The 71639-nt window shown below is 47.3% G+C and overlaps 1 protein-coding gene across 1 annotated transcript; it reads left to right on the forward strand.

Annotated features, from left to right (window-relative positions):
* Positions 1–4754: 4754 nt before the first annotated feature.
* ATOH8 (atonal bHLH transcription factor 8) lies at positions 4755–29388 on the forward strand. The gene is made up of 3 exons (XM_066185339.1): positions 4755–5446; positions 19543–19734; positions 27720–29388. Exons 1-3 carry the CDS (start codon positions 5024–5026, stop codon positions 27723–27725), a joined length of 621 nt encoding a protein of 206 aa, XP_066041436.1. The 5' UTR covers positions 4755–5023; the 3' UTR covers positions 27726–29388.
* Positions 29389–71639: the final 42251 nt, after the last annotated feature.

The raw sequence follows: 71639 nt of genomic DNA on the forward strand, positions 1-71639 counted from the left end.
TTTCATATTATGTGAGAGGACTCCCATAATCCTGCCCATGCACATTTGCCAAGTCTCCAAATAGCTTTAAAAAACCCCACTGATGAGAGACCACCAACTTTATGGGTTCTTACAACTCCCACTGTACATTTTATGGGTATTTAGAAATGCTACAGGGTTTTCCTAATGCTGGAGAAATTTCACTTCTCTTCACTAATAATAGACGTGTTTCAGCAGCCTTTCCTCACTTTTCCTCTCCTCGCCTGCCTATATTCTCAAATTGCTGCTTTTTAAGATGTATTTTCATAGAACTATAAAACCAGAGACTTTTTTTTTTTTCTTTTCCATTTTTTTTTTTCATCCTCAGATTAAGGACTGGACAAAACTTTCAGCCTGCCAAGCTTATGCTTTCTTCCTTTCCTTTTTTTTTTTTCTTTTTTGGTTGTTATTTAAATACTTCACAATAAAAGAATGTGCTCCCGATGGAATTTTTACTGCAAAAAGAAAAATTCTCCCTTTCTTCTTTCTTATATCTTGTACATTTTGAAACACATACTGAAACTCTGAAACCTCCTGAGGAAGACGGCTGCTTACATGCTGTCAGACTATTAATGATAATGTCAGACTGCATGACACATATTTAAACATTAAAAGAAGAAGGATTAAGGCTGCATCTCAGTCTCACTTTGATGATTCAACTTTACATTGATATCCTCAACATGCCACTTGCGATCAGACTTCTGGTTTTGCTCTTCAACAGCATTTTAAAATAATTCCTCTTGCCTAAGGAGGATGTTGGAAACTGTACATGAGAGATGTTCCTTTTTAACAAGTGCAGAGCTCTGGTTTTTCACAGGGTTTGGAGTGTGCTCTGGTTTTCAGAAGTACAAAGCTGTCACCAGCTGAATCATCTTTCAGAAATGCTCAGGATGCTTTTCTGGGGAAAATGTCCTGTCCCTTGGGCACTGCTTTGGAGACACCTCCCTGACACCCACCTGCAGCATGTCTTCCCCCATCACCTATCCTGGGCTCTGAAGACAAGCCTTTCAAACATCCCAACTGCACCTACAAATAATTCTTGCCACTTAGCAGATTATTTCCATTTCATTTTCCTTCCTACATTTACTTATCTTTTTTAAAAAATATATTGTCTTAAGACACATTCTGGGGTTACACAGTCATTTCTTACAACCACATTAGTTTTTCTCAGGGCAGAGAGCCACCCAACAGGATGTGTCACCCACTGGCAGAAGGCACAGACTGATACAGGGTATGGTGCTGTAGAGCCAGGGAAAGCTTGATCCTGTATGGGTGGAACTAATCCATGGTTTTGAGTAGCTCAGTGACAGAGGATGCTGGGAGGAGAGATTAACAGTTCTCCAGTGATTTTTACCCAGGACTCTTATGTCTTTCACAGGGGACCGGCAAAGGGTAATCCTTGTTTCTTTGAAATACCTTGAAATCCGGTATTTCCTTGTTTCCAATGCCTAACAACCCCTTTGGTCACAACATTTTTCTTAATATCCAACATAAATCTCCATTGGTGTGATCTGAGGCCATTTCCTCTTGTCCTTTATTCACCCTTGAAGGCAGAGGTCACAGAGTTGCCTGATAAGTGGTGCAGCTGCTTATGCTGAAGTTATTTTCTTAGTTGGTCTCAAAGCAGAGAAGTAACCCCTTTCCCACTTCACCAGTGTGCAGCCATGGCCACACTACCACATCAAAAAATGCCAGGCATATCAAACAGGGCTGGGCGGGAGGTCCAGCCCAGAGAACCTCAGAGCTGGCAAAGGGAGGAAATGGGAGGACAGCAAGAAGGAGAAAGGGCAATGGCATAGGACAGTGGCACCATCAGCTTGGTTCGGCCACAGATGAAACCTTCCCTGGAGTGTGTCTGTGTCCTGCAAGTACCTGCCTTAGCCATATCTGTAAAAAATGGACCCATAGGACACAGCAGGACTAAAATGATACAGCTCTGAGTGCAGACAAGGCTGACATATCGTGGTTTGCAGAAAGGAGAGGTCAAAAGTTTTACTACAAGTCACAGCCACGGTCCTGTCACTCTGCATTACTTCCCCACAGCCAGGTGATTCCCTCCATCTGTTGTTCACCTCATGCCATCATTTTGGCATGTAGGCACTACACAGCAGAATGAGCTGCTGCATCCATATGGCACAGAGCAGTCAGCACCACCTGCAGGGTTTTTTGCATTTGCTCCCAAAAGCCATGTTTCTCTGGTGGCATTGCCTGAAGACACACTCCTCTCAGCCCAAATTCCAATGCCAGCACAGTCACAATGCTTTGTTTTCCAGAGGCCGGGTGGTGAGCTCAGGCATCACTGCCCACCTCTGTTGCATGTGGAAGGCACATCAGTGCCTCTGAGGCTACCATGGCATGCACTGAAGGGATGAGTTTGCTCTTCAGGAAACTCACCTTTGCCTAAGTGAAAGAATTAACCTTCATCTGAACAACTTCAGCTGGTAGAAGTTGCATCAACTTTTTCACTGCAGTTTAAATCTCTCTCCCTTCAGTCTAGTCCCAAGCAAGTTTCAGTTTCAATCTCTGTTAAGGCAAACAGGAGCAACTCAACTGGAATGCTGACACAGAGTCCCCACCCAGTTTGCCCTGCTTTAACTATGGAAGCGGAGGAAGGTGAGCACAGTGGGAGCAGGTTTGTGTGTTCCCAGCCTGTGCTCTGGGGCTGGCAGCTGTCCCTGCTGTACCCTCTGTGGAGGGGACACAGACAGGGCCGGGCTGCGCACACCGCTCCGTGCGTCACACTGAGGGACGCGGCCTATCGTGACTCAGCCCTGAGCTGGGCCACCCCAGCCATCCTCTGATACCCATGACCGCAAGGATACTAAAAGGAGAGAAGGGGAAGGTCTGACAGGCGGTTATGTGACTAGGGACACTCAGGTTTAGATTTCTTCTTGGAAGCACTCCGTCACGCAGCGGCCGCCAAGGGAGCAGCTACATAACCAGCACTGAGAAGATAAACATGCCTTAGGGGCAAAATGAGAAAAAAAAATGGTGTAAATGGCTGCAGATGCCTTTGGTTTTAATGGCCTTCATCTCCTTACTGCCCAAATGGATTTGGTTCATGGAGACAAGCTGGAAGAGCAAAGGGATTTTAGGGAGGCAGAATTTAATGGCTGAGACTGTAATTTTGGGCCAAGGTCCTCCTCGTGTGAGAAGAGCCAGCAGATGTTTAACAGAGGCTCCCGCTGAAGGACTGACCCTGCTGGAGGGGCTGGTACTATTGCCACTCACTGGGATGCTTGGGAGAAACACAGTCAACAGAAAATCCCTTTGCTGGCTCTCAACTTTGAGAGTTAGAGGAACCAAGATGAAAGATGGAGAAAATAGTCATTAAGGCATGCCCTAGCATTAGCAGCAATAATTCACAGGCTCTAGCTGAGGATATCAGGGCGGTTTGCCAGCACCACCACGAGGAAGGGGGGTGCTGCTACCCACACTGGGAAGTCAGGCACTTCTGAGTTCTACTGACTCACCCAAAGTCCTTCTGCAAAGGAAAATCAAACCGCAGTGACACTTGGGGCACAGGATGATAATGGAGGAGGCAGCACCGCTGTCACAGATTTGGTGCTGAACCAGGACTCAGCACATCTTCTCCAGCACTTTCTCCACAAACTGCTTTCTCCACATGAAGAAAACCTTGTTTCAATGTCTGCTCTGGGGCAGCCTGGCCACAGTAGCAAGAGGAAATTAGTCATCAGCAGAGCTTGTCTTGCATCACGGACCTACACGAGGTCAACAGAAGCTCCTTCTCCTCACCCCGCACAGTGTTGATGCTGCTAGGTTGACATACCATGGGAGGAAGAGGAGGAAAAGGAGGAGGAGGAGGGTAAGGAACCATCATCCTTTTCACTGCTATGAATTCAAGCATCTCACAGCTTGCATTCCATTGATTCTCAGTGCAACTCAATGTCTAAGGGGTTTAGATGACCTGAAAAACCAGATGCCTAAATAACAGAGATACTTTTAAAAATTACAAAGGATCTCCTGAAGTCCCTTCCACCCCAAAATTTTCGTACAATCCTGATAAATGCAGTTTATTCCCAGCTGTGCCACAGCTCTGACTGTCGCACCTCTGCATCCCTCCCTCACACCGTCTGCCCACTCTGCAGAGACCCCTGGCCCTGACTCCCCCGAGGCTGAGCTGAGGGGAGTTAAGGGGTTTTGGAGTGCCAGCAGAAGGCAGCGTAAAGCTCGTAGCAGCTGCCCACGCGTGCGGGCTCCCTTTTTAGCCCTGTGAAAAACAAGGCAGACTGTTGCTGAGGAATAATTCTTCCTAGTGACTCCGAGTCGGTGGCAGAGCAGTAACCGAAGGATTCCGCGAGCGACGCGAGAAGCGCCAGAGCTCCCCCAGCTTCCCATCCCTCCGGGGTGCCGGCTGTGCTCCCGGACACACTTAGGAAGGCAACGTGAAGTCAGGCACCCCACGCCTCGCAGATGAGGGTCTTGATGCGGAAAACTAGTGACAAGGGAGGAGAAACGGGATGAAGTGGGCTGGAAACCAAAGCAAACCACAGATTTCCCTGGGGAAACAAGTCAGGGGGCTGGGGGGTGAGCGCACACGGTGGGTCGCGGCGAGTCTCCGGGGGGCAGGATTTCTCTTCCATCGCATGGAAGAGCGAGATTAAAGAAGAAAGTGGGAGTGGGGTGGGAGGGGAGGGAAGGGGGGGTGGGGGGGGGGATGAACAAAGGAGATTGGCAGCACAGCTGTTTTGGGAAGAAAAAAAAAAAAAAAAAAAAAAAAAGGCCAGCCTTCCTGTTTCTTTAAAGCCGCTCATCTGCGCGGCGGCCGGCTGCCGGCGGCGGGAGGAGGCTGCGGGGAGCTGCGCGAAGCTGCGGCCGGGCGCACGGCTCGGAGGACGGACGGACGGAGCCGGGGCTCCACTGCCCGCCGCAGCCGGGCGGGCGCAGATGGGCGGCAGCGGGGCGGCGGCAGCAGGGGCAGCATCGGGAGCAGCGCAGCGGCGGAGCGGCCGCGGCTGAGCTTCGCCGCGCAGCGCCCCGCGCCATGCGGAGCGCGCCGCTGGCCGAGGGCGAGCCCTGGCCGCGCCTCTGCCCCGCCGAGCTCGGGGGGCTGCGGCGGCTGCGGCGCAAGCACGGCGGCTGCAAAAGTTTCCGCGTGGAGCTCAAAGTGCTGAGCGGGCGGCGGACCGGGCTCCGCGCCCCCCCCGCGCCGCCCCCCGCCGCCGCCGCCGCCCCGCCGCCCGCCTGGGAGCCGCGCAGCGCCGCGCTCGGCCCCGCCGCCGCCAGCGCCTTCCCCGCCGCCCCGCCGCCGCCGCCCGCCGCTTCCCCGCGCCCGCGGCCGGGCGAGGCGTCCGGCGTCTCGCCGGAGATCAAAGCGCTGCAGCAGACGCGGCGGCTGCTGGCCAACGCCCGGGAGAGGACCCGCGTCCACACCATCAGCGCCGCCTTCGAGGCGCTGCGCAAGCAGGTACCTGCCGCTGCCCGGGCACCGCCGGCCGCTCCGCCCGCCGGCGGGGGGCACCGGGTAGCGCTTCGCCGGCCCGTGCCGTGCTCTGCCCGTCGGGACCCCGCGGGGGGCTGGAGGGTGCGCAGGGACGGGGGAGCGCCCGCGCTGCCCCGCGCCCGGGGCCAGGGGAGGTGAAGGGCAGGAGCCGAGTGGCCGCCTGACAGGAGGGGAAGTCGGTTCAAAATGCCTGGAAGTACCAACCCTAGAACTGTGCTAACACTCAAGATAAATAAATAAGGGCTTTTAATTTGCCTGCAGTTAGAAAGTTTTGGACTTTTTTTTTTTTTTTCCCCCGGAGGGACAGTTGTGTAGAGGGCGAAAAATAAAACAAACCCGAGGAATTCCTCTGGGTGAGAACAGTGTGCAGAGACGCACTTACTTGGTCAAGGTGGGAGGTGGGGTGATGCTCCTGTACCAAGAGCACGTGTACTTGCCAGCTGTCCAGATCCTAAAGGGATCACCCAGCATCTGGGCAGCACTGTGCTCCTCTTGACATTGATGTAGGGTGCCTGAACTGTCAGAGTCCTTGGGGTTCTTACAGCAGCCTCTGAAACTTTCTATATGCCCTGTGTACTAGGGATAGCCAAGCGGAGCTGTGGTCCTCTTCCAGTTGGATTCCCATGATTTTTACGGTAGAGTGTGTTTGAAGTGTGTCTGATGCTGGGCTTTCTTGCTGAGAGGACTTGAAAATCCTCATAGTTGCCTGTAAAGGATAATAGATGTGTTTGCACTCTCAGGGTGGCACTTTTAAAAGGTGAATGAAAGGTTTTGATCAAAATGCTTGCATCACCTCCCCAGGATGAGGAGAGATACAGAGAAGCCACAAGGCTCTTGCATCTTCTGCACAAGGATAAATCAGTGCTCTGGCCCCTGCACTCAGCCCTCTCTGCATGTAGGCAGCACGTACAGTGCAGCGATAGACAAAGATGTGCTGTCACATTGTGCAAGCCCAGCTGTGCTGGCTTTTCTGCCTTCCTCTTAAATGCTGATGGGACTATTCCAGGTGTGCAGGAAGGAGGAGATGCACAGGGCTCAGAGAGTTGTGAGCTGCAGATGAGTCTGACTGTGAGAGGTGCTAAGCATCACCTCTCCCAGGATGGTCCCTCCAGCCTGGTGGGAGCAGCATGCTCTGCTTGCTGCAGACACATGCAGGCTTTTCCCTGCTATCTTTTGGGCAGTATTAATCTGAGCAGTTCTCCAATCTGATCACTTTAGGATTCAATCCTCTCTCCTGCTTTGAGGAAATGTGCTTGTTCCTATCTTCAACATGTTCCCTGCAGCCCTTTTCAATGACTGCTGTGTCCTGGGTAGCTGCACCCCAAGAGTTAATCCTTTCCCATCATCTGCAAACAGATTTCAGAGGCTGAGACCAGAGGCTGTATGTCAGGAGAGAAATGCTGGTGAGGAAATAAACTGGACCATTTTTGGTCACTGTGCAGTGGTGGGATCTGACTGCTCCTGTTATAATCCCAGTAACCCAGTGCATGCTGTCCCCCGGTGCTGAGAGGCCGCCCCTTGTAGATGCAAACTCCAGACTTGATATATTTTGTTTCTGTAATCTGCTTCCATATTTCAGTTGTTTGGCGACTGTGTGTAACACGCCTGGAAGTGTCAGTCTAATTCTCCATGGACAGACATCTACACCACCAAAACCGCAAGGGGAAGTAGCACTGATTTCCCAAATCACTGGCAATCTTGTTCTAGGCTGAGCCTCAAGCAGAAGTCAGGCAGGCAACAAATTAAAGCTGCACTCTTTTGGGATATGGGCAACTCTTGAAAAGCCTCAGATTCCTGGCCTTGGCCCTGTCTCTATAAATCACTTCAGCCATGGACTCAGCTGGGAGCCCAAAGAGCCTGGAGAACAAGTTGCTGTCCTCTCTTCCCATGAAAGCCAGTCTCTAGGGTCAGCACAGGAACATACTGGCAGAGCTGTGTTCACTCTGCAGAGAGAAAGAAATCATTCTCTGGGAAATATTTGCCGCGAGGTTTTCCTAGCAATTTGCTAAGGGCTGGGCTGCCTGTCCCGACCATCATTGGATGACATTTGCATTCATTTCTTGTTGGGCTGCCAGCGGCGTGCCTGGTGCCGTACGTGACATCAGGTGACAGTCAGCTTCATTGCACATACGCACGGCGCTGCCTTGTCACTCACGTCACTCGCAGAGGTGACACGGAGGGGTTTCTGGGGTGCAGCTCAGATCAGGAGACAGTAGGTTGCTTTCTGTCACACCTTGGCCAGCGGGTGAGAAGCAGGGGTATGGAGATGCCCTGGTGGAGGTACATGCAGTAGGGAGGCTTTCTCTTGCCTCAGGTCAGCACCATCTTCACACATGCCAGGGCATACGAAGAGCCTTCAGCCGCTTGTGAGAGGCAACCCCTGTGTGCTGTCTGCTGCAGGCCTCCCCTTTCTTCTTTTTCTTTGGTTAGTCCTCCGTCCCCTCCTTGTCATCACCTATCAGGCTCTTAAGCAGCTGGGAGGCTTTTCCTGAGGCACTGAAACTGATATGTCCCCACAGACAGGCGGGCGAGGAGCAGGGGATTGTGCCATGCTTGCAGGAGCAGGGAATTCTGCCGACCCTGGCCCCACACTGCTTTGGGTAGGGATCAGGTGCTGGATGTGAAGCTGCTGGAAGCAGGAGCCTTGCTCAGCCACTGTTGTTGTCCCTGTCCCTTACCCTGTTTGGATGTGTGAGGCTGGAGATCCTCACTGGCACACGTGAGATAAAACTCCGTTGCTTGCAGAATCAGACCCACCACGGCCACACTGTAGGGAGCCCATCCACCCTTGCTGAGGAGGAGGAAAGGGAAGTCATGCCTCTCTGCAGGACACTCTCCCTGTCTCAGCAGCCCACCCGAGGGTGAGCGACTGGCATGCAGCACTCCGGACAGATGGGCTGACAGCGGCGTCCCTGCGCTCCACAGCTGTGTACATATGGCACACATGTTTTGGCTTGTGTCGACTAACTCTCCAGATGGCAGGAAGGGGTGTGGGTTCTTTTTTTTTCTCCCAGTTCTTGGTGGAGGAAGAGCCAAACACAGTTGTTTCACACAAGGAGAGGCTAACCCAGCCATGCCCCTGAGGACTGAGCTGTCCCCAGCTTGCCTCGGAGGCCAGGGCCCCCTCAGAGGTGGGAGGTAGGCTGGCAGCTGCCAGCTCTGGGAAGCTGCCTGCTGTTGGAAGAAACATGTCACTGCCATTGTGTTCACCCCATGGAGTCACAGACACCAGGAACAAGGATTTCTCACCCTCTCTGTATTGAGCTGCTGCCTTTGCCATACGGCCATAGCACTGAAGTGGGACTGAAGAGCAGATGCTCCTGAGAAACAGCTACTTCCCCCTGGTCTTGGTACTTGTGGTCTTCAGCTATTAAGACTGGAAGAGATTTCTCCCTGTTAGTCCCCCAAGAATCATTTGTCCAAGTTATCTTCCACTGACAGCAGACTCCTGAGGGAAACGTAGTTCTCCTTGGAAAACACTGACCTGCTATGAAACACTTTAAGGTGGTGAGATACTTCTGCTGTACTTGGCTGTCCCTCTGCTGCTGCCTTTCTGGTGTCCCTCCTGGGGGCTGCTCCTGTCCCTGTGACTGGGCAGCTCCTATCTGAGGCACTGATCTCTTGCCCTCAAATGCCCTGGCAGGTGCTGGTCAGTGAGTTCTTGCACTGCCTCAGCCACTGCAGGACCCTCCACATGTGACATGCGTTGTCACTTCCATCCTTTTCATCTTCCTCTCCCTGCCATGGTGGGTGGTCAGTCAGACATCTCTGACGCAGACAGAGACATAGCATTAAGTTCACAAGGACCTGACGTCATCTCCTCCATGTGAAGACTCCTGCCAGTCCTTGTGCTGGTGGATGTTCAAATTCGTGAAGCAGTGCAACCATCTGGAGGAGACAAGATGTGACAACATTGCTTATCTTCAAAGCAAATGGTCTCCATGTGACACAATTCTGGCTCTTTTTTTTTGTCTGCAAATCCCTATTGGCAGCAAGATATTCATACTCCAGAAAATCCCTGTGAAACTGAACCATCACGTTTATTTACAGTATGGCCTTAGCCACCAGTTTTCTGCTGGAGGCCTTTGCCAGCAGGAGATGGTGCGCTTTACCTTGAGGCAGTGTGGACAGCCAAGCAAACCCACCAGAATGTTGCACTCCCGCAGCTGGAATCGAGCTCCTCAGCAGTGCTGACAGACCCTAAGGTGGCAGCAGACTCTCCCTCGATGGATGGAGACAACCACAGCAGCCTTCCTGGTCTGGAGCCTGCCTGTGCTTGCACATCTGGTTTCTCTCTGGGGCACTGCTGTCCAGCTCCTCCTGAAGAAAGTGATGCATCGAGCCACAGTGAGCTGGAGTCTGTGCCGGGAGCAAATGTGTCCACAGACATTTTTCTTCCCTTGAAGTGTATTGGCGTTTTTCTAAATCTTTTCACCATTGCATTGCCAGGACATTCTCTGCCTCAGCAGCTGACAGCCTCGCTCTCTGCACTCATGTGGGTTCTGGAGATACTTTAGGGTTTTATAGGGCTTTTTGGCTTCTGGAATGGAGGTTTTCCCCCCACACACACTAGCATCCTTTCACTTTTTGCTGCCGGCATGCACGTGGCTGCTGTGGCTTGTTAAATCAGTGCAGAAAAGACCCTGTCTGCTCCCGTTGGGAGCATGGTGGGATATCAGGAGCAGAAGCCTCAAGGCTATATAGGAGGAGGTTTTGTGGCTGTGGGGACAAACAGTCTGCAGGGGTTTGAAGGGACAAACCAGGCAGTAAATGGAGGCAGGAGCTGTGGCTTGAGCAGTGCCTTAGCCACAAGCCAGCCAAGACTGAGGCTGTTCTGCGGATGCATCATTCCGTGCTCGCCCTTTTTGTGTGTCATCCCAAGGGTGGCTGTGGTTTGTCACCTCTGCAGGCGGGACCCTGCATGTGACCAGTGTCGCTGACGTGTCCGTTCTGTGTGGTGGGGAGGCTGAGAGCTATCCTTGGTCACCTGCTGACATCTCCCAGCCCTGTTCCCAGTGATTCTTCCTTCTGTGATCCCACCAGCAGGAAACCCTAAGATGCCTTAAAGTCCAGCTCCTGAAGGCAAACCACCCATTGAGCTCTCTGGGGGTGAAGGCTGGGCAGGAAGGTTTGGCTGTTGGAGAGATGCAGCTGGACTTCAGGAGAGCAGGAGCATCTTCCAGACACAGTGTGCAGTGCCACCGCTGTGTGTTGTCACTGAACAGCCCAGTGTCAACCAGAGCATCGCCATGGCTGCTGCCAGTCCCAAGTGACACTGATGGATATTTGGAGCCCAGAGTGGGGCAGCCCTGTGGTTTAACAGCTAAAGAAAATGAAAAAATACTGGCCTGAAGCAACACAGGAGGAAAGAAAATAAGGGAGAAACCAGACAAAAGGAAAAAAATCCTGAAAACAATGACTGTGTGTCACCAAGAACAGAGCTTTTTTGCTCCCTGGGCTGCTGTCTAGCTGATTTTATCCTTTGCTACAAATCCTGCTCCTGTCGGGAGGTATTTGCTCTGCCTGCTGCAGCCACCCTGAGTTAACCTCTGTGTTTTCTTATGGCTCCCACTGAAATTGGAGAAAAGAGTCTGCTTTTCTCCATCAAGCTTTGAATCCAGCCTCTGCTCCCTGCCTTAATCCACTGTCAAATTCCTTTCCGGGCTGCAGTGGGGAGGTGGGACACTTTTCAATACCTTGCAGCAGAGCTCCCCAGGCTCTTTGTTCCCAGCCTGCTTCTCCTTTGGTCTATACCACGCGTATTCCTCAAGCAATATATCCCATCCTGGTCCTGGTTTGCACTGTCCCCTGTGCCAGGCAGGGATGCAAGCAGAGCCACGTATGTGCTGTGGGAGGTTGTGCTCCTTTGCAGCTGCCACAAGCTCATGACAGCTCCTGGGACTCAGCAATGACAGCAAGGGAGAACCCCATGGTGTCCAGCAGTGGCTGGTGACTGAAGAGTCACCAAGGCCAAGCTGGCGTAATGCCATTATCTCCAGTGGAGCTTGCTCTCCTATTTACCAGGGGTTTTGGGTCCATTGGACCTCAGAGATGCAGATGACCACTACTAAACTACAACCCAAGAAAGTGTTTCCCCGCTATGGTGCTGGAAGGTAGCCCCTTTCAGAGGACATTTTCTGTGCCCAGAAAATCTGGGATTTCTCCTCTGATAGTCCCAGTAATTGTCTGTCTAGTTATTATTTAGGGAAGTAGTTCAAAGAGACAGCAATAAGGTAAGAGCTTTGCTGCATCCCAGCAATGTGATATTTTTGAGGCATGATACTGAGGGGGTGTGTTGTGTTCCCTGAGGATGTGCAGGAGGCTTTGGGGGTACAAAACATCTGTGGGAAGTGCAGGAGGACTGTCACAACGGAGCGGAGCTAGGCTTGGGGCAGCATTTACCAGACTGCCATTTGGAAGAGATTCCCGGGGTGAACTCACCCAGCACCACACCTAGGTTTTGTTTGGAGGAAGCCAATTCATTCACTCCAAGGAGTGAACTCATGTTTTTGTAATGTGAGCGATGGGGGAGCCAGGAGCTGGGAGGGAACCAGGAGCTGTGTTGTTTGACAGTGTGGACCCACCCAAGAGGCAAAGGCACCTCGGTCAGGACTGGGGCTCCTGCCTGAGCGCTGCTGCTGTTGTTCTTGTTGGCATTTTTCAGCTGAGTTTGGGCCTGGGCTGGGCACTTTGCTCCCTGTGGTGAGGCAGGAGTGAGGCGTTCTTTCAAACTGCTGGGGTCGCATTGCTAGCACAGGGCTGCCCCTTTTCTGCCGCTGCATTCTGGTGGCAGAGAAACAAAAGCCTCTCAGACTCATGGCGTGGAATAGCTGCCCATCGCTGGCTGGAGTAGAGCTCTGTGGAACATCTGACACTGTGACACCACAGATGGTCAGAGGAGGTGATTCTTCCCCTCTGTTCTGCTCTGGTGAGGCCCCACCTGTAGTGCCGCATCCAGCTCTGGGATCCTCAGCACAGGAAAGATGTGTGGATCTGTTGGAGCAAGCACAGAGGAGGCCACCAAGTTGATCGAGCAAATGGCTGAGAAAGTTGGGATTGTTCAGCCAGGAGAAGAGAAGGTTCTGGGAAATTTTTTCAGCCCCCTTGCCCCTTAAAGAAGGACTATAAGAAAAATGAGGACAAACTGTTTAGTACACCCTGTTGTCACAGGACAAGGCATAATGGTTTTAAGCTAAAAGAGGGTAGATTTAGACTAGATATAAGCAAGTTTTTGCAAGGAGGCTTGTAAAACACTGGCACAGGTTGCCCAGAGAGGTGATACACATCCCATCCCTAGAAACATTCAAGGTCAGGCTAGATTGGTCTCTGAGCAACCAGATCTAGTTAAAGATGTCCCTGCACACTGCAGGGGGTTGGACTAGATGACCTTAAAAGGCCCTTTTCAACTCAAACTATTCTGTGATTCTATGGGGCCCTTTTCCAGAAACAGTCCCCTGAGAGTCATGCCATACATCCACACAGCAAGATCTGGCCTTGCTGGGTTCAAACACAAGGGTGCTGCCCCAAAGTTCCAGGTCAGTGTAGAGAGCGCACCAGTGGCACAGAGGACCTGGTTGCTGCTGTGCTGCAGGCAGCAGCAGGAGGGGTATTTGGGAATTGAGTCTGAAGGGATCTGGCAGGACTGTGAAAGGATGTCCCAGGAATTCTTTCAGGCTTTTCCATCATACAGCTGTATAAGTCATCACTGTCCCACCTGGAATATTAGAAGGACTCAGGGCCTGCAGCTGTTGAGAGCAAGGTATGGAAGCCAAGTCACCTTGCTGGTGAACCTGAACACACCAACCAAGTCATCAAATGGATCCTGCAAGAAGCAAAAAGACCCATATGTGTTCACATAACCCCCAGAACTGGTGGAAAGAGAAAAAGGCTGGCTCCAAACCCTTCCTAAAAACACTCTACAATGTAACACATCTTGAAAACCGGCATTGATCTTCTGGGCAAGGCCTTCAGCTTGTCAAGGATCTCACTCACAGAATCACAGAAAGGTTTGGTTTGGAAGGGACTTTAAAGACCATCTAGTTCCAACCCCACTGCCCTGGGCAGGGACAGCTTCCAGTAGCCCAGGTCACTCAAAGTCACATCCAACTTGGCCTTGGGATGAGGTATCCACACGTCCACAGTAGCTCTACAGATGCCAGCCTGGAGATAATTTGAGATCATGAAAGAGGGGCTTCCCCTGTGCTCAGGGCAGACAAGCAAGGGACACTGTCAGTCCTGCTGCCCCACCCTGCCACTGTTCCTCCAAGGTGTCTTAGCCCCAGGAAGTGTCTGACTCACCCTGGGTTAAAAAGGGATGTACAAAAGCCAGAACTATTAAGCACTGGACGTTTATAGGAACCTCTGGAAGTATTTTTGGCAGGAAGCACAGCACAAACAATGAGACAGCGCCGCTGGGCTGCATGTTGGGATGCAGGGGAGAGGCAGCCAAATGTTTTCCTGGGGGAGGGGGACAAGGAGAGGGGCCCTGACGTGTTTTAACTCTGAGCATAAAAATCAACCAGATGAATTAGCAGACAGGTAGATTCAGCGGCTTATTATGGCACGTTGAGGAGTTAGCTGTCAGGAGGGCTTGGCTTGTGCCGTATCACAAACAGTGCCTTAGAGCTGTCCCATCTTCCCTGCTGTGCCCAGGGGGCCTAATTCTGCCCTGTGTGACCTTCATGTGGAGGGGACCTGTGCATGTCTGTGCTGCTAAATCACATTTTGAGCACCATAACAGAAACATCTGGATCCCCAGCACTCAACACCCTTCTTTACCCCAGCATTTTCATGCAGTATAAAAGCAGACTTGCTTTTACAGATGTTTTCTGTACAAGTCCAGAGGGTGTTTATGGAAATAGTATCTTATTGATAAGGACAGAACTACCCAGACAGAAGCTCAATGATGGGAACTGGCTTAATGCTCCTAAAGTGCATGGGACACTCCTGGTTGTTCCCTGGTTGTGCAGACCCATCGCAGTGAACATACCCTGTACCCTCATATGGCAGGGTGATAATTGTGCCCTTTCACCCATCTCTAGTTGTTCCCCAAGCTAATCCTGCAGCCTCCTGTCCTGTGCCATGTCAGAACCAGCTCCCAGTCCATGTTTGGTGGACGACAGTGACTCTCCAGAGAGCTGCAGTGGATCTCTGCATTCCTCGAGAAGGCTGGCTGCAGGTCAAGAGCACGGCAGGCTTCCCACGGACTTCAAAGGGAGCATCTCTGGTTTTCCAAGGGCGCTGCCTCTGAATCTTAGACGTCAAGGATAGAAAAGACCTGTTAGGTCACATCCCATTCTCTTTCCCTGCCAAAGAAGGGCTCTTCTGCACAGGAACATGTCCCAGGAGCGTTCATCTTGCCTTGCTTCAATTCCTGCCAGCCTGGGGATCACTGATAAGACCCGTGAGACTCTGCAGAGCCCTTAGCAGACACAACTAACAAACATCCTCTGACTGGAGCTCTGGTTCCTGTGGTCCCAGATCACTCTGTGCTGATGCCCCAAAGCCAAGGATGGTGCCGGTGTCCTTGCCTTTCTGGCAGACAGCTGCATTCCTCAGGATTGGTGTGAAATTTCAGTTGCAGTTCTTTCCTAATTCCTTTTAATCATTGCAAATATTGCAGGCAAAATGGTGAGCTGTGCTGCTGCTTGGCAGAGACCAGTGAGGTCAGATAAGGGAAATATTTTCATTAACTGTATAGGAACTCGAGCCTGGTTCCCCTGGCTCTGGACAGACCTGCTCGGCTCAGAGCTGCCCCATTAAAGCACTGAAGTCTGTTCAGTTGAGGCATGAGGAGAAAGAAGGTGACAGAAGGAAAAGGTTTGGTCCTTACCAGGAGCATGACAGATACCTGCTCATGTTACTGCCTGCCAAAGATCCTTGTGGAGACTCTGTGGAAGCTGGGACGGTTACACCTGCAGGGCCACACCAGCCTCAGGCATTTTTCCCACCTCTAAAACACTGTCTCTGTTTCAAGTTGGATTTTGAAGATTTCTTGGCATCCAGGTGTGTCACTGACACCCTTACGCAGTTCGTACAAATCTGTCCCCTCTTTCCTGTTGACTTTATGTAAAAGAAGAGATAATACCAAAGTTACACACAGACACACTTGGGGAAGTTTTGACTCTGGATCTGAACTAAGTGGCTCATTCCTCTCTTAATTTCCCATGTTTAATTCAAAAGGAAACATTAAAATGGCAGGAGCTGAGCCAAGACAGGGAGGGTTCCTATGAAATGGTTTTTCTAACACTGTTACCATGGCAAAAAAACTCTTATCTCTTAATGTTGGTGCCCCGCACCCATCACAGGAGTATCTGAACACCTCAAGGTGAACCTCTTCCCATGGGCATATGGGGCAGCTCCAGTTTGAGCTCTGCTGCAGTAGTGTGGGAAAAGTGCTGTGTAATCTCAGTTGACCATTTTCTCAGCTGTGTTAGCACTGAGATCTTCCTTGCCTTTTGTAGTAAACATGTCCTACAAAACAGTTTGGGTTTTGTTTTGTTTCTTTTTGTTTCCTTAAAAAAAAAAATCCCAAAACACAAAAGAAAGAGCAAAACAGATGAGGAAAAGAGACATTAGCCTGCCTTCTGGTGCTGTAACTGGACAGCGTCTGTGCATCAGCCTCAAGGATTTCATGGTCTATTTTCCCTCCACTCGATTTAACTTCCTTCTTGCTCTAATTCTGAAATTACTCCCACATTTCACTGAATCCTTCCATTTTAGTTTCCATCTTGCTTTGTTCTTTCCTGATGCCGTTTGATCTGGGGTCTCTGCTGTTTTTGTTGCACTGGCGTCGAAAGAGACTTGGGTGTTTCTGCTGCCTGAAGCTCTTCCTTTCAAAATAACTCAGCTCATGGCATCTGGGGACCAGGTACTCAGGGCAAGGGCATTGCTGGGTGCATAATGCTGGCAAAAAAAATTAAGGCAGGGATTTAGAGAGAGGTTTTGTCAGACAAAGAGGGGCTCTTAAATAGAATCTCTGTGTTGTCCCTGCTCATTGCAGGGGGGAATTTGGACTAGGTGAGCTTTAAAGATCCCTCCCAACTCAAGCTGTTCTGTGATTCCTTGTATTTTCAGGGGTACCAGTAGTAGATGGTGTGTATAAAAAAAGGCCATTTGACGTTTTATGGCTGGTTTCTGGAGAGGCACCTCAGCCCTATCACACCTCCAGTCTGGTGTTTAGTTTGGGGTCCCTCTCTACAAGAAGGACATTGAGGTGCTGCAGCGTGTCCAGAGAAGGGCAACGGAGCTGGAGAAGTGTCTGGAGCACAGGTCTGATGAGGAGCAGCTGAGGGAGCTGGGGGGCTCAGCCTGAGAAAAGGAGGCTTGGGGGGATCTTCTGGCTCTGCACAACTCCGTGACAAGAGGCGGCAGCCAGGTGGGGTTTGGTCTCTTCTCACAAGTAACAAATGATAGGACAAGGGGAAATGGCCTCAGGTTGTGCCAGGGGATGTTTAGATTGGATATAAAAAAATATCTTCATAGAAAGGGTGGTCAAACATTGGAACAGGCTGCCCAGGGAGGTGGTGGAGTCACCATCCCTGGAAGTGTTAAGAAAATGCAGGTGTGGTGCTTGGGGTCATGGTTTAGTCTTGGCCTTGGCAATGCTGGGTCAATGGTGTGAGTCCATGTTCTTAAGGGTGTTTTCCAGCCTAAAGGATTCTTTGTATTGTACCAGACGTGGCCCGCCCATAGGGTCAACAGTACTAAAATCCTTATGCTCATGGCTAAGGGTGATCCAAGGAATTAGTTTGGATTTCCATAAGCACTATGGCAGAGGTCTTCCCTAGGAAAGAAGAAACCGAACAGCTTGGATGGGAGAGTGGATTAGTGATCAGTGTACAGGCAGGGAATGGTGGGTAGGGAAAAAGGGCCAGTTCTCGCACGGAGCAACGCAGTAAGTGGACAAACCAGGATCTGACTCTTAGCTCTGCTTTAAACAGGGAATGTCAGGTCCCACCACCTGAAATTGTGACTGTTCAAGCTGTGCTGAAGTTCATGACTCTGGGTGATTAGGTAATCATATGGCAGATGAAATAAACACCACACAGATAAAGGGAAGTGATGCATATGGAAAAAACCATGCCAGAGTCCACATACGGAGTGATAGGCCCTGAGCTGACCATTATTTCAGAGAAGGGAGACCAGGAGACCTTGGGGTTTCTCTAGATGGTTCAAGGAAAGTCTCAGGTCAGTGTCTGGCAGCAGTCACAAATCAAATCAGGAGCTAGGAAGAAAGGAATATTAAACAAAACAGAGAACATAAGCATCTGTTAGGGATATGCACCCACAACATGAACACTCTGTGTTGTTCTGATCATCTCAGCTCCAAAGGGACTAGGAAGGGTTCAGGAAAGAGCAGCAAGGGTCATCAAAGATACGGGATAGCTTCCATAGAACTGTCTGCTAAGGAGGATTTATCTTTTTCTTTTGGAAAAGAAGCTGAAGAGATGATGGTGAACTATAAACATATGTCACACAGGAGGTGAATAAATAACTCTTGTCCTCTCTTCTAATACAGAACTGTAATACCTCAAGGGAAGACAGTAGGAGTCATGTTCAAAACAAGCCAAAAGAGAAAAAAAAATATATAGACTGGAGAGAACGCTTTGCAAAAAGATTTTTTGGTTGCTCAAAATCAACAGGGGTTCAGTTTACCAGACCAAGTTCATGGGCAGAAAAGATCTGTCATGGGTTGCTAAATATGGGGATAGCACATCTACCTGAAGTGATGGAGGTAACAGTAGTTGGAGCCTAGCAGAACACTTGGGGAAATCCTACAAATGCCTGAGCTGTTCTGCTCATCCTTTGGCATTTGTATGTGGCTGCTGTGGGGTTTGTGGAGGGGCTGAACCCGTTTTACCTTCTGTAAAGTCAGGGAGTGAATTCCAGGGGTGATCCCATCTTTGTGGCCATGTGGAGGAGAGAGAAGCTGAGGCATGAGCATGCCAAGAGGAAATAAAAATCTCCAGCCCTAAGCTGAATGTGACACCCTAGAGGGGTGTGGAGGACTGGTACAGAGGCAGGTGGTAGAGAAACATTGAGGCATTCCAGTGCTTGATTACTATGAAAACTTTGACAGGTGGTCAGACAACCTGAGGGGCTCGGATGAATTTCAGATGAATGCACAGCTTCTGTTTCCTGTAGGCAATAGATTCCCGTGCATTAAAGGCTGAGTGACCTTCAGCAATTTTGCAAACTAGAGAATGGGGTGCTCAAGCCTGTCAAACTCAGAAGACCTCTCTTTAAGCTGGACATATTAAAGCTGTACACCTAAAATCAAGTGTAGATGTAGTGTTTTGCTGGATCATGATTGAAAAACAACCCACTCTTCTGCAGCAGGAACCATATACTGCCCAGTTACTGAGACACATCCAGTTTAGTTTGAATTGTTGGAATGCTTCACATTATAGTAGAAATCTTTAAGGGTGAAGAAATAAATTGCATAAGATACACCCAGCTCCCTGAAACAGGCTCTGTTTTGGTCTCTTTTGTGGGGTGAGGTACCATGATGGAGTGTTTAAGCAGGTAGAAATTACTGCCTCCTCAAGGTCTTGCTACTCAACAACATGATATTTTTGCATGGGCTGAAAGTCACAATTGATGATGTTTGAGAAAAAAAACACCAGGTTGTGATATAGTTACTCATACCTTCTTATTCTGCAAGACCTGTGATGACATGGGAGCTACTTGTGGGGAGTAAGTTACTCAAGACAAGTTACTGGGAGGCACGGGGTTGCAGGTTTCTAAGAAACAGGGCCTCCAAGAAGTGAACTGAGCAGCAGGGAGATGTCCCGGGTCATATCCTGCCGTCACATTTTAAGCAGAGCTGCCCTGCTGAAATCAAGAGGCTTCGTGCTGCTTTCATCCCCATGGAGATCAGCGGGGGAGTTCTTCTTAAAAACCTGTTGGGACCATATGGTATTTTATCACTAGAGTTTCTATTTATGTTAAAACTGCTAAGAAAATAACTCACAGTTGTTTTGTCATGCTTCAAGCAAGATATTTTGTTTATCTGGCTTAATTTTTAATTATTTCTTTTTCCCTGTTACCCTTTCTAGGTTCCCTGCTATTCTTATGGTCAAAAGTTGTCCAAACTGGCCATCTTGAGAATAGCCTGTAACTATATCCTTTCCCTGGCCAGACTAGCAGACCTGGATTACAGCGCTGACCACAGTAACATGAGCTTCTCTGAATGCGTGGAGCAGTGCACTAGGACCTTACAAGCAGAAGGAAGATCTAAAAAAAGGAAGGTATGTTACAGCCTCTCCCCCAACTCACCCCCTAAATAATGGTAAAAGTTACAAAAGAGAGGGAAAAAAAAAAGGGGGAAAAAAATCCAAAGTGTTTTCCTTTCTTTCTGAACCTTCTGAAATTTGCCTGATTTTTGTAATCCCTTGCCTTTCTCTCTCTCTCTTTTTCTCCTCCATCCATCTGATCTTGTAATAACCACATTCCTCCCTAATCAAAAGCTTTTCTCTCCTCCCCATCCTCCGCGCCAGGCTCTTCCCCTCGTTAGTCTCCCATCGTGTGTTTCAACACGAGCGTGATCCTATTAAGAGTCATCTTGGGACTGTTACTTGTTAAACCAAACCAACCTTGAGTCGCCTTTCGGTGCCTGTAAAACACTGTCGCCCGCCTGTGTTTTCTGTTTTGTTTAATCTAACACTTATCTCTGAGAAAAATCACCCGGCAACGAAAAAAAGGTAGCTAATGGAGACATTGTATGTATAAACACATTAGTAAGATGTATGACCTGAAGGACATGTGGGTATCTTGAGGAAACAACGTTAAATCTAATTATGCCTTGCATTCCTTTAGGTTACTTAACACTGAACCAATTAGGTGAAATCATCGTCAAGCGGCGGGAGGAGGAAGCAGAGCGTTCTGCCAGTTTTCCTCTCAGAGAGTGACATGGGTGAATTAAAGGAGTGATTGATGTCTTTGTTCAGGCTTTTATGACAAAAAGAGTTTTGTAAACTTGAATTGAACTTCCCCCTGCTCTCTGAGCTTGCTTGTCAGGCGGGATAATAAATCAGCAGGATTTTAATGGATGAATGGGCAGCTAAGCTGGGGAGCAGGCTCCTTCCCTGGTGTTGTTAAGATCTGCCTCTGATTCGGGCAGGTTTCCTCACTTTTCCTCCTCTTTAGCCCAACAACTCATCCTGCAGCAATTCAGTTTATAAATAAACACAATAGCACACTCCCTGTTGCTTCCTCTGGCTGTCAGGGGCTGTATTTATGCCCGGGGAGCAGCAGTGCCAGGCGGAGACGCGGCACCGCTTGCCCACAGCTGACAGCACTGCCTGGGACTGGGAGGTGTGGGGAGCTCCTGGGGACAGCCTGAAATTGGGGGTTCACTCTGGGGTCTGCAGTGCCACAGGCAGTGGTGTCTCAGGGACATTGAAGTGGGGCAACCAGCCCTGGGTCAAGGTGAGAGTTGGTTCTTGGGTCTCCTCTCCAAGTTAAGATGGGGGAGAAGAAAAGCATCATTTCTGGGGCTTCAGCAGGTTGCTGGTTGGGTTTTAGGACCCCTCTTCAGGTCAAGAAGGGGTTGAGCATCCTTTGTGAGGCTTTAACAGATTGCTAGTTAGGTCTTGGGTCCCCTCCCAAAGTCAAAACGGAGGGAAAGAAGAGAATGAGCATGCTTCATGGGGCTTCAGCACATTTCTGGGCTGCTCTTCAGGCTTTGGGTGCCCAGTGGGCTGAGACCCATTGTCTTGGGATGTGTAAACCAAGCCTTAGATGCAGGCTTAAAGACAGAAAACAAGGAGCCAAATTTTAAATGGCTCCAAATCCCAGGGTGTTCACATCTGAGGCTTAGGGCTGGGCCCATCCTTAATTAAAAAAATAAACTAAGAATTAAAAGCCTTCCATTTACGGTGTTTGCTCTCTAAAGTTCTGTCCAGAGCGGATGTGTGGGGAAAAGTCTTGAGCCCGTCGAGAGCGCCTGAACAATGGAACTCTACCAGGGCACCTCCTGCCTCCCAGGCACCACCAACCCACAGAAACAGCATCACCAGGAGAAAATCTGCCTTTTCTCCATGTTCATGAGGGGTACTCACCCTAACCCTTCTCCAAAAGCCCTCTCAGAAAAGAAAGCCAGGCTTGGTACCCGAGGCAGGGTCTTGATTCCCGCTCTGCCTTGCTTTTCTTGCAGGAAATTATAGTTCTGCTGCAAGTTTAGGTCAGGCCCAGAGCACATAGATTCCCTTATGGATGACAAGTGGTTTTATTTCAGCAGTATTTACCCAGGTGATGGCAAGAGCACATCCAGCTGCTGATGAAGCCAAAACCAGCAGGTACCACTAAGTAGCTCTGGTGATTCCCAGTAGACAAGATTGGGGAGGCAAAGCCTGGGTTAGGAGGACTCATCTTGCTTGTCTCCCTTTCTCAAGCCAAGCAAATCGTGAGCACGAGGGAGGAAAAGGCTGTTGTCAGAGGGAAATTACAGATCCGGGCTGGCTGTGCAGCGAGGATCCAAGCTCTGGATGTCAGGTGGTGTGAAGGGATGTCTCTCCTGGGGGGTCTCACACGGGCTGCTGGATGAGGATACAATGGCTTGGCCCAAAGTCGCCGCGCCCTCATTAATGTCGAAGTCGGCACGTTTTTGTGAGCTCAGTGTGTTTTTAATCAGGTTTCTGAAACCGCTACTCACTGAGCAGTTCCTCTGAATTATCGACTTTGGGCTGGTTGTTATTTTGTTATTGTTTTTTTGAGTTTCCTTTTATATTCTCTCTTAAGAAAATCACAGTGATCCTGAGCACAGACCTCCGCTCCTTGAGCTCCACGTTAGGTCCACAACACCCTTATCTCCTGTCATCTCCATTTTATTGTGTGTCCGCCTCTCTCAGCTCTCTGGTTGCGATGTGCTGTGGCACCGTGAGCTTTTCACACAAAAAAGTAGCTGGTTGGAGTTTGTTTTGGCAGGCAGGGACTCCAGATGTTGCATTTGCTGGATTGTGCATTGCCTTTTGCTTTGTTTTTGGGGGCGAATTATCCTGTGTCCCTAACGTTACCTCGTTGTTCAGATTTTGCTGTGGAAATAGGAAATTTACTGAGTGGTTTTACCCCCCACTTTCTATTCCCATTTTGTTAATTAGAAAAGTTTGCTTTAGTCTTTCAAAGTCGACTAGAAAAAAAAAAATCCCCTTCTCTGTCTTGACTATAGTTATAAGGTGATTTTAGTTCTTGCAATTGAGACTTGACCAAGGGTGTTTGGTGATGGGAGATCTCATTTATAAGCAACAAAGGAGGCTTCAGATGCCTTTTCTTAAAAAAGAAGAAAAAAAGCTGACTGTGGGGGGGTGGTGGTGAATTCTGATGATAGTTTTCATTCTTTAAAGCTGCCTCTTGCTTGGTTATACAAATGATCTGGACTAAGCCTTGTCCTTAACTGTGCACCCAAGAGTTGCACCACGTTGGAGATCTGGGTTGCGACACCCTCAGCAGAGCCCCAAGTCCTGCTGGGGCCACGCTGGTGTCCTGGAAAAAGGGAGGGGAACCGCCTTCAGCTCTGGCCAGGAGCACTCTCCAGCAGCGCAGAGGATGCAACAGCAAAAGAAAGGGAAGTTCAAGTTTTCCTTACCCCCAAGGTACCCTGTTTCTGCACGGCCCATGATCCTCAGTGGCCAGGGGTCATCTGAAAGCCTCACAGGGACTCTGTAGTGTTTGGGGTCCAGCTTGCTGATCCCACAGTTCTCTTTTTTCCAGCTTTTCCCCCACAGGACTGAATTCTGCTGCCCTGCAGGAAAGCAGCTCAGGGTCAGGATAAGGTTGTAGGGGCTTTCCCTGGAGACTGACATTTGTAGGGGTGCAGAGCTGTGCATTACAGCCCCACAGGATCTGGCCTCAAAGCTGTGGGGCACAACTTAACTTCCCCAGCACTCAGCACAACCACAGCCGCTCAGTCTACACCGAGCGGGATCCAACCACGGACAAACACCCCGCACAGCACACCCAGCACCCAAAACCCCAAACACCCAGGGCAAGGCTCCTTTTCTTTCCCTTCCCCTCCCCTCGTTGCTCTTGATTAGCCCCCACGCTTGGCAGCAACATCGCCGCGGCCATGGGAGCTCCGCCGGAGCAGGGAGGGATGGGTGAGGGATTTTTTTCTCTCTCTCTCTCTCTGCTTCATCCTCCCCCCCCCGCCCCGTCCCGGCTCTTCTGGCAGTCGCAGACTCCAGATGTTCGGAGCGCGAGCTGGGAAGTCCTGCTGGCGCCACTTGGGGCAGAGGGCAGGGGAAAGGCACGCGAGCTGGAACCCGGAGTACTCAGTCACTGCAGGACTTGGCGCATTCCCCAGCTCGCTGCTGGCACATTCCCCAGCTCTCTCCTGGCCATCTGTTCCAAAAAAACACTTTCAGAACCTCATCATCACTCAGGATACAACACTGCGAGCAGCTGTTAGCGAGGCAGAAGGAAAAAAAAAATAAAAAAAAAGAAACACACACACATTTGAAAAAAAAAAAAAAAAAACCAAAACCATGCGAAAGGTCTCTTTGTGAGAGAGGAAACTGGGTTATGAATAACAGGCGAGCAGTTGGAGCTCAATAAAAGTTTTCGGCTGGAATTTAGTTTCTTGTTTTTGTGCCTGTGTGTGTGGATGAGCACAGACGCAAGGAATTAAAAATTAAAAATACATTGTATATATATCTTTTCCCAGATAATTAAATGATATAGAAGCATATATGGAATGAAAAGCTTCTCAGTTTGTTGCAGCCTGCTGCACTAAAAGGGCTGACATTATGCATGTAATTATTGCGTTCTATAAAATAGTTATTGTGGTGGAGTGCCATGCCTTGATGCCCCCTCGTTGCTACTTTGCTAAAAGCAGAGCTCCTGCTGTAGGTAACGCTCAAAAAAATGGAAGGAGGGCATTCTGCAGGCGTATTTACTTGAAGGAGTGAACAACTTAAGGGTTTATGTTATAAAAGAGAAATGGTAGTGGCAGACTTGATTTGTACAGCACTGAAACCATTTGCTTGGAGCATATTTTTTTGATAACACTGTATCATGACTCATGATTTATTTAGACGAAGCCCCGAGATAAAGCCACAGCTCCCACCCCGTGGTTTGTGTGGATGATCCTGGCTACAGGGTCTTGCTGTTATTGATCATCTGATATTGATTATCACAGCCATTCAGAGCCAGCACAGTAAAACCTTGATGATCTGCATGGCATTTCTTCCTCGTGGCTTCCCATCCTGTGTGGGATGGAGGGGGTCTCATAATGAGATTCGACCTCCTTTTCCCTGCAGTTTGATTTAGCAGAGGTTCCTCTTTAAAAATAGCTTCATTTCCCTGCTAGGACTTGCCGGCGAGAGTGGGCAGCCAGCCAGTCTGATCCCCACGGCCCGCCAGCTCCGCAGGCTCCAGGGAGGAGCTGGACCACAGGGGAGCAGCGACCTGCTCCAAGCTCCCTGTCCATCTGTCCATCTGTCATGGGACAGCATCCCTGGGGGGACGGAGGGGACCTGGGTCTGCCCAGCCCTGAGTTATCCCTGCTGCATGCTGGCTGAAGGATTACCCACCCAGGGAGCTGCCTAAAAACAAGGCAGTGAGAGGGCAGCAAGATTCATTTGCTTATCACTTGTGTCTTGTAAGTTCCTGCAGCCCAAAACAAGGATGGCAGGTGGGACACGGGTGCTAAGGCTCATGACAAGTTCATGAGCTAGATCACCCAACTCTGGACAGGGAGGCAATGGCAGCTATCCCAAAGGCATCCCCAAGGACACTGCACACCCTGCATTGGCCCACTGGGGCATTGAGCGTCAGTACCCCAAAGAGCAGGGCCCAAAGCTTTTCCTTACAAAAGGACATGATGTGGAACTCCCCTGTTGCATCACAGCACCCCAAAAGCCCCTTTGCTTTAAGGAGTATTGGAGCAGTCACATCACAGCACATAAAGACGGACCAGGGATTTGCTCCCATGGTGGGAGCAGGATCCCAGCGTGGGGTCCATCCCCTTTGTAGCAAGAATGTTGCCAAGAATAGGGTAAGATCCACCCCACAGATATTGGGTAACTGCAGCAAAAGGAAAATGTGAGTAGAAGAGACAGGAGAAGCCCTGGAACAAAGGCTGACTCAATTCCAGAAGTGCACTGATTTATAGAGATTGAAATGCTCCGGGATGCTGCAAACTCACCAAGGTCATTGGGCCAGTTGTCAAATTCAAGAGCCATGGGAGTTCTGATGTTATTAGTTTAAAGCAGACCCAGGCTCATAAATCTGTCTTCAGAGCTCCTGGCTGGAGTGAAAAAGGGTGGAGGGGGAAATAAAAGAGCCTGTTCCCACCAAACAGAACCCATGGCCAAGCGTTGGGCAGTGGCTGGGGACCAATCAAGTGGTGCCAGTGAGGTGTGCTGAGCATCTCCATCGTGTTGCTGGGGGATCTCACCATTCCCCTTTCCATTTCCTGTGTCTGGAAGGTACAGCACAAATGTCTTTACCTGCCCTTGCCCAGTTTGTTCATATTCTCTCTTGTCCCCCCATGGTTGTTCTTCCTCAATTGCAGAGGAAGAGAGTTCAGAACAGAGACTTCAGAGCAGAGACCTAACCCTGAGACTCCTCTTCCTGGAGCCATCCTGCTTCCCCAAACCCACAAATGCTTTTGATCTCTCTGCTGTCTTTTAATATTAATGAGAGTGGTCATTGCTTCCCTTCTTTTACATTTTCTTTCCATAGGTAAATGTGGGATAAATTAAACAACCGGCTTTTCTATTACAGATTATTAATATATATTACATATTGTTGAAGCTTCCCAACAGAAATGTTGGCAATACACAAGGCTGTTTGTCATTCTCCCACCTAAACCTCATTTATTCAAAATCCCAAATGAGGCCTTGAATTAGGGTAGTAGTTTCTGCATCTTCTCTGAGCAGCACTAGGTAGGATTGTCCAGAGACAACTCCAGGAATCTGGGGTCCAGCAGACACCAGCATTTATTGCATGGAGGATGACCGGGGTGCTTTTAGAGAAGTATTCTTATCAATAGAAACCTTGATGGTCCTGGGGCAGTCCTGAGCTTCCCCGGGTCTGCACTTGACAGGAGGGGGTAAAAAGGTGGATTTTAGGTTCCCCTATCCCTTAGCCTGTCATGGATCAGCAGCTGCAATCATTGATCTCACAGCAGCTGCTCTAATGATAGTCATAAATCAAATAAGTACCAGTATGTTACTAGCATTTTATACCCTGATGTTATAATATCCAGTGATGGAAAAGGAGAGGCAGTACAGAAACAAAACAGATTGGGAAAAAAGGTTTTTCAGGCCAGGCTTTGAGGAGTTCGACCTTGCTAAGACTGATAGAAAGATGGCTGACCTGTCCAGGGATTTGGTGACTGTGTCCAAAGGACTTTGAGAAGCTGTACTGCACCCTGGAAGGGTTCTTAAATCCACTGGCAAAGCGCAAGAAACGCTGGTAGCACTAGCTAAATGTGATCTCATTTCCAAGTTTCTAATTCCTAAGTTATTTAAAGGAGGATTTAGAGCCCACGTGATGAAGGCAGTTTGGACAATGGAGATGTGATCTCATGAAATCCTCAGGCCCTGAGGATTTTTCTGTGTTTTGAACTATGCTAACGATTGTTTGTGGGATATTTGTGGGGCTTATTTTAATGCTGAAAGGGGTTTAGATGAGATTTTTCTTGTCTAAAGCTGCCATGGTTTGGAATTGACCATTTTCCTATGGATCTGGCCATAATATTCTGTAGCCCAGTGTAATTTCCCAGGTTATCTGCCACGGTTGTGACTCGCAGGGGATGCACAGGCACATGGGACAAATTGCAGTCCCACAGATTGAGCAGCCATGCCTGCAGAAAACCCAGTACAACAACTAAAATATGGAAGGAAAGCCCATCTCCTGCATAAACCCATCTAGTTGCAACTCCTTTGCTTTCTGAGATCAGCTCCTGAACTGAAAATAGCAGGTATTTGCCATCACTTCTAATTATTATTTGCTTTTTGCGGCATGAGTTGGACCCAACACCAAATTACTGTGTCGTTTTTCTTCCCCAAGCCTTCCTCTTCCTTCCTGCCACTCCCTCTCCTCTGTGCAGGCTCTGGCCTCCATTGTGGCACCTACAGATGGTTCCACTGTGAGCCCAACTCTTAAAAATTGCAGATCCATGGCCAGTAGTCCCCAAGGATGCTCCCGCGTGCGTCAGCGACAGTCCATGCAAGGAGCCGCCGGGACGCCATGTGTTCACTGTCCTCATGGTGCATCTTTCTCTTTCCAGGAGTAATAACCAGGAAGGGAGGATTCAGAAGAGCTTCCAGCCAGAGTTACATCTGGTCTTGGCAAAGATTGCACGATCCAGATGAAGACTGAAAGCAGCTTTTTTGCAGAAACCCCTATTGGAGATGACGATTGGCCAAGGAACTTTCTTAATCTCTGGAACAGAAAGGAAAAAAGGAAAAGAAAAGAAAAAACAAAAGGACAGGGATGCTTCTTATTGTTGTTAAGCCAGCCACCTTTTAGTACGTGCAATTTATTTAGCACTTTTCCCTTTGCTTAACTGGGAAATGTTACCCTCTCAGCTCATGTGTACAGTAATTTTTTGTTGTTGTTGTTGTTGTTGCTGTTGTGCCAAAGATTTGATGGAGCTTCTACACTGTGTCTTATTTTTGCCTTAATGTTAAATCTTTGAGCCAAAGAAAAGTCAGAGGTGCCATTCAGATCATGGCAAGCAGGCCAGCCAGCTGTCAGTGACAAAGCCCAATTTCTGTACCCTTCTGTGAGTTACCTCTTATTTCTTCAGCCTGCACTTCCCTGCCTGAAGCCCAGGAGCCAGCATTTGGTGTGGGCAAGATCTGGGACAACACCAAACCATGCTTCGGCATTCAGGTTTGCTTCTTCCTTTGAGCTACTCTGTAGTTCTGCCTTTTGGGCAATTTCCTGATGTTCCTGCCTGTGCGACACATCCACAGGGTAGAAATACTGACACGGAGTGAGAGCTGAAACAGGAGCTTTGAATTTATTTTTTTTTTAATAAAGAAATAAAATTAAACAAGCAAAAGCAAAGTGCCATCTAAAGCAAAGAGAGAGAGTAAAAAAAAAATCGTAAGAAAGTTCAGCCAGGCAGAAAGAAGTGCAGCAAAATGATTCAGCTGGTGTTTCAGGTTTGTGAAGTCATTTTTTCCATGGGGTTTTTCAAGTGGTCAGAAACCCGTGTAATGCAAAAGCATTTGAATCCTATACTGTACCTTTCACTTCAAATTGAAGTAAAAAAAAAAAAAAAAAGAGAGAAGAGATGGAGAAACATTTGCTTGGAGTAAGCAGACTTTATAGGTAATGCAGTTCATATGCAGGACATCTGCTAATGATGTAGGGACAAAGCTCTGTGTTCAAGTAAAAAAATATGAGTTTCCAAACCAAGAAGATTAACATGTTTTGTTAATCTCAAGGGGAAATATTATTTGTGAGTCCAGATCCACATCCTGGCTACTTGAGTGTGAATCGGGTTCCCGTGTGTCTGACTTACTCCAGTGTGGGTCTGGCCAGGCATCGCCAGGCACTGGACCGGGCGAGGGGATGGGGCAGGCAGGAATCACTGGGCAAGGGAGGGAATAGTCTCTGTTTTACTGACATGAATATACAAAACTTGAACTTCTCAGTGCCTGCCTGTTTATTTCCTGAGCTGAGCAATTGGCTGGTGAGCCCCGAGCTGGGGAGCTGCTGTGCAAAACCTGAGCTCGCCGGAGCAGGGTCTGAGTCTGGGGTGCCAGGCTGCGCAATGACAAGTCCCCTGGCTCCCAGTGAGCTCAAGATGTCTTCTACCATGTTTATTGGACATATGGGACAGCTGTGTCCAAACCCCCTCCCAGGAGCTCATTATATCGCTCCCCCCTCCACTCTCACCGCTGGTCATTATTAGCAGCCCAATAAAATACATTTTTAGATTGTCATTTGTATTTCTTCATTAAAGCACGTTTTTTGACGACATCTTTTATTATATGCATTAAAGCCAGCTTTTTAGCTTATAGTGGGGAGAGGAGCTGAGCTCACTGACCGCGGGAAATGCTCCAGGGTTGTTTGCACTCATGTCAAAGGACTGGGTTTAAAGTGCATTTGCTTTCAAGAACCACCAAGCAACTGGACCTCATGTGTGTGGCCTAGCCAGAGAAAACAGTGAGAAAAAGGGAAATGAAAGGCAGTAGAAAAAACAAAACAAAACAAAACAAAACAAAAACAACCTCACAAGATGACCTAAAGGGAGAACAGTAGTTTTTGTGATAGTCATGCTGCAATTCTTCCATCTAGGTTTTGAGCAAGAGCAATGGGGACGACCCCAAGTTTTCCTGGTACACACGGGATACCCTGTGGGCATTTCTTTCCTTGAGCAGAGTGAAGCATTCACCGAGCATTTTTAATTTGAGAAACACCATCATAATTTAGTTATGAGTTCTGCAATGGCTCTCACTTTGAGTTAATAATTATCAGTAAAGCAAGGTCTGCAGGGAGAGTCAGCGATACAATACTGCTGATAGGCTTTATTTACCCTTTTTTTTCCTTTCAATGCCTGTTATAGATAAGGAATTTGCTGCAAATACGTAAGTCACAAGCTGGACGGCATCATCGGGTTGCAACTGGGGCTTGAGGTCACACAGTATTCTTTGTCCCCCAATTAGGGAAATATTAACCCTTGGGATTGTATTGCTTACAAATTCCCAAATTCACTTTCCTTAAATATTCCCTGCCATTCCCAACCTCCAGTATGTGATGGCAGAGCGATAGTCCCTAAAAGCTAAAAAAGTAAACTAGTTTGCCTGATTTAAGTGAGTGGCACTCTGAGGAGGCTGTTTGGGTGCTTTTGAATCATAGAGAGGTCAGGCGAGGCCAGAGGACCAGCAATGCCACCCCTGCCACTGCCCCTGCATCTCAGCCTAGCTCCACCAACTAGCCCTGACAATAACAAGAAGAATAAATGTTTACCAAAGGGTGGCAAACAAGTGAGTTTGAACATTGTCATGGAGGCTTTCATGGCCGGGCACACAGTGGTGTCAGCTGAGGTACAGAGCTGACCTTGCCTCACTCCAGCCCTCCCCGAGAGATCTCTCTCTGAAGATAACAAGGGAATGATGTTTGTTATCATGCTGGAAAAGCAAAACAGCCCTTATGCTGTCACCTCCCTGGGGTCAGCAGAGCCAAAGCCTTTGCTCCCAGTTGGCGCCAACTCCCAGCTCCGTGTATTGGAATGGGAGGGCACAGGAGCCTTGGGAGCACAGACTCCACAGAGGATGACAGCTCTGCTCAGCTGACCATGACCCACCGTGGGACCAAGGGTTCATTATGTAATGGGGAGATATTGGGGTTTTTCATGGATGCTGAATGCCATATTAGACCCAGGTGCCATGTTTAATCAGAAATCACACAGCAAAACAGTACCATTGCCTGGCTGTAAACCACTGCACCCCTTGCTCATACTGCATCCTCTGCAAAGGTGCAGTTGTGGTGGGTGAAGGGCATCAGCTCTTCCTCTGAATTCTGATCTTGCAATTGCTGAAGGAATTTAGTGGTCAAGTTGATACCAAACCAAAGGATACCAAAGGATCATCTTGTAAATGTGACAACACTGCCAGACTTGTTTGAAGTACTGCACAGGATTTGCAGCAGCAGTCACCATTTACCTGCTTGTTAAATAATGTCCTTGCAGCTGCCAAGTCCTTCTTGCACAAGAAGCTCTGTCCTGCAGACACCTCTAAATCCAAACGTTTTCAAGCCAGGTTTTGTATCACCACTTATATAACGCTTGAAGTTGCCAGGGGTTGAAAGGCAGTTTATGAAGGCTGTCTATGAAGTCTCAAAGGTGTGTGGAATAATCTGCTCCATAAAGCCAGATTCCTTTCTTTTGAGAGTATACTGTTGCTTGTGGTTGGTGGGGTCATTAGAGATGCAGGGGAGTAACATGAACTTTGCTTACCATTTCTATCCTTGAACACTGAGCTCAAAGTGGTTTTCAGTGTTGGTATGTAACCATTAGGGCCTGAAGGAACAGCATGAAGTTGTGTCAGGGGATGGTTTGGTTGGATATTAAGAAAATGTACTTCACCCAGAAGGTGTTGGGCACTGGAGCAGGCTCCCCAGAAAAGTGGCCACAGCAGCAAGCCTGACAGAGTTTGAGGCGTGTTGGGATAAAGTTCTATGGCACACCGTGTGATTTTTTGGGCTTCTCCTGTGTAGGGCCAGGAGCTGGGCTTTAATGATCTTTGTGGGTCCCAGTTCAGGATATTCCATGATTATATGATTTCTAGACCAACACAACCACATTTGCACAACAACCCTCACCAGGCTCAGCTGAGAATCTCCTCCCTCTGCCTCACATCAATAGAAATATTCCTAGTCAGGCTAACCCATCAGTCCTTGAATGGCTGGGTAAAATCACTGGCAGGCTGGTTCTGACTGCCATGGTTCCCATTCATCATCTCCGCTCTAACTGGGGTACTTCCATACCAAAATAGGGTGGCAAAACAGAAACTTTCTGCCCAAACCAAGGTGGCCAAGTGCAAACTGGGTCCTGTTAATAACTCCCAACCATGTGCCCATGAGGACTTGCCTCAGGGCAGACCCCAGCCTATGTTTTTTTCTCCTCCTGTTGTCACTTTGAAGTGCTCTGGAGACCTGAACAAAATGAGAGTGGCTGACCCTTGTCCTACTGCTGTGGAAAATGGGGGCTCAGCATTGTAAATCCAGGTTAGTGTTGGCAAAGGTGCTGGTGGGCTGCTGCAGACAGACCCCAGAAAGCAGGTTAACCTGTCAGCAAAGGAAACAATTTCAGCCTAAACCACACAGCAGATATAATAAATATGTAGATGTTGAAACAAAAGTCGCTGCCTGAACTTTCTGATATAGTAGTACAGGAAAAAGAAATCTCAGTTGTTTCTACCCTCCACCAAGCTGCCCTCATGCCAGGGGCTGAGGTGGTGCATCTCGGAGTGTCAGGACAGCAGTGCCTAATCAACCCATTAACCAATGTGCATCAACCCAAATCACTCATAAAGCCTCATAAACCCATATGTATGAAGCCAAATCCCTCACAGAGCTGCATGCAAAGGTCAGAACTGACCTTGAACCCCTTCTGTGTCCTTAATCCACACCCAGGGCTGTCTGACAGATGCCAGCACTAACACCTTCTCCCTACAAGCTGTGTACCTTTGGCAGGGATCACCAGTCACCTTTAGGGGAGGTCTACCATGACTCAAAGCACTTTTATTACAGATCCTGGGCTGCGCCCAGCTTTTCCAAGCTGGAACATGAGACACACCATGTGCACAGCTCACCTGGTGACCTGCTGCCTCAACTCTCTTTGCTGTTGCATTTATAGGATTCCTTCCCTCCTTCCACAACTCTGGGGTCTGGAAAACCATCTCCCCATAAATAACTAGGAGATCCATCATCTAATCAAGACAATGTGGATCCCTCTTCCTGGGTGTTGATGTGTTGATGAATAAAATTCTCATAGATAAACTCTAAAGAGAAGGTTTCCACCTTGGTTTTTGTATGTGGTGTTTCATGGACTCAACTATATTTCAGTGGAAGTTTCCTTACTCCTGCCCCTGCCCTGCTACCTGTCACAGTCGCACCAATTACACTGCAGCTGTAAGATGGGTATTGTCATTATTAGTAATTGTATTCACTCGCTCCATATAAAAATATCAGCACAGTAACATGAATGATTTGTGTAATGATATATTTGCTGTTATTAGGACCTAATATGTTATGCCTGTAATTACATACTATGCCCCATATAATAAGCTTGGAATTGCTGTGTAAATTTTGGGTAATTGCAGAAAACTATGCTACAAACAGGTCCCCCTAGACCAAGTTCAGCATTCACCACCAGGAAATAACCATTATTAAAAGCAATAGACAAACCAGTAGACTAAAAGCTAGAAACCTTTTAAATATGTAGCAGCAATGAAGAGGAACAAATAACGAGTGCAGGAGAGCAAGAGAAATACCAGTCCAGGTACTGTCATCCCTGGGGAATATTTCTTCTAACTCTGGTTTCAGGAATACTCCAGCAAAAACCCAAGGAACTTGAGGTGGGTGCAATGTAAGCTGCCAGTAGCATAAACCCATTCAGATGCAACTGTTTCAAAGGATTTAGAAGCCATGCTCCTCATTAAAAAGGAAGTCAAAATGCTCACATCTAGATTAGAAGTCTGCCAGAGGTCATTACAGTTTAATGCATAGTCAGGCTTTTCTGAATCAGCTGGAAACATTGACATTGACTAAATTTATCCTCTCCTTCTCATGCCCAAGAGCTTTTCCAGATTTCAATGCATTTTTTTTGGTGAAGCTGACCCTTCCCATCCTCACAGCAGTATCTGCACATCTTCCATCTAAAATCAATAGCCATAGCATGGTCCCCCATGGGCTTCTTGCAGTTGTGAGCGTTTCTCCCGAGGATGGGACGTGATGGGAAGAAATGAGATCAGCCACTTTTATGGCCGAGTGAATAGTTACAGGCTTCAAGGGCTCTCTCATGGTCATGAACCTCAGAACAACTTCTGATTGTTCAAATTTCACTGCAGCCTTCCAGCTTCGTCATCTGCACTGCCAACTTCTGTTAAGGTTCCATTAAAAGGCAATGAAACACGGGGCCTTTTACAATACCCTTGACAGAACAATTTCCCTTTCTGGATACAGTAAAAAATTTCAGCCAAAAATACAACTTTTTGGTAAAAAAAAAAAAAAAAAAAAAGAGAGAGAGAGAGAGAAAGAGAAAGAGAGACAATTTCAAGCAGGTCAAAATATTTCATAAAATGCTGTCAGATTGTCTCAGCCAGAAAAAACAATCCAGAAAAGGCTAATTTTCAAATCCAAACATTGATTTTTCTCTCTGCCTATCATAATTACATTTGTTTCCACTTGCTTGTGAAAGGGCCTACGTATCAGACAATATTTCATCTTGTGTAGAACTAAATGTTTTATTCAGATCAAAATGTTTTCCACAACACTTTGTCACTGATAGGTATTCAGTAATTTAATTTTACAGTTATTAGTTGTACCTTTTCCTTCAAGGATCACTTTAAGTGTAACCACACTTAGCAGCAGAGAAGGACAAATGCTGCCCTCAGATATAACCAAGTGAATTCAAGCAAATCCTGACTGAATCAAAACATGTTATAAAAGTTAAGGGCTGGGGGGATATAAAATTTAACCCAAAATTACACATAGAATAAGCTTGTCCAAGACACTGCTTTAAAAATTTTAACCCACAACACACCAATAAGTTATAAAATCAGTGTCCTTTTGTATCAATATTGAAACAAATGTGATTTGGGGGTATCAGTGTTCTCTCTGAAGCCCAAGGGATTTCTCATAGCATTAAGCACAAGAAACCAGTTTGGTGTCCCAGTGCCAGTGTCAGGGGTTGGTTTTGTGCTAGGAAAGATCATTTACTTCAAACACTGGTAGGTGTTAAAACTGAGGTCCTGTCCCCTGTCCCTCTGAAAAAATAGCATCATAAGATCATTAAAACTGGAAAAGGCCTTCAAGATCATCAAGTCCAGCTTTTGACCAAATACCAACATGAGCCAAATCACAAAGTGCCACGACTACTTGCTTTCTGAACACTTCCAGGGATGGTGACTCCGCCACCTTCCTGGAGACCTTGTTCTAATGCTTAACCTCTCTTCCAGTGAAGAACTTTCTCCTAATACCCTGGCCCCCATCCCAAATATGTAAAAGACTGTAAACCATGGGCTTAAGTTTAGGGGTCTTTGCAACTAAGCAGAAGATCCCATTGCTCTACCCCTTTCCATGGTATGCATTGTAATAGTATATAACTCATGAATTGCACCATAAATCACTCCTGGGCTTGTTGCACAGAGGAAAGCAAGGGACTTGTTTGGGAAGAAGGCTGAGAAGGTTGAAAGTGAGACAAGTTGGCAAGACCCGTAGACAGCCTTGAGCCAGCAGAAGAGAGAAAGGAACTGTGGGGTGAACAGGGCCCCAAGCAGCCAAGGCTGAGAGGGATAGAGCTGTCACACCTTACTGGTGGCACACACTGGAGCAACCTCGAGGCTCACATGAAATGCTGAGTGGGTGAGAGCAGTGCCTCTTTGGTGAGCTGAAAGGAGCAGATCCTGCACAAAAACACTGCAAAATGGTCACGAGTCCTGCATGGGCCGTATGTCTGTAAAAGCTAAAGAAACACTGGAGATCAAGTCTTCACTCTGGAATCTCCTGGACTTCTCCACGGTGGAGTTTATAGCTTCAGGGTGGCTTACAGACATATACTACCTCTGCACTCTATCACTGACCTGAATTTTACAGACTGCAGATTTGCAGGTCTGCAGTTCAAAACTAATTGCTATGACCTCACATAAAATAGTAATAATCAACTATCAATAATACTTTGGGAACTGGGGGGAAAATAAAGAGAAAATGTTCGTTCATAGTAAAACCTGGTGCTGACGGTCAGGAAATTGAACCTTCTGCGAGCATTAGTCACGGGAGCCAAAAACTGCTGCTGAGTGTTTCTGGGGAGCACATGCTTCATGTACTTGCAAGATATTCTTCTATATCAAATCTTCGTAATTACAGAGACATGGAAAATAAAGGCAGAAATCATAAAGATTTCTTTTTGCTCTGGTAGGTAGTCAGTCCAGGGTGTGTTTATGTAGAAGCAGAGAGCTGTCTCCATCCCAGCCTCTCTGCTCCCTGCATCTCCAGGATGCAGCCTGATGAGCAGTTAGCTGGTGTTTCCCAGATGAATCAAACCATTCGCTGCAGAAACACAAGATGCAGGGCCAATATTTTCAAAAGCTGCCTTTAAAACTCTGGCAGCAATTTAGTGTGGTCATGTTTCCGAGTGTGAAGTTCTTCATGTATGAATGCTTGCACTCAGGATTTATTTGCTTGGACTGCATTCACATCCGTGCAGGGAGTATGACCGTGAACACAAAGTTTTCCATGTGCTATCTTGTAGATGGGGGAAAATGGGTTTAAAAGATTAGAAGCCAGGTAAGGACTAGAAATCTGGTAAGGATTTGTAGTTCCAGGGTGGTGTTTAGGGCTATAAGGCAGTCAGTGAATTAGAGGAAATGAAAAAAAATACAGTTACAAACCCAACAGTTTTGCTACATTCACTACTAACTTTCTTTCCTTGCACTTCACTATGTTGAGGAGCAGTGTCTTTCTGGGCACACCTGGGAGCACAGCAGCACAAAGAACGGGCCACAGATCCCAGAGGTGACCTCAGACCTGGAAATGGTCTGGCCACATCAGCATCATCCAAAATCAATACTAATTAGTCCTTCTGGGAGCACATCAGCTCCAGCTATGTGATGTTAGCATGACATGAGACTGCAATCAGGACCTGAATGGGGACTTGCTGCTTGGGGGTACTAAACGTTTCTGACTTGCCTGGGGACTCTTTGCACGGCCCTACCTCACACCTCCTTTGTTATCCACTGTGCTTAGAAGGGAAAGGCCACGGCTCAAACTGAGCAAGACGTTTGCAATGTGCATTTTTGAATGTTCAGTGATGTGCAGTGTCTCATCCACAGGGCAGGACCACACCCCACTGTGCAAACCAGAAAGATGCCACTTGCCCCAGCCCACAGGAAAACCCACCCCACCTCTGTATCACCCCCATTTTAAGCCTTTTCTGTTTTTAAAGAAAAGCTAGATTTAATGCAGAAATAAACCCACCACGAGTCTTGCAGTTTTCATGGAGAACAGCGTGCTTGCTCAGGAAGCGTGAAATTAAAAGCTCTCGAGTGTGCATTTGCCCAGTTCCACATCACATGTACCTCGTCAGCTCTGCAGCAGGGCAGGAGCTTAGCCACCAATTCGCTCCATGGCCTCATCCTGCAAACATGCACCCCTGCAAGCAAGGCTTACTCATGGAAACACTATGCCTGCATTCCCGATAGTGAGCGGCTTGGGAGGAACCTGGGCTGGCCTGGGGACATGGCTGGCACCTGGCACTGTGCGAGAGTCAGCCTGGCACCATCAGGAGGGCTCCAGCAGCACAGCAAGACACCAAGCCCAGCCAAGAAATCCCACATGCTCCGAAGGACACCCTCTGGCCGTGATCAGGACTCACTCGGATGTTTTCTGACAACACAGGACACCAAAACCTCTTCTCGAAATGAAGCGCCTGCAAAGAGCTTCCAACAGGCTCCAGAGATGTGCCCAGGAGTTTTACTAAAAGCAGCTTGCCTCCCTCTCCATCCCTGTGTTACCAGAGTTTGCTTTGTGGTGTGCTTTCCTTCTCCTTAGGAAATTTTGGATGTTGGAACAGCCCACTTCAACAGCCTTCATGTCCTCAGGGCTGGGCATGAGACAGGAAATGGACTGCTGAGAGCTGAATCCCAAATTACAACAGCACCTCACGTGTTTTCAAGGCCGAGTGGTGGCAGTGTCCTGCTCCTCAACAGCTCAGACACAGCAGGGCAGGAGAGCCTCCAGTCCACTAAAGTTTTTTCTGGGGCAAGACAGGACCACACCAGGTCTGGAATTTCTGTCACCTGTGAAGGCTCTCAGCTCAACCCATGGAGGCTCTAACTGTGTGCTGTGACACATGACCCTGTGTCCCTGCCTGTGCACCCTCCCATCCACTGCTGGGAGGCTCTGCCCGTGCGGAAGAGAACCAAGGGACCTGCCCTTCTCTGAGGGATGGGGTAGCAAAATGTCCCTTGCTTGCAAACCTAAGAGGGTTCAAAAAATTTGTGACCCCTGGAGAGAACCCACCTTGGGTCTGAGGGGTTGAGGTGCTTCCTAGGACCTCATACATCCCCCATGGACCATGGTGTCTTCACTGGGATTCAGGGAGCCCCTGCTGTGCCCCCCCTCCCCACGGCTCCAGCTCTGTTGGTTGCAGTGCACCAATGCACGTAACACATTCCAGACTCCTCTGGTTTGACAGATGCGTATTTTGACAGCTCAGAGAAAACATTTTGCAAGATGCAGAGTCAAAGGCTCTTTCAAGCCGAGATGTTGTGGAAAGCCGCGTGAGCTCTCCAAGGCGCTATCTCTCTTTCTCTGCCAGCCGTGCTAATGAAAGCTCCCTGTGCAGGCCAGAAGATGCAGCAGGGAATAATACAGTCCTTTAAATAGCATCCTAGCTGGCTCGAGGAGGCCACGAACGTTTTAACTCACTTATAATTTTCCTGTGGTTCAAGCCTCTCTCCCACAGCAGCCTTCCCTGGGCACCGCGGCCAAGCAAAGACATGGGAAGCCTTGAAAATGGCATTAACCAACAACCCGTGACCCTTCTGGGAGCACTCGTGCTCATGTCCTTTCTCAAGCAATTTCCACCCTGGATGTGCTGCTCAGACCTTCATTACCTGGAGGTATTTGGCATGGGAAGACACAGCACTGAGATCAGCAGAGGAGACCTTGTTCTGCCCACAGCTGAACTCAAAGAGCTGATTGCTTCAATGACACAAGGCACTGGCCAGAAAATGCTCCCCTGACATCTTCCATGTGACATTTTTCCAGAGGCAAAGCCAGCTAAAGAGGTCCCTGAATGTTTTCCTCCTTAGGACCTGTTCAACCATCTGTAAAGCAGGTCAGTGAAAGAAAACACTTGGCACCAAAGTGGGGGCAAACAAAATAAGTGAGACTTAAATAAATTGCACAGACTCCATTTGCAGCACGACCCACGAGCACTTATTTTGGCATGGCTGCAGGGCAGAAAACTGCCAAGCAGCAGAAGGAAAATGTGTGTGGCTAAGAAGCATTGGGAGTCCCTTCAAGCAGCTTTGCTGAAGGACAGTCTTGAATAGGGGACTGAGTTCTGAATGAGAAAGAGAGGAAGGCTGAGGGCAACATTGAGAGGTTTAGAACTTCCATATAGAAAGAATTGTTTAAATTAATTCCCAAACTCATGCCCTACAGGAAAGTTTGAAGAACATCTTGAGATTCAGTGGCAACAGCAGCCTAAATAAAAAATAAAGAGAGGGAAATTTCTTTGGGAAAAAGAAATCAAAAGGATCATTTTCTTTGCTGAAAGCTGAAATTCTTCCACAAAAGAGTCATTTTGCCACTCCCCAGAAAACCAGAAAAAATACCAGCATTTTCCATTTTAATGGCTGCCTCATTGTCTTCTGCAAAGCCTCCCAGCCCTGCCCTGGCCTCCTGGTGCCCATGAGCTCTTCAGGACAGAAGGTTTCTCTTTTGTGCAGTTCACAGCACACAGTGTCAGCGTTTTAATCAGGTTATATTACTGATGGCAATACTCTGACACAGCCATAGCTTCATAGCTTTGTGATGCTGAAAATGTGTGTTACCAGAGCATGTCCAAGGTTCTGGCCTCTCTCTCTGGTTTAATTTCTTCTTGCCTTTCTCTACTGCTCACCCAAAATATGTCAGCTTCTCATCCCAAAGGTTGGGTGTTATGGAAATAATTGGTGGCACCGTAATATTTTTGTGAAGCAAATGGTGTCAGCCTTAACACAAGTGCCCCATGTTTTACAGGGGTATTTTAGGGACTGTCCCTAAGTTTGATCGAGTGTTTTACTTTGTTGTGCAGGTCTACAAAGGATACTTTAAATCACCCATCTTGCTTTTTTGCAGGTCTGAGTGATTTGTGTTGCATAGATCTATCAGCAACCTCCTCAAGTTTATTATATTAGAAAAAAGGTTTATGGAAGTCTCAACAGAACCAGATCTTCTTTTATCTGGGAACATCTGGTTTATCCATGAGTCTTCACCCTGATAAAAGCAGTTCTTTGTATTTTTACAAAAAGAAATTTGGCTTCTTCCTCATTTATTTTGTGTTTGGGAACAGATAATTTGCATTAAGCTAACCATTGTCAGGGTTCCTCAAACTTAAAGCACAATTCTGTTTGCTACAGATTCATCTCCATGCAGCACTTCCAGCACAAGAAAAACAGTTTTTCATGGGAGCTGGACTACTTTCACACCTCCAGCTGCAGCTGTGTTGGAAGGAACCATTCTGAAATATCATGGCTGTTCTGGTAACAATGAGTACAGGTGGCTTTCTACTCCCTTTCCAAACTACAATTGCAACAGTTCCGGCTTTCCAGGTTGTAAAACAGCCCTTTGGCAAGTTTGTAATGAGGGTGCACTATGCCCTGTCACCAGCCCAGCACAGTGGGGACCAGGGCACACTGACTGCACTCTCCCACTGGGAGTGGACCCATGCCCAAATCAGTGTCAGCACTAGGCACAGACCTGCTGCTGTAGGACTTGCCCTTGATTGCAAAGATTAGCTCACAAGAGAACAGATTTGGTACCTGGTTTGATCTCCTTCAGCACCTGTTTAAAACATTCAGTGTTCACAGTACTCAAACACGGAGTTACTCTGCACACAAATTTTGATGAGGCCGTGTCATAAAATCCTCACATGGTTTGGGTTAGAAGGGGATCTTGAAGATCATCTCTATGCAAGCTTCTGGCCACGGACAGGGACACTTTCCACTAGTCCAGGTTGTTCAGAGCCATATCCCACCTGGCCTTGAGAACTTCCAGTGATGGGGCAGCCACAGCTTCTCTGAGAAACCTGTGCCAGTGCATCACCACCCATAAAGTAAACAATTTCTTTCTCATATCTAATCTAAACCTGCCCTCTGTTAGCTTGAAGACATTCTCCCTTGTCCTGTCACTCAATGTCCTTGTAAAAAGTCCCTCTCCAGCCTTCTTGAAGCCTTTTTCGGCACTGGAAGGTACAGCCTTCTTTTCTCCAGGCTGAACATCTCCAGCTCTCTCAGCCTGTCTCTATAGCAGAAGTGCTCAAGCCCTCTGATCACCTTTGTGACCTCCTCTGGACTCACTCCAGCAGGCTCTGATCCTTCTTACGTTGGAGGCCCAGAGCTGGACACAGCACTGCAGGCAGGGCTTCATGAGAGCAAAGTAGAGCAGCAGAATCACCTCCCCTAACTTTCTGGTCACCCTTCTTGTGATGCAGCCCAGGAGACAGTTGGCTTTTTGGTCTTCATGAGAACATTGACAATCTTCTTCAGGGGCTATGTTGAGCTTCTCAACCACTAACACCTCCAAGTCCTTCTCCCCAGATCTGGTCTCAACCCATTCTCCACTCAGCCTGTACTTGTGCTTGTGATTGCCCCAGGGCTGGTGCATACAGAGGTGCCATCCAGGGACCTCATTGACATTTGTGACCCCCCCAGCCAGGAGGAAACAGCCTGAGAGCACATTTATGGCTCAGCTGCAGGAGCCTGCAGCCCAGAGAATTAAGCATTCAACAACCACTAAACTCAAAAATAGACAGTAGGCGCCAAAATCCTCAGCTGTGGCTCCTTGGACTACACTGGATTTACGCTGATTTAAGCCAGCTGAGGATCCGCACCACTGGGCCAAGTCCTGCTGTCCTACCTCAAGCTGATGGCTAGTTGACGTGACTGATGACTGAGATTTCCATTTAGCCTAACTCGAAGCATGAGCAGAGCCTGTGTAGTGCTACCATTGTTGACTCCAGCCTTTTGTCTGGGGCTGTAACCGATAGGCCTAATAACCGAAATCATACTGCATGCATTCATTCACCCTCTTCACAAACAGCATGTTATTGAGCTCCATGGTGAAAAGGCATGCACAAACACAATGGGGCTGGGATTAAGCCCAGCTGCATTACCAAAGTAAATACTTTTGCTGCTGACAGTTTGTCTGTGGGGATTTGGAGAAAAGTTTTGTGCATCTACTTAGGCAACATATGGTTTTATTTTTCCTGTTAACAAAAACAGTAGTGGTCAAAAGTCAACACCCTCTGATGACTGTTCAGTGGCCAGTGTGGAATGGGTTTGGTGGTCTAAGTCCAGTTCCTTACATGTCCACAAAAAAAAAAAATCATCCTCTTCCTGCATTCCTCTCTCACTTGGCACTGTGGTTTGCAGTGTCCGCAAGGAAGCCAGGGGGGTTTTGAGGTTAATCTCATCTGTCCTCCTTTCTGATTGAAAGCAATGGGTGCCGTGGTTTGGGTTAAGATACTCTGCTAGCTTCTTTCATTCCCCTTGTGATGAAAACCCCTCCACAATCTGTTTCCTTGAAGCCTGAAGAGAGTCAGAATTAATCCGCATTAGCTGGCAGCCGGGGCATGTCAGCCAGTCAGACTTCTAAAGCAAACACACAGCGATGAAGAGGAGCAGCATGCCAAGAGCACAAATGGTCTGAATTTAGCCCTTCATCTCCAAGCTGAATGCATGCTGTTCTCCAAAGATCTCTGCAACACTCAATCAACAGCTGGTCACCTTCACATCTGAAACCAAGAAGAAAACCGACAAGGGCCGGGCTTTATATTTGGCGATGACTTCAGCAGGCTGGTAAAGGGCAAAAAGTTGGTTGAGCTCCCACAAGTGCCCATCTCACATAGGTCCAGTGAAGGAACTGGCAGATACTGGCACTCAGCATTTTTGGGAAGAAAAAACCACCCCCATCATCAAACCCTCCATAGGGATTCCCCTAAAAGATTTTAAAGCTTTTAAGGTGCAAACAGGTCTTGTCTACACTGAGGTAATGAGAATTACAGCAACTAGAGCACAACTGCTAACACTTAGCATCTGCAGGGTCAGAGGCAGCTCAGAGCTGGAAGGAGTGTTAACTAGATCCACCACATGAAGTAATTGTTTTTCAGGGAGTGTATCCAAGCTGGAACACAGCGATGCAGAACATGCACCCTCAGACAGGTGTAATCCCAGGCACAGTGGGTGGTAAGCAAGGCTGAAAAATCACAGTTAGGAAGCCAAGATGTGTTGCCTAATCCAGGCTTCCTCACCAAGATGAAGGTAGATTTTTGAGGGCCAGATCCTGCATAATGCCCAGCTAGTCCTGTAATGTGTTTGCAAGCCTCAGATACTCCTGACATCTCTGGAAGTTAAAGGCCCAAAGTGTTTTGCAGAGGATGCTCAAACCTACCCACAAACAGCCAGAAACGGGAAGACAGCCAGGGCTGGAGGAATTAAGCCAGGCAGAGAAAGTGCTGCAGCTCAGGTTGACAGGCAAATGGAGCTCAGAAATGGAACATCACAGTCCCATAGTCACGCACATCCATCTACGGAGGGAAAAGGGAAAAGGCAGAAATTGTTTCTGTTCCTATGAAAGACAATCGGTGAAAACAAAAGCTTATCTTAACATATTTCTGCAGAAGTTCAGGGGTTTTCATTCAAGAAGCAAAAACTGAAAAATGTTTGGTTTCTGGCAACCAAAAACTGGAAACATTTTGGCCAGAAACCAAAACAATTTGGGGTTTCTGGTTTTTGGTTTTCGTTTGGGTTTTTGCCAAACTCCTTAGCTTACTTTTGCCAAAAACTGCACATTTTTCAAGCTTTTTCTTCCTCAATGAAAACCTTAAAATTGTTGTTGAAATTGGACATTTCCCACAGATTTTTGTTTTGATTTTTTTTTAAAAAAGAGGCATTTTCAGCAAAATAAATGTTTTGAATGAATAATTTCACCCAAGAGCTCTGTAAGCAGATCCACTGGAGGGACGATCATACCCTCACTTTTATCTCCTCTCCCCTCCTCTCTTTTCTCACCCAGGGGACTCAGGGTGGTGATCCTGGTCCAGTTTTGACCACCACATGGCCAAGTTTTAGAGCTGTGGAGCTGCCTAGGGGGACAGACAAGTCTGCTCTGGGAATGGCTTGAGCTTTTTCTGTGAGATACCAACTCTTAGGAAATAAGAAATGTAGCAAAGAAAAGTAAATATCTGGAGTCTGGATTCAACAGTGTTTGCACTGGGAACACATTTGGGCATGTGGTTCTGGGAGAAGAAGGTGGTGGTACGTGTCCTCCAAAGTGCCTAAATGTCAACTACCCACAGGTTTGTTAAAGCTGCTGGCCCTGGGTCTACCACAGAGAATTGGTACAATCTGTATTAATGTTCAAAGTTTCGCACAAAAAAAGTGGATGTGAAAGATGGACAAGAAAAATTAGATATTATGAACTCCTGGCAGAAATACAGTGCTAGGGACTAAACAGAAAATAAAAAACAATATACATCTGCTCTGAACTTGGAGGTGGAACTGAAGAGCAAACCCAGCTCAGAATGGAGAAGGTGTTGGCACCCCTTTTCCAGGGGTAACTTTGATCTGACCCAGCACTGAAACCAGAAACTGCACAGAAAAGGGGGAAATCTGGACTGGAGTCGGAGTGCCTGAGTTTAATACTGCACCTTTACAAAGCAAACTACAATAAAAATTTGGACCGGGTTTTGAAGTTCAGTCATCCGACCAAAGAGATCTTGGAATCTTTGTAATTAAGTAGAGCCATCTTATGGCTGCTTTCCCCCTTTAAGTACCCCATTTTTTCTTGCTTCCAAGGCCTGTTTGGATGTTTTCTGTGGCTGTTATTTGGTGCCCTGCCAGAGCAGGCAGAGGAAGACCAGGCAAAGGAAGGTCAGCACAAGGAAGGCAACCACACATCAGTAGCAAGTGCAAGAGTGTGCCAGGAAGAGGAAAGGTGACGAGTCTCAAATTTTAGCAAAAATGGGATTGCCACATAGCAAAAATGCCAACTTGGAGGACTTTGAGCAGGATTTTTGGAGAGATCAGCCAAGACAAGAACTGCTGACAAGAAGGGGATGGATTTGGGGTGGGTTGGAGAAGGGAAGGAATAAAGAATGTGTGGGTGAGGAGGAGAGAGGTCAGCAGCTGGTTACGAGTGTGAAGGTATTGTCAGGATTTGGAGATGGGTCAGGGATAAGGAAGAGGGTCTGAGGGGCTGATAAATTCTCATAGTCCAGGCAAGAAAGGAGTAATGAGGGATTACGAGGGGGCTGGGTGGTCAATGAGGAAGAGGAGCAGAAGAGGGGTTTTCTTTTCTTTTTCCACGTTTGGATAATAATGGCCCTTTACACTCTTTTAACTCTGATTTTCAGCGAAGTTTATTTAAGCTTTGACACAGTGCAATGCAGTCAGCTGAGCCGTGGTCAACAATGCTGTCTCCTAAGCCCAAGGCAAGGGGAATAAATTAGTTTAAATCTCTGCAAAGTTTTCCCAGTTGCAACAGGGTGAAAGCACAGGCACAGTAAATTACCGCGATTCAGCTCACTGTTAATTCAGCATCTGAAGTCTCCAAACACAGAGGAGACACTGTCATTGATACAAACCTGGAAACATGCTAAAATAACAGCACAGGCTGGTTTCAGACACACTTACATGGAGCAGTTAGCTTGGGTGGTGAACTGGAGCTGCTTGTGGTGAAAGCTTCACAAATGGAGAGGTGGGTGAAATGCCAGACAGCCCCGGGACAGGAGGAAATGTTTATACTGATTTATCCTGACACTTTGAACTGTAATGTCCTTGTAATAAACCACGCCCCAGGAGTGGGTGTTACTTGGATTGTCCTGACACTAGATAGCAAGAAAGCCAAGAAGGGGAAACTGAGGCAGGGCAAAGACTTGACACCCAGCTGCACAAGCTCCTTTTGAGGCCCTTTATCGGGGCTGTTTTCACCCGTTGTGTACTCACATAGTTAAGAGAATCTAGGAAGCTGTGATTGCTTTGCTTTCCAAAGCCTTTACTCAGGAAAAGACTAATTAAGTGGCTGTGTTATTACAGCAGGTCCTGGAGTCTCCGAACACAACCAGCGGCGATTAGGCAGGCGTCAGCTACTGGGCGGGATTTCCCACTGCCCAGCTGTGTAATTATCACGGCAGCTCAGCCAAAATCCTCTGACAAAGAAAACCAGCTGCAGGCTGCGGGGCCGGGAGATAGCACATGTCCAGTGGAGAGAGAAAGAATAACCTCCTCTCTGTATTTTTCCAAAAGATAGACCAATGAGGACAAGCACACACGTTCCTGCAGAGAAGCAGATAGCAGTAGTGATTTTTGGGGAGCTCCTGGAGTAAGAATCAGGGGTGCAACACAGCTTGCTTCACTTTTTTGGGGAATTGAATATTCACTGTCTTACTTAGGAACATGGAGATGACAGGTGAGAGCTACTAAGGAGGGAGGATCTGTTGCGCTGCTTTGAAATATGGACCCCATGCTGCAGCAGCATCATCCCTGCAGAGAGGGGTCCAGAGCTGTAATAACCCCGATAAAGCACTGAAGTGCACTTTGAGCAATGGAGAAGCTTTGGGTTAGTTTCTAGAAAAGATTAGCTTTCTGTTGTCTGTGACCTTGACGAACCTCCTGCCGCGGTGACCCATCTTTAGGGTGAAGGTGTCTGTGTTAGGCACCCCACGGGCTGTCTCCGCCACATCCCATTATGCCTTCAAACAAACTGGGCAGAACCCAGACCACCACTCAGCTTTCTTCTGTCCGCTGGTGCCACCCGATGCACCTTCAAGAGATGTCTTCCTTGGCTTCCTTTTTGTCAAAAGCCAACACTTCCAGAGTATCAGCACAAAGATATTTATTTCCATCTATGCATGATAGCTCCCTTACCAATTTCATATCATCACTAAAAGTTCTCTTTTTGCTCACATCTGAATTTATTTAGAACAATTCTCTCCCTTTCTACAAACAGCCTGACAGGACCTTTTCAGTAGGTCCCTCATGAACACTGTGCTTGGTGGAGCCTGCAAGCAGGAACAGATCTCACCTGATCTGCTGCATGAAGAAGCCATCTCATCATAAAGGTCCCAACCCCATCCTCCCACTACATCCTCAGTGTCTGTGCAAATCTGCCAACCATTATCAAATCCCTTCTCAGAAGGCTCGTCAACCCACAAGTCCATTTGCACTTAAATTGCCTGACACACAGCCTGGATGAGTAACGAAGAGTGTGACCTCCCAGCGATCAAGCATTGCTAATATCTCAACTATTTCGAGTGTTTAATAACCAAATTTAATGCAGTGAGAACAATTTGATTGAATGCACAATATCTGTAGCCGCTAATTAACCACAGTAGCCCAGAGAGGTCTTGGACTTCATACAACCTTTCAATATAATTACAAATTTTTAACAGCAAAATGAATCTAAATCCAGTCTGACACAGCAATCCATCTTCATCTCCAGATAAAAGGTAGCACATGCGGTATTAACATTTAAACAAGAGTCATGGGCAGTGGAGAGAGACAAGGAGCATTAGCAGATGTGCTGAATTAATTACTAACAGCACCACAGGGGCGGGGAGGAGGGGATGAGTACTTTGCATTTTACAGGGCAGACTTACAACACAGCTACTCGTTCTGCTGGCTTTGCCTGCAAAAATTAGACTTTATGTCAAATGCAAGGTCATTTATGTCTACCTGGTGGCTCCAGGTGTGTGGTTCCTAACTCATCCTCCTCTTCCATGTGCTGCAGAGCTCACAGCAGCAAGCACAGATCATTACATCCCTGATTTAATTAGAGCTGTTCCCCAGAAAAGTGGATCTAAACACAACCCCCATTCCTTTGTACTTTGGTAAGCAAAAAAAAAGTCCAAATTGTCTTCTTGCTTCTGTCTTGCAGGGCAACACTCAAGGGAGCCATTTACTTTCCTGTGAGCCACGCCTGGAGTTTCTCCTGAAGATTTCTTTCAATCCCCTCTCCCTGGATAGGTCCTATGGCTCGCAGGGACATGAATATTTGGGTACAGACCTTGAAGGGTCAAAGTTTGAATTCACTTGTTCAATTCATGATGGCAATTAAACTGGATCTTAGGACAGTAGGTGGGATTCATGGTCCCCTAATGGAGCATGCCAGGTAGTCTGGGGAAGTTGGGGTGTGTGTTCCTCTCCAGTGGATGTAAAATATTTCAGATGCAATACAAGACAGGAGAGGGTTTGGTCCATTCCACAAGCAGAGAATCTTGGAGACCAAAACTGTTTCTGGCATTAATGGATGCGACAGGCATGGGGTAACTTCCCTTGCAAAGCCCAGACATTCAGTAGTATCTGACCTGAAAACAACCACAAGACACCTTCCCAGCCACCCCTCAGGCAACAATAACAACAGGGGAAGAGCACAATATTTGCAGTTTTAGTTTGCTTTCTTGGTTTGAGACTTCTGCATGCAGAGAGCCTCTCCTAAAAGCCAGGAAGGCAGGAATCAGATTTTAAGTTAAAGGTGAGATCTCTACTTCAGCAAGCAACCACCTGCCCTCAGCTGCCTGGATGAGGCATTTTTAGCCTTCCTGGAGCCTGTACTGCTGTAAAGCCAGCACAGTCAATTTTTGTGGAAGTGCTTCCAGTTTACACTGGTGTAAATAACATCAACATTAGACTCACAATAAAGCCAATAAAAATCCTGATGAGAATAAAATACATCCTTACAATCATGGTAGTGAGCAGCATTGGTGAATATTTGCAGTTCTGAATAAATAGTAGGACATGAAGGAACCATTTGTTAGTACTGTTGGGAACCTTTTAGATTCCTGCTTAGCTTGTATCTGTCAGAGACATTTTTCCCCCAAGAGCTCATGAAGCATTACCATAAAATGTAGAGTTTTAATTGACGAGTTCAAAACCAGGATGAGTCTGCCAAATGTGATAGCATCAGCTGGTGGCATCATTTGTCATTGTTACAGGCAAATAAACCAGCAAGTTAATCAAAGGGGATGAAAAATGAGGTGGTTTCAATTTTTGGAGTCCTGAATCCAAGTTTTTCTCCTTTCTTTTCATCAGTCTAGACCAAAATGCCAACAACACCAGCTGCCCAGTAGGCACACATTCAAAAATCCAGTGTAGACAATGCATAGGCACATTCTCAGTTGTTAAAATCAAGGACAAACAGAAGGAGATATTACTAAGTAGGAGACAAAGAGAGGAAAGAAAAGAATTCTCTGGAGAGTGCAGTTGAAGGAGATGAGAAGAAAGGCAACCACTGCTGCTCAGTCCAAGGTCCCTCAGTATCAAACTGACATGAGGTCTCTCTGGAAGGACAGAGTGGTGAAACCTGCTCTTTTAAGGACCCCTTGGACTACTTCACAAAAACAAGCGGAGATCAAAATCTGAAAGTTTGTGAATCCTGTTTGTCAGCAGTATGTTCTCTGGAAGCTCAGTTCTGGGTTTTTGCTAATCCTAGCAGGATCCCAACTATCAGGTGTTGTTCCACCCCACAATCACTGCCCTTTGCTTGCAGACAGGAAGAGCTGCTTTCAAATCTTTGCTGTTAATAGGCCAGTGCTGATGTTCAGCAGAGCCAAATTAGATAAGAAGATAATTTATTTGGTCCAAAGGCATCTTTCTTAGATCCCTTTGGTGGAAAGACAGGAATATTTTCCCAGATGAAGACCTAGTGGATTTCATGTGGTACCTCAAACTGCTACTACAGGCTCCCTAAAGCATAAAGGGTTCAGTCAAAGGGTCTCTTATCTTGTACAGACTCTGGCTTCTCTGAACCACTGTGAAGAAATGATGCAGCCAGTGTGTCCAAGTCCATGGAGGTGTACAGGCACTCCAGAATGAATCTCCACAGTGATCAGAGAACCACAGAATATCCTGAGCTTGAAGAAACCCATAAGGACCAATGAAGTCCAGCTCCTGACCCTGCACAGGACAGCCCTAAAATCCGAGGGTGTGCCTGAGAGAATTGTCCAAACACTACTTGAGCTCTGCCAGGCTGGTGCTGTGACCACTGCCCTGGGGAGCCTCTTCAGTGCCCAGCCACCCTCTGGGGGAAGAACCTTTTCCTAAGCCTGTTACAACTGCAAAGCAAATGTATGAGCTGAAACCTTTTCATGATGTCTTATGGTCGACCCCAGAAAAAAACCAAGGTCTTCCAAGCCCACGGCCAACATCAGCAAGAACATCTCTCCTCATTCTGAATATTTTGAAGGCATCTTCTCATAATTCCCCCCCCCTAAATCCATCCCCCACTTCTTCTCCTAGCTAACTTCACTACAAATCCAGTCCCAATAGTCCTGAATTTACATGTATTTATAGGGAAGTGAAAGACTAAAAGTAAAACAGCATCTCCTGCACAGCTGTATCCTCATCCTCCACCCAACTGCCCTTACTCCAGCCACAAAAGCCCAAAAATCTATAATAGTTCTTATTCCTCCCACATTTTTCCCTTTCTTAAATTTCCCTCTCTTTAACACAAAAATCACACTTTACTTTCACTGTCCCTTGACATGAAGTTTGTTTATGCAGGATCAGAACAGATAAGGGGGGAGGACCAGATGCTTCTCCACAGCCAGCTCTGACTCCTTTAAACTCCATATTCCTAGTATCCTCCCACTCAGAGATGGGCAGGTCTGGTCTGGGGGTTCAGATGGAGCCAGGTGAACTGCTCAGCATTGCACTTTGGAAGAAAACAGCTGTTTTCTTCAATATATGTGGAGTATCTTCCTCAACAGATGTAGAATAAATGGAGAACACAGTGAAATTCTCTTTGCTTAGAGCTTCCACAGTTTTAGACTTTAGAGCTTTCTGCAGAAAAATCAGTGAAGACTCACCCCAGAACTAAACAACATCTGTGAAAAAAACACAAAATGGTAATTCAAACAAAAACAAAGACATCTCTTCCAGGACTTGATCTTATGTTCTCTGAGTTTGACCTTCTCTCCACTAATGTGTATGAAAATACCCTCGACAATGAAGCATTTCTTCGTAGGCAATTATCTTAATTTTTATTACACAGGAATTCCTTTTCCTGTCAGACGGGGTTTGGGTGAGCTGAGCACTGCATATGGCATCTCTAGTTCCTCCCAACAGATATCACAGTGGATGATCTCACAGAATGTGCATTTCCTCTGCACAAAATTTCAAAATGGGACCCCCTCCCTACAGATTTCCTATAGCCTAGAGGGAGGTTGCACCTGATTTGTCCCTCCATCTCAGTGAGAGCAGTGGCTGGACTTGCTGCAAGCTTTTAGGAAGCAAAGGTTGAGCCAGAATAGACAAACGCTCTTGTAATAAAGAAGGGGAAAGCAAGTATATGCTGGAAAGAAGAAATAAACTGCAAGAAAGAAGCAGCATGAAGGAAATTGGGTATCATAACTGGTAGAGTAGCATAGTTTTGTAGTTAGTAGGCATGACCAAGATGTCTTCTGTTTGCCTAAAATGCTGTGACCAGCAGTGGCTTAGTGCACACAATAGCAATTGGCCTCAGAGATCAAATCATCCAACAAGGCTCAAGGTCACCTCCTTTACCACTGAATATCTTGAGCTGGTGCCTATTAAGGGTTGTCTTTGTACCCCCAGGTTTGGCATGGCTGAGCACTGGTCATGGTCTCAGACCCCAAGTACCCTGTGCCAATGGCTCAGCACATGAGCATGTTCCCGTTCTGAAAGTAGAAACCAAACCAAAACCATGTGTCATCTTGCCAAAACTCACAACTCCACCCTAAATCTTATGACCTTTGGAACCTCAGATGCTAGCAGCAAGTCTTTCACCTCTACCTGGAAGGAAATCCACGGTGGAGAGCACTCCGCCCCAAATGCCCATGCAAAAAGGGAAATGGAGCCTGTTTTCTTACCAATGAGCTCTCAGCCCCACTGAAGAGAGCCGTTGTGAGGTGACTGCATTATAAAAGTTGTTAAGACCTCTTCCAGACCATAAAATATGCAGCAAAACAGAGTGCCAAATACCAGTCCTCTCCATGGCCCAAGACAAAGAGCTGCCCTGCAAAGCATTAATCCCTGCAGCTGCCTTGAACTATTCATGTCTCTTGGCTTTACGTAAGGAGCCATTCCATTCTAGCTACCAGTCTCTCCAAAACAGAGATTTGCAGAGCCTTTAACACAATTGAAGGTCATTCTGTGAACAGAAAATCCAAAGGTTTGAATGGGAGGCTGTGACTCAGCAGAGAAGGCCAGACTATTTATCTTCAGTGGGGAGTAAGTTTACCCAAAAATGCAGTTATGATTGTTTCTCCCTTACATCCATCAACACCCCTTTCTTTCATCCAGCAGCTTCATGGGTAGTACATTCACTTGGTCACATGAGGGACCTTGCTTCGATTTCCTTCTCTTCCTGAGGCAATCTGAACCTCTCCCATCTTCCTGCCTCAAACCACAAGACCACAAGACAGAGATTCACAATTAAGCATTTCCAAAGCCCCATGGGTTGAATTATTGAGGTCAGCACTGCAGGGGCAGCATGCTGTCCCCTAAACCGGCCACACGCCACCTCCTGCTGCTGGGGATGACAGGGCCCAGCTTCAGCTGTCCCCAGGGGAAGGTGAGCTGTAGAAAACTCAAAAGCAGCTGCAGAAATGTGGAAAGCATCATGGTTTGCTGAGCTCTGTGCAAAATACACTCTCAGTCTAGATACAGGCTGCAATGTGCCATCTGAGTCACCCTATTCAAGGCCTCTGGTGGGATTTTTCATTTTCTCTTACTGACACTATTAAACTTTTCATGCATCAACATGAATATGCCATGGACAGGGTGTCCCTTTCCATGGCATCCTTGGATGGTGGCAGAGGAGTTGGAACTACATGACCTTTAAGGTTTCTTCCAACACAAACCGTTCTATGATTCCATGAATATTGGGAAATTTAATCTACAGGCTGGAGAGAAAGCCATGGGCTCTCCTTCTATAGCAGAAAAGAAGGATAGGGTATTATCATACAAAGCTCTAAGATGTAGATTTGAAGAACATCCTCTGCCTGAAGATAAAACATTTTTCTTTAAACCGAAGGGACATTTTGGCTTGACACTAGAATGCTTTTTTTTTGTTTGTTTCTTGGGTTATTGAAATAAAGTTACAAATTTAAGCTTGGCCAGAGCAAGACCTAAATTTTTTACAAATGTTGGGTTCTGTAGCTAAGGCATACAAACAAACAAAAATTTATCTGTTTCTCACAGCTCAGCTTCTCATCCCAATAAAACATCTTTTTCCAAACCACTAGTTTTCAGTGGATATGAGATGCTGCCTTTGGTGTTTGCTTATTTGAAGGCCAGGGGACCTCTGCTTAAAAACAACAAGAAGAAATTCAGCCTAGTGACAAGAAGCTCATGTTTCTGGCACAAAAAGCAAAAGCAACAGGTGCATAATAGCACCTTCAGGTGGCAGCTTGTGACAAGATTTGTAATAGTGAAAATCATTGCACCAGCATCCAGTCCTCATCTCACTTATTTTAAGCCCAAAAAAGGCAAAATGAGAGGCTGTGATGCTGTACTTCAGCCGGGGTAGATTACATGAAGGGGCCTAGTAGGCGAAAGACTCTGGAAGAGAAATCCCCAACTTCCACCCAGCATGGTTCCTCTAATTTGCCTAAACCATTCCCCAGGATGCCCAGCTCACACCTTTGGATGAGCATTGAAGACTCCTAGGACAAAAAACAAAGACAAACAAAAACAACAAACCAAAACAAAACAAAAATACCAAACCCAAAACAAAACAACAACAACAACACAAAAAAAAAAAAACATAAGCCACTAAGAGCTGGCAAGATTAAGCTAATTTGTCCTTCCCTGTGAGTCATCGAAGTATTTTTAAATGAACTTTGAATAACAGAGCCCTCTTCTCTTATTCTGCCCGTGTGGTAGATGAGAGCTTTTGTCCTCAGGCAATGTCTTATGGGCATCATTCTGAACAGGCAGCAAAAATAAAGTTGCTCCATTAGCAAAGGGACTTGTTTTCCCCACCACTCTGGTCCAGTCTGTCCCAAAGCCCCTAATGGCTCTGGTGGCCTTGCTTGCAAATGCTATGATGAAATACTACCAAATCCTGGCTACCAAGCCCATCCCACACCAGTTTTATGTGGCAGCAAGTCCTCACTTTAGAGGCTCCCAGAAGTTTAATGTGCAGTGACTGAAATAACCTGTCTGCTTGGTTAGACAATTGGCTAGACAATTGGTTAGACAAAATGGCTCAGACAATTACAGATCCATTGGGATTCTCAGAGCGGTGGGGTGCATAGAAACCAGTCTACATTGAGCCATCAGCTGTGAAAGCATTTTCACTCCTAAATATGTGAATGAATATGGGGTGGGGGAGGGGGGGGGGAAAAAAAAAACAGGTCAGTGATTTTCCAATTATTATGACATTTTAAATTCAGTTTTTGGGTATGTTACTGACAGCAGCTGGACACACTGAAATGTCAGGCATGTTGGTGCAGGCTCATGTTTCCTGTGTGCCAGCTCCAGTGGGGTTAGAGATGATGTCATTCCAAAGACCCCAAAATAGGGGTTACTAACTGGAGAATGCTTTACACTGTCATGTGTCAGCACACCCAAGTGTAACAGTATATTATGTAACCTGGTCTTAGAGAGATAACCACATTTAGGGTTATACATCAGCAATTGGAGAAAAGTGTCTTTTGGAGTCCTTCCCCAGCATGGTCAAAGAACAATTAGAAAGAGGATGTAAAAAGAGCAAAATAACCCCCCAGACAGATATATTTTTTAAAGTACTGCAACAATGGATTTTGAACTGAACAGAATTTAAAATATTTGGAGCAGCAGGCCTAATGAAACATATTTTCCTGAAGACTTTCCCCTACAACTTTTCCCCTTTTTCCCAGGACAGGAAAGACAAGGTCAGCAGTACACTTTGCACTGTCCAGCAGTGGAGGGGCCTGTGGCCTCATTCTGGGGGCCAAGTCACTGTCCCCCCCGCCAGCAGTTTGCACAAATCCACTAAAAACCCAAACTATTTATGAGGCCACCTTGCCTTTGCCAAATTTTGTTGACCAAGTGATTCAGGTGAAAGTAATGACTGGATGGCAGAGTGTTTGCTGAGGAAAGAGAAAGAACCAAAGATGGAATGAAACATACCCAAAATACTTGGAAAGACCCTTGGTCTTTGATCTGGCCACAGGCAACGTGACTTGTGCAACAGGGTGCTTACAAGAGCAGACAGTACTGAAATCCATGGGCAGGGACACAATTCAGTAATGTTTCACTGATGTGCAACCCTCCAGCCTGTTCCATCCAAACTTACAGGGATGCAGGACTGAGCTGCACTCAGCTACAAGCCCAAACCTGAATTCTGTTAGCAAAGGTATTGGAAATCAGCAGCAGATTTTGAAATTCTGGGTAGCATAGGCTTCAGTTAGACAACTTCAAGTGGAGGTGCAAACCTCATGTGGTGGGTGGAGATGTTGCTCATCTGCTCCGTTCTTCTGGCTAATATTCTGAATTCTCCAGAAATGCATCAACCAAAGGCACTTTTTAAGCCTCTGTGGCAGAGAGTGAATATCAATCCCCCACAGCCCAACACCCTTGGGGTTTGGGCTTTTTGTGTTTTGGGGTTTGCTGCTGAACATCTGTAAAAAAAAACAAACACTGTGCTACTGTGGGGAAAGCAGTACTTGAGCTACTCCTGGAAATACAAATGCAGATTTCTGCTGGAAGAGAGCAAGGGTGTAATCCCCATGGATTTTCCACCTGATCAAACCAATTCCAAGGCAAAGTTCAACCACCATATCTCAGAGCTGGAAACATTTCAGCTGATCAGACTTCTTGGGGTCACAGGCTGTGTTTGCCTTTCCTTGGCTTTACCTCCTCACTGCTCTTCTTGTTCTTACTACCACTCCTTGTATTCCCCTTCCCCAGCCCAGTCTCTTTCCTAGCTCTCATGTTTGTATCAAAACAAGGACTGCACCCAAAGAAGTGTGACCAGCAAGTTGAGGGAGGGGATTCTGCCCCTCTGCTCTGCTTTTTTGAGATCCCACTGGAGTGCTATGTTCAGCTCTGGGACCCCCAACATAGAAGGATGTGGACCTGTTGGAGCAAGTCCAAAGGAAGCCATGGGAATGCCCAGAGGGGTGGAGCATCTACCCTATGGAGACAGGCTGAAACAGGTGAGCTTGTTCAGCCCGAAGAAGCCTCTGGGGAGACTTTCTAGAACCTGCCAGTACCTAAAGGGGCTACAGGAGAGCTGGAGAGGGACTTTTGACAAGGGCATGTTATAACAGAACAAGGGAGAATGGCTTCAAACTAAAGTAGAGCAGGTTAAGATTAGATATTAGGAAAAAAAACCTTTACTGTGAGAGTGGTGAGACCTTGTCACAGGCTGCCCAGAGAAGTTTTGGATTCTCCATCCCTGGAAGCGTTCAAAGCCAGGTTGGCTGGGACTTGGAGCAACCTGGTCTAGTGGGTGGCATCCGTGCCCATGGCAGGGGCTTGGAACTATATCATTGTCCTGGGTTGAAGTATATTCTATCACCATCTTCATGAACTGTTGAAACCAGGTGAGGCGGTGCTCCCTGCCTCCTCCACCCTCCACTCTGGCTTATCTTCTGTTAATGGGCCCATCAGCACCTTTGCTACACAGCTCACAGATAACCCCCTCCTGGACTACCTCCTGTTAATGGGCCCATCAGGCCTTATCACATGACTCACCATCCCATTGTGAGATGCTCTGCCCAGAGGGAGGAACCAAGCATTCCAGCCTGGATATAAGCTGAGACTCTGAACACCAGAGGGGCGCTTACCCACTGGATTCCCAGAGGACCCGAGCTACCAGACCTTTCTACAGGATCACTGCTTCAGGAAGACCACCTCATCTGGACTGCTTCCATCACTATGCTCAGGTTGTATTCTGACTCTGTCAGTGGTCTTTTGTATTATTGCATCGATTTTATTTTACTTTCTTTCCTTTTTTTTTCCTATTAAATTGTATCTCTGACTTGGAGCCTCTCATTTGTTTTGCCTTCAAACTACTACAATCATCTTTAAGGTCCCTTCCAACCCAAACTATTTTATGATTCTATGGTGATTACCTCTCGGCTGGGTCCTTTTCACAGCCTTTCTTAACATGGAAGGGAAACTAAAGGTTTTACATCCAGTCTCTGGGCTCATTCCTGCATGGGAGACTGCAGCAGTTCCCCCAAAATGGGCTGCTCTCCTCTCCAAAATCACAACTCAGCCTCCTTTCCAGCAGAAGACAACAGCTGAGCCTCACACTGTGGGGTTGATGTGAGCATTGCTGGCAAACTCCCAACCCAGTGTCACACTGTTATTAAAACGTGCCTCACGCTCAGCCAGCAAAGTCCTGGGTTGTTTTGGGTTCCACAGTCGCTGCTGCTGCTGCTGCTGCTGCTGTTGCTGAGCATTTTGCAAATATCTGATGATACTGCCCCTCTCCTGCAGGCACGGCCATATAATTAGTCAAAAACGTGATGGAAGCAAAGATAAAGAGAAAACAAGGGTAGATCTGGCACAGAGCCTGTTGCTCTCTTCCTTTGTTTATAATATGTGCAAGGGAAAAAAAGCAGAGGAGAAGGAAGGATTTTGTGTATTTGTGGTGCACGCAGGTCTCGCAGCATTATTAAAGGCTAATTTGATGATCTGTAGTTTTACATTCTGTTCTTCCCAAGATCTGTGAAAAAGTACATGGGATAGGCAAAAAACATAGTGCAAGGGGACTCTAAATCTCTCTCCAAAGACAATTGACTGCTGTGATCATTCAGTAATAATGAGTTGGTGTTTGCACACTAGCCCGACCGCAGAATATGCTGAACACGTTATCATAAGCTCCAAGCTCCCTGAAACCTGATCGTGCTTCAAAACACGCCGCGTTCCTCCTTGTGAGGAGCGCCGCTTGCTTTCTTATCCTCTGCCTCCAAATTTCAGTATTATTTTAAAGCTATAATTGAATTTCAATCCTCTGTGTGTGTGTGTGTGAAGAAAGGAAACACTTCTCCCAAGATTTACTGCATGTCTGTTACTGTGTGGGCTGTTTTGACTCTGCAGCGTAGCACAGACCATGCAAACCGCGCACTATTGGAATCGGTTCAAACTTTTACAGTCCTTCAAATTGGGGCTGGAGCCGGAGAGGAAATACTAAAATCCTGTATATACAACTTCTGTCTGTGAGGGGGAGAGAAATTCCATGAAAATTAAGAACTCAATGATGTATAAATTTATATTCTGTTTAAAGGGTGGGTTGAGTTTTTTACTTTTTTTTTTCTTTTCTCTTTTGAGTATTTCTCCTTTTTTCTGTTGAAAAAACAATTGAACTCTTATATAAGGAAATCCAGGATCTTTAAATAACACTCGGTCCTGTGAGCTGGTGGCAGAATAGGGGCTCAATCTTTTTAAGCCAAGCCATCTAATTAGCATGTGAGCCAAGTTTTATGAAGGTGAGTCAGTTCAGATGTGTTGCTCCTGAGAAAGTCCTGCCAATTTCTCTTAATGGCATGTGCTGTGAGTAATTAAACCGGATTCTGCAATCAGCATATTGTCCTTCCTGGCTGCAAACAGCCGCCAGCAGCCTACAGTCAACAGGCCCATCCACAGCAGCTCCTGCCTGGCAGGGACTGGGAAGGCCCATGGGCAGGATGGGAGGAGGAGATGCTCAGGATGCTTTTGTCACCCTCTAATGGCCTTGCCCTAAAGAGCATTTCAGTACAAAACCCAATTCAAATATAATAACCTCATCTTGGGCTTCTCCATCCTACCAGCACAGCGCCCAGTGCCTGGTATCCAAGTGGCTCCACTCCACCAGTACAGTCCTAGCACAGCACTGATTTTGGAAACAAGGACATCATGACCTGCCCTTGTTGGCTTTCCAAAGGGACCTCACAGCCTCCCCAGCTACTGCATGTGGCTCTCATCCACAAGGAAGCTGCTCTAAGTGGGACTATTCCCATATTGTTTCCATTATCTTTTTATGACTGTCATGTGGACAGGGGAAAAGGGGAGGCGGGAGGAGACAAATAAGAGGGAAAGAGAAGCAGGATGTCAAGTTCTGCCTTTTAGGAGGGAGCTGACAAAAATTCAACGGTCAGCTGCATCTAGCACATATTTGCAGACACTGAAAATCTGAGTGAGCACAGGCAGCCCTGCAATGGGAAAGACCCAGTGCTGCCCTCAATTGCCACTTTACAGCCTCCCCTTGGAGGGAAGCAGGAAGGTTGTAACCTCCATCCCCCTTCATTTTTTCACTTTTTTTGTTTTGTCCCGGGCAAGTTGCTCTTGATCACACAGGTCAGGAGAAAGTAAGCACAACAGATTGATAAATTGCTTTCTGCCTGGAAACCCTGATGTAGCTCCAGCAGGACGCGGTGCTCAGCCCCTCCTGATGCCACATCCTTCTGCTCCAGCAGTGACACACACGGCCCCATGGGTCACAGCACCATGATGAACATCTCACAGCAGTCTCCAGCACCGTGTGTGTTTGCAGCTCACATCCTCATGCATGCCCTTGCATGTCCCCAGACCCTCACAGGCCAAACCACCTTGTTCTCCATTCTGGTGACAAACATCTGACCCTGCTGAGTGCTGTCTGGAAAATAGGATAATTTTATTTCATTTTGGCTCCCACTGGTGCTGATGGGTTAAAGCACTGCAGCTTGTCCTCATGTTGATGCCACCAGACTGGAGAAGAAGAGCTCATCTGTCCTACCCACATAGGTGTCCACACCACCAGGTTTTGTCTCTGCTGCACCAATCTCCAACAATCCCTGCTCTCCATCCACATGTTAAAATGTTTCTGAAGTTCATCCTTCTGCCAAAGGAGACTAAAATAAATCTCAAAAAACTGGTCAGTGAGCATAAGTTTGCTAACCTGGTCAGGGCAAGAAAGAACTGAAGAGTTCTGATCTGGTTGAGAATCATGTGGTGATACCAGACTGCCTGTCAAAGGAAGAGATGAGAGACAGATGAAAAAGGGAAATCATTTTCTCCAAATACTATTCCTAGCAAAAACTGCACTGGTGGAAGCTTTTTTCTGTAGCTGGTCTTTACTGTGATATTTCTTAGAGCTGTGAGTGAGAACCTCCCCTGAAGCCTCCAATACATGCTGAGATAAAACATGCAGAGTTACTGCCTTTGTATTACGGCACAGACAAATCTCAAAGCAACGCATCACCTGCAAAGCGATTGCATCCAATCCTGCAACATGGCAGCACACATTGGATGCACATAACTAGTGTGGATTTTCTTGTCCATGTATGGTCACATTTCCATTGATGTTTTAACCTTCCCTCAAAATAAATAATTTTTATAATGGAATTTTTTTTTGACCACAGAAAAACCATCAGACCTAAAATGCACACTGCAGTGCTTTATGGGAGCTTCAGTTTTCTCCTGGGCATTCCATTTTCTGCAGGGGCAAGAGATGTAGCCAGACTGCACTGAAAGAACAGTTTGAGACCAAAAAGGAGACAGTAGGATGGGCAACCAGGTGACTGAAACAAATTGGATCAGGAAAAGCAAATTACTGCTGCCACCCTCAGTTGCAGCAGATTCAGTTCCGTTTTGACAGACCCAAGAAGACTTCTGTTTTCATAAAAAATGTCTGCAAAAGAAAAATCACGTTCAGGCAAGGACTCATTGTTTCCTTCCTTTCTGCTGAGTGATGACAGATCTCACAGAAGCCCTAAGCATAGGTGAAGTAGGAGAACCACATAAATATAAGCTAAAATGCAGCTCTACTTCCTTCCCATGGAATACCGTCAGCCCTTGTAAACTCTGCAACGTGAGCAGCTGGTTCAGAGGCAGAGGGGAACAATAAACAACGCAGGAAGCGATTGCTGGCATTGCTGGAGAAGGTCATAGGAAGCCAAAAAGCAGGGTCCCTGTGGTGCTATGGGCTGTGTGCTGAGTGTGTGCAGTCCCCAGCGAGGATAAAGGCCAAAGGTGTGATGAGAAACCAAAAAGAGGTGCAATAGCTGTCACAGGGTCACCTAATGCATCAGTGGCAAAGCCATGCTGTCCATCTCTTCACACCCTGTCCAGACAACTGTGTTTAAACACCCAAATAAGTAAAAGATGGGCAGAAACCTCTTTTTTCCACAGTTTGTGCCTCTTTTTCCACCCACATATCCCACCAAGACTAGAGAGAGTGGGACAGGCTTCAGTATATTCTTTTAAAAGCCATCTGGAGATAGATAGATAGAGAGTTCGCCACCTCGCCAGCTGTGTGACATGGGCAGAAGAGGCATCTCTGAATAGAAATACCAGTTTAGTCTCATGCTTGCACCACTTCTTAAACTTCTTGGAGAAAAAGTAAAACAGTTGGCTTTGGGAACTCTCACCAATGGGTCGTGCATGGTTTCTGAAGCACCAGCACATCTTCTTCCTCAGTTGTTAACCACGGCTTATGGGCACAGCAGTGTGACTCCAGCCCTGCTGCCTAGGATGTGCCAGCAGGGACATCAGCTGCTCAGGTTGCCCTGCAGCTCTTTGTTGGGTCTGCTCCTGCCACACTCAGCTCACTCTGCCCTGACACCCTGGGGCTGCCATGGGTGCCAGCCACTGCCAGGCCAGCTGAGATGTGTCTGCACATCTCTGCTCCCAAGGTAGTCATCTGCCAAAAAAGCTCATTTAGGCCACAGAACGAAAGCTGAGAGGAGACACGGTTGCTGTCTATAAATACATTGGGGCAAGCATCAGAGAGGCAGCTGAGCTATTGAAGCTAAAAGACAATGTTGGCACCGGAACAAACGGGTATGAAGAGGCCAGGAATAAATTAAGCAAAAAATTAGAGAGAGAAAACAACCCTCTGAGAAGCTCTTCCCTGGAACAGGCTTCTAATAGGGACTACATGACAAAAAGTGGTTTTCAGTCAGATGGATCTGACTAAATTAGTGAAGATGTGGGGTGGGCATGGGGGGGCCTGTACATCGCTGGTTTTTGAGCCCCTTGCAGCCTGGCCTGGAACACCCCAGGGATGGGGCAGCCTGTCCTTGTGTCCCTGAGTAGCCTGTTCCAGTGTCTTCTGACCCTCACAGAAAATAATTTCTTCCTAATATCTAATATAAACCTACTCTCTTTCAGTTTGAAACCATTACCCCTTGTTCTGTAACTTTATGCCGTTGTAAAAAGTCTTGCTCCATCTTTCCTGCAAGTTCCCTTCAGGTACTGAAGGGATTTAGGTCATCCTGAAGCTTCTCTTTTTCAGGCTGAACAATCTCAATTCTCTCAGCCTTTCCTCATGGGAGAGGTGCTCCATCCCTCTGACCCCCTTGGTGCCTCTTCTGGATTCACTCCAGCAGCTCCACATCCTTCATGTGCTGGGCCCCAGAGCTGGGCCCCAGAGCTGGGCAGAGGGGCAGGATCCCCTCCCTCACCCTGCCCGCCCTGCTTTGGATGCAGCCCAGGACATGGGTGGTTTCTGGGCTGCCTGTGCACATGGCCAGCTCATGTCTGGTTTTCCATCCACCAGCACCCCCAAAGCTTTTATGGCAGGGCTGGTTTTGGTCTGTTCATCCCCCAGCCTGGATTGATACCAGGAATTGCCCTGACTCAGGTATGACACCAGCACTTGGCCTTGTTAAACTGTGTGAGATTCCCATCAGCTGTGTGCTGAGTATATGCAGTCCCCAGGGCCTGGGGAGGTCCCTCTAGATGGCATCCCATCCTTTAGGTGTGTCAACAGCACCACACTGAGGTCCCATCAAAGTGTCCAATTTTGGAAATGTAGGTAAGGGTAAAAAGCCCACTATAAATTTTTTCCATGAGTTTGGCCATTTTTGTAGCCAAATTTGTGCTCATGCCCACCAGGACTCTGTTGCAAAGAGATTGCAGAGGTAGATTTGTGCTTAATTGTGTATGATGCATAAATATATATGAAATACCGGTTCATTACATCCCTGAGATACCTAAACCATACTCTGGTTAACTCAGGTGCTGTAACTCAAATTCATTCTGTAAACACTTCCAGGCTACATTGTCTTTCACATCTACTCGAGCTGTATTATCCCAGTCATCCCAAATGAGGGCAAAACAACCCTTCCCACCACATCCCCTATTATATTTTTCCATACTTTTAGGTTCAATCTTGGGGATGCTGTTACCAAGCATAGTACTCATTCCATGCATTTTTTCCATAAAAATCCATGGTTGTTCTCACAGGCACAGAATCATTTTACATAAAACCCCACCAGTTCTTCTTCCGTTCCATGATGTACAAGTCTTTTTAAGATCTTTTTGACCATTGGAGACTGGAAATGTGAGGAATTATATCAGATTTAAAAGAGGATGAATGTGGAACCATCAGAGAGAAACTGTTTTATGTAATTTTCCTGGTTATGAAAGAGCCACAAAAAGCTCCACCACACCTACAAGTGCATCTAGAGGAAAAGAACTGAATTTTATTCACAGTGACAGCAGAGAGAAATGCACTCTTGCAGCTGTGCAATAATCCACCATGCAATAGGTCATATCTGACTAGCTTAATATTTATTCCAAAAACACTTTCACCTCAGATGTACTTGGTTTGCAAACTTCAGGAGCGTGCTCCCACTCCTCCCAAGAAAGATGAAGGCATGGAATATTTGAAAGTCCTCCCCATTCTGGGTTGCCCAAAGACATTCCCCTCCTCATCCTGTGCCCTGGAGAAATACTGTGTGAGGCCAGGAGCTAACCCCACACTTGTGAATTGAGACTATTTTCCCATTCCAGCACATGGCTCTTGCACATTTTGTTTCAAAATGAAATGGTGTTAAGGAGACCTTTGGGAAAAGAAATAAAAATGGCTTTTTTTTTTTCCTTTTTTGATTTTTTTTTTCCCCTATCGATCACTTCTTCTCAAGACCTCAAGTCCCAGGACATCCTGTCTGACAAAATCCAGAGCTGGCCCCTTCAGGCTCTAAAGAAAGTCACAACTTTGGGGCTTCCAGGTAGAAAGCTCAATGGAAGGGCCATAGGAGGGATTTTGTCCTTCGTAAGGAGGATGAGAAAAAGCGAGAGAAACCTGGATGCTGGTGGCAAAGGAACTAAACTCTTTGAGGAGCAGGACAAATTCATGAATATTTTTCTTCTTGTGCTAGTGTTGATGGTGTTTTAGCAAAGTATAAGTTAATTTGATAGTGTCCACAGCAGCTCACAATAGCAACAAGAATAAATGAGCCATGGCATTTCATTCCAAGAGCAGTAGATGGGGAATTCATAGATGGGATATCGTGAAAACTATGAGTTCCCTACAGGCCCCTCCTCTCCCTGTATTCATCTGAAACACTCATTTTTCAGCTCCCTGTTCTAACACGGAAACTGCCTCCCCTGACTCACCAGGGAGCCACAAGAACACAAGATCCTCAAATATTCCTGCATGGGAACATCTCCTATGCACCCAAAGAACACCCCTTTCTCCATACTCTCCCACAGAGGATACCAAGCCCCAAATCTTGCCTAAGGAACTGTCTCAAGAAGGAGGAAAGGAGGTGATCCCTCCATGCCTTTTCATATTCCATAAGTAAAGGAGCATGGGAGAAGAACATGCTGCAGCTAAATGTGCTTCTGTTTCTGGAGATATTTCTCCACTTTATGATCATGTGTCATGTTGCTGTCACTGTGCAGGCTCCTCAGTAGTTAAAACTGCCGTGTCTTCAAGCACAACTCTTTGAAGCCATCTGATGACCCAAAAGTCCCTCAATTTCAAAGTCAGTTTCTTTGCTCTGCTTGTCTTTCAGGTCCAGTGAGAAAGAGGGATCCACCTTGGAGACCAATGACAGCAAATTGGCCTGTTTCGTCCCCACTCACAGCAGGCAGGAACATTCAATCTGGAAATCATTGTCACCTTGTAAAAGTGGCCACTTATTTTGAGGACCCAGTAAGTCAGAGCCTGCTTCATACGTGGAGCTTGGCACAGCTTTCCTCCCAACTTTCCTATATGAAATTTTAGGCTTAACACCTTTTTTTCTGCAAAATTTGCTTTTGAGTGTTGAACTATTTTCCTGCTAAAGTTTGCCTCATGCTGAGAATCTAAAAAACAGAGCTTTTTGGCTAAAAATGAATCACTGAGGTCAGAAAGTTTCTACAGACCTCATAAACTGTGGTCCTAAGTGATTTAAGGCTACAGCCCTAGGAATTGCTTTTGGGAGAGTCTTTGAACCAGAAATTTGGTTGGCCACTGGTCAGTTCCCTGTGGAGACTGACATTTTAGGAGGTATTTTACAATTTGAGGTGTATTTCAAGATGGTGGCTCTGACAGAAGCATCTACTCTGTTGTGTGGAATTTAGAGACAAAGGTGACTGCAGCAGTGGAGTTTTGCCTGCCGTGCACACAATGAAGCAGTGCAAGAAGGGACAGGGATCCCTTCCTGGGCCTCTCTCCTCCATCTCTGGCCCTCAGCATCGTAAGGTACTGACCTCCCAAGCCATGCTCATATTGCTCCTCAACAGAGCAGTGCAAGCTCGTTTTAACAAATCTTCCACCATTTGCCTCTAAATCCCCCTCCTCTCCCAGCTGGAAGGTGACATCCTCACCTCCCACAAAAGGATGCACCCACCCCAGTGCAGCCACCTGGGAGCCTGCAGCCACTCAGGATACCAGGGCTGTGGTTTCCAGCACAACAAAAATAACATCGGGGCTATCAACCTATTTCAGGACTGTTTCCTCATGCAGGGCTACCCAGCCAAACTATTCCAGGCTGCTACTGTACTGGCTGAGGGACACTGCCTGCGTGTGCCCTGCATACTGTACATTCCCTTGTAAGGGCTTGCCCCATTCCCTGCTCTGCTATGAGGTGTCATCTGGCCTTTTGCCCCACACCAGCTGGCAGAAAGGTCCCCACAACACCCACTCTTGAAATCCCACTCCCAAGGCTTTCCTGGGAGCTCCCTAGCAGGATACAATGGCTTTGAACAAAAGGAGGTGCTCCCAGAGCAGAGCTGAGATGCTGTGTTGTGGTCCTGTGGTGCAGGGACATGGTTCATGCAGAAGCCTTGCTTCTCTGTAGGATACTGTTCTAAAACCACTCTTCTTTACTAGGTCCTCTGCAGTGAGCCAGGGCCTGGGACTAGGGTGTGAGAGGAGGGAGGGTGACATGAGAGCCAGGTTCAGCACTGGTCCCCAGCTCAGCTATCCATCAGAGATCCTAGAGCTGGAGCTTCGCTCAGGGTTTATCATCATTGATGTCAGCAATCCATAACAGCAAACCCAAACTTCCACAAGACTCACAGAGGCACTCTGATCATCGCTGAGGAGCAGGATGGCAATAAGCTGTGTTGGTGTAACACTTTGTGAGATGGGATTCTGGGCCTCACCAAGGTCTGCAGGGATATGCATTATTAATGATGTAGTCTTGAAAGAGAAACAGGCAAAAATGACCGATAGTGGGACTTGGAAGTGTCAAGAGTGCTGAAGACTAGGGACTGGAGTCATCCCATCCCTTTGTATTTTTAGTAAGATGTCTCACTGTTCGGTGTTTTCTTTACAGCCTGCAGAGACAAATCAAACCTTAGGGTAGAGCAACTCATCTTTATTGACTTCAGAGGAAACTTAGATGCTGCTTCAAAGTTAATGACCTGAGCTAGTGGGTGAACCTAAGTTGAAACCTTCAGTTTAGCACCAAAGAGCTCTTATATGAACATCCCTGTAACACAAAGATGCCTGATAGTGCTGACCTCTGGAAAACCCCTCAAGACCAGGGAGGAGCTGCAACCTCCACAGGGAACCAGTTGCAGGTCCTCTCTGTTGAATGGGGGGGGGGGGGGGGGTCATATCCAAAATTACTGCCATGGCAGTATCATAGAATCATAAATTATGCTGAGCTGGAAAGAACCCACAAGGATCATTGAGTCCAATGCCTGGCCCTGCACAGGACACAAGAGTCACACCATGTGCTTGAGAACACTGTGCAAACGCTTCTTGAATTCTGCCAGGCTGGTGCTGTGACCACTTCCCTGTTGGAGCCTGTTCCAGTGCCCAACCACCCTCTGGGTGAAGACCTTTTTTCTAATATCCAACCTAAACTTCTCCTGACACAACCTCAGGCCATTCCCTCAGTCCTGTCACTGTCACCCCAGAGGAGAGCTCAGTGTATGTCCCTCCTCTTTTCCTCATGAGGAATTTGTAACTGCAATGAGGTCTCCTCTCTGTCTCCTCCAGGCTGAACAGACCAAGTGTCCTCAGCCTCTCCTCACACAGCTTCTCCTCAAGGCCCTTCACCATCTCTCCCAGTTGAGCTTTCCAAGGGAACATCTCCTCCCACAGTCTGCATCCACCAAACATACTGGGCACCTGATAGGCACATAACAGGAACTTTCAGTGCTTAATTCAAAATTCACCTCCCTCAAATCCACCCAGCTGCTGTTTACTCCTGGAAATACCTGAGATTTGTATAGACTATGGCTCCCACCACCAAGGTGCCTTCCTGCCTGTTAGCAGGCAGTGTCTTTCTCTGTACCACTGTTTTTTGGGGGGTTTTTTTAACTTCCTTTTTACTCCTGCTTTAATGGAATAAAATATTTAAATGTCAAGTTTAAAAATTAGCATGGTTCTCACCATGTGAGGCGCATCAAGAGCAGCTTGAGCAGAAAGAAAAGCACACTAGAAATGTCTGGTTTGCCTATTCACAGCCACAGTCTTTGCAAAAGACTCAAGACACATTTTGACATTGTTCATTTTGGCATTGCTCATTTCTCACACTGCACTCAAAGAAAGTCATGGTGCTGGAAAGTGCTTGGGTTTTGTTCTGGAAACAGATCCCTCATCCATGGCACAGCAGCCATGAGAATACTTGTCACAGGAGGCACTAAACACCTGCCAAGAGCAACAGCAACAGATGGAGCAATGTGCAGGGGCGACCTTGCAGCAGGAGATGCTTCCTGCTGCTCCAGCCAGTCACCACAGTCACCTCACACTCATTTCGGAGGAGCTGACTGTGTGACTAACCAACACTGAAGCATGAGATTTTGTATCTAAGGAGCACCATTTGCTGCAGAACCTCCTTCCCATTTTCAATGGAATCATAGATTGGCCTGAGGCAGAAGGTACATTAAAGATCACCAGGTCCAACACGCCTGCCATGGACAGGGATGGCACCCACCAGACCAGGTTGCTCCAAGCCCCATCCAACCTGGCCTTGAACACTTCCAGGGATGGGGCATCCACAACTTCTTTGGGCAACTAGTCCCAGTGCTGCACCAACCCCATCCATTGGGGTAAACCAATAAGGATAATTCAGCTTTCAAAACCAACAGAAGCTTTGCAGATTTTAAGCAGTAATATGTCTCTTCTGTCTCTGCAATATTCCTTCCAGAGAGGCATAACCTTCAGTCAAAACCACTGCTCAACACTGGGCCCCTTCAAAAGCTCACACAGCAACTCCAAGACAACTCTGCCCCACTGCCTCATTTTGAGAGGAACCACTTTGCAAAATCTGGAAGCTGTTCCCTTGACCCATCAGATAAGGCTGCTGCAGGATCCAATTTCTCAGCAACACTCCTGGCCAGCAACTAAAGCAATTCCTGCAGTAGCCCAGCCTGATAAAACTGCTGCTAGATTCCTCCCTTTTTGGCTGAAGATTTAATTTGAGATCTAGTATCCCACTGTGCACTCCCCCAGACTTCCAAAATGTTCTTCTCGAAACAGCCTTCCCATCTCGCACTGCCAGGCTTTGCACATCTGGACTCCAGACCTCATTGTCACTGACCCAGGACTCACCATAGTTCTCCTCCTCCAGCTCAAAATCAAACACATACAGTCCCCCTGATCTGAGCACAGCCCTTCTGCCAGGTGGTATCAGCGTCCCACAGGGCCAGGTCCAAGAGCTCACGTTTGCTTTTAAAACAAAACAGCCCTGGCTGAAGGCGCCCACACTGAATTCCTGGGAACCCCACAAAACGTCAGCTGTGTCCTCAATAATTCATACAGCCTCTCCACCCACACCAGTCTGAGGATGAAATCAGGGAAAATCTGTTATTTGGCTCCTTGTTTCTGCTGAAGATGGGAAACCCTGCAAATAGTCCATGGAAATGGTCTGAAATTGCACCTCCTCAGAAGCATCAGCAGTTACCAGGTAAGTCCCCACCAGTGGGAAACCTATGCAGGTGAACACACTGCTGAGTGTTGTTTCTGTTCAATGAACCATTTTGGAGTACAGGGTGATTAGGATCAGGCCACAGGGGCCAGACTGCAGGAAGTGCCAGAATCACCCTCTCCTCCCCTCTGCTTTACATATTTCAGAGAAAGGTACCCAACTCCATACCTGCTGTGTGCAGGGTGTCTTCTGACTGTATGTCACCCTGCCCAGAGCCATCACACTGACATCTTGGAGCTGTAAGACTTTAGAATGACACAGGACCACAGGAAGAAAAGAAAGATCCATGTCATACAGCTGCTTTGCTCCAAAATAATAACCTACCCTTGCTCCATACTGTACCCTGCAACCAGCTGCGAATTTGTGTGAAGCTTCTGGTGACCTTCAGGGTGTCGCTGGAAAGGTTCCATGCAATAAAATTCTGGAAATAAAACACTGTCTTTTGTCTCACCAAGATGAATCCCTTAGCTTATGGAGCTTGGCCCCCTCCAGACATTCAGTTCATTCCAGCAGAGAAACTCTCCAGGTGCAGTTTGTCCTGCTCCTGTTTCAGGAGAACATCCTCATCTTCTCCATCTTCTGCTCTGAAACATCAGGTGTAAATATCAGCAGTAACGATTCCCACCTGGAAGAGTCTGGAGGAAACATAGACTGGACAGATGTTCTCCTTTCAGAAGACAGCAAGTGATATATCTGTAAGAGCAACAGGCACGGTGAGAGAAGTGAGGCTGCTATTAGCAACCCTTGGAGGGAATGGTCAGGACCAGCTACTGTCAGTTTGACGCTCTCAAGCAATAGGGAGAAACACAGGGTAATCCAAACCCCTCCTTCAAAAGTTCCTTCCTCTGGTATCACCTAACCCGACCCTTGCTGTATTAAAAATGTAATTTTTGCTGCATTCTGAATTCCAAGGTCCCATCCATCTCTGAACATTGTGATGGGTGCCAGGACCATGTCCTGCACATGTGTCTCTCCTCTTTAGCAAACACCCGGAGTATCTCAGTGCATCTAGTGTTGACAAGATGAGCTTTAACTTTGGAGAGCTCTTGGGTGCCAGAATGACAGCACTGAAGAATGAGATCTTCTGCTGCTGGAACGGGAGCGTGTTCAACAATGACTCAGGACAGGAAAATGCCACTTACTGAAACTCCAATACTTGTTTCTCAACCAGCCAAAGCTCTTGGAGGTCTCCCATCTAAACGCTAACCAGGCCTGGAGCTGCATGTCTTTTGAGACCTCACAAGAGCAGCTGCAGTATAAGGAGGCCACTGCGCTATTCGGGGCAAACCGGGAGACAGTCAATTTGTAGACTCTCCTGGAATTTTTTAATCAGTTAATACTGAACATTTTATTTCAGCTGTCCTGCTTCAAATTTCACTGATCAGTGGGTTCCTGGGCAAACACACAGGTTTTGTTGGTGCATATGGGTGCCTGAGTGCAATTCTTTGAGGCAGAGAGTCTGTGACCAGGGAATCTAAAGGGAGGAGGAGGAGGTGACTAGTCAAAGTAAAAAAATAAGTTATTACATTTATGCATATGGTAGGGCGGCAGTTTTCTCCTGGCATCACCTTCCAAGGTCTCAGTCTGCAATCTGCTCTCAGAGTACTTGTTTGGGCAAAAATCTATGGTCAGAATACGGAGAATATGGGATTTCATCTGTGTTCTCCCGTCGCCCACACTGAAACACTGATTCGAACTATGCGAAAAAGAGAAATCCTCCCTAAGAATTGTGTGAGGATTAGCGTCGTGCAGGGATCTCTTTAAACACTCCCCCGCCCGACACCCCATCCTAGCAGAGACCCACACCAAGCTCAGGTTTTACGGGCTGGAGCCGCGGGCGCTGCCGTCAGCTGGGGAAACGGGAGACGGAGCCCTGACCCCGCCAGCCCGTCCGCCTCCAGCCGAGCACCGGGCTTCTGCTCCAGCTGAACTGGCCCGGGAGAAGAGCAGAACAGCGCCTGGCGTAGCCTGTGCATCCATGCATCCTTCCCCGCGCCGGTCCGTCCGTCCGTCCGTCTGTCTGTCACTGCCCTCTGCCGGGGAGCGCGGCGTGGCCGGCGTGCTCACGGAGCCGAGACTCAGCGGCGTCAGGGTCCGCCTGCGGTGCCGGGGATGCCGAGGGGAGGATGCGAACCTGCTGCTGCTGCTTTCAGGCAGGCTTTGGCTCCCTCCCGCAGCACGCAGGGACGATGAAACCCGACCCGGAGCCGAGAGAGATGCCGCGATGCCGAGGCACCCACACACAAAAGCCTGCTCAGCTGATGCAGATACCTGTGGCACCCACAAATTATAAACACACTGAGCAGTGTAAAATTAGTAATAACTTCCCATAAACCACAATATAAGCTTATTTAAACAGCACAGCAAGCCAGAGCATGTGGGTGCTTTCTAGCACTGATGACACAGCCAGACACAATTTCACATATATCAGTGCTGTGATTACCATAGTAGGCATTGTGGTAACAAATGTTGCCAGAGGGAAGCCAAGATAAACACAAGGGGCTGCAAAAAGGCAGAGCATCCCCTCAAAACACATGGAAGTTGGCTGGTAAAACAATAAAAATTAGGTAAAAGGTATTAGGAGCAGAGGAACACACCACCATTATCACCCTTCCCATTTATGGGACTGGGAAGTAGCAAATCAGGCATAAATTGGAAAATAGAAGAAAAAAGAAAACAAGCAGACTGGTT

The sequence above is a fragment of the Chamaea fasciata genome, unplaced genomic scaffold (genome assembly GCF_029207755.1).
Source record: "Chamaea fasciata isolate MVZ Bird 193981 ecotype frontalis unplaced genomic scaffold, bChaFas1.0.hap1 SCAF_6, whole genome shotgun sequence".
In the NCBI taxonomy this organism is placed as follows: Eukaryota; Metazoa; Chordata; class Aves; order Passeriformes; family Sylviidae; genus Chamaea; species Chamaea fasciata.

Coding starts and splice junctions, on each gene's coding strand:
- ATOH8 (XM_066185339.1), top strand. CDS start 5,024: ATGCGGAGCGCGCCGCTGGCCGAGGGCGAGCCCTGGCCGCGCCTCTGC. Junction 5,447..19,542: donor TCGAGGCGCTGCGCAAGCAG/GTACCTGCCGCT, acceptor TACCCTTTCTAG/GTTCCCTGCTATTCTTATGG.